The 72,089-nt window shown below is 38.4% G+C and overlaps 1 protein-coding gene and 1 long non-coding RNA gene across 2 annotated transcripts in view; one reads left to right on the forward strand and one right to left on the reverse strand.

Annotated features, from left to right (window-relative positions):
* Positions 1–22,811: 22,811 nt before the first annotated feature.
* On the reverse strand, positions 22,812–32,439 carry LOC110936916 (E3 ubiquitin-protein ligase KEG). The gene is made up of 16 exons (XM_022179322.2): positions 31,486–32,439; positions 30,064–30,426; positions 29,644–29,874; positions 29,206–29,331; positions 28,784–29,120; positions 28,497–28,654; positions 27,557–27,714; positions 27,353–27,474; positions 27,001–27,135; positions 26,773–26,897; positions 26,584–26,688; positions 26,251–26,484; positions 25,766–26,099; positions 25,487–25,675; positions 24,418–24,723; positions 22,812–24,335 (listed from the first exon to the last, which is right to left on the reverse strand). Exons 1-16 carry the CDS (start codon positions 32,208–32,210, stop codon positions 23,112–23,114), a joined length of 4,872 nt encoding a protein of 1,623 aa, XP_022035014.1. The 5' UTR covers positions 32,211–32,439; the 3' UTR covers positions 22,812–23,111.
* A 39,451-nt stretch (positions 32,440–71,890) lies between these two features.
* Positions 71,891–72,089, forward strand: part of LOC110934916 — an 829-nt gene continuing 630 nt past the window's right edge. The window contains exon 1 of the long non-coding RNA XR_002588722.1: positions 71,891–71,969. This is a non-coding gene — a long non-coding RNA (uncharacterized LOC110934916). The remainder of the gene's footprint in view (positions 71,970–72,089) is intronic.

The raw sequence follows: 72,089 nt of genomic DNA on the forward strand, positions 1-72,089 counted from the left end.
ACCTTAACTTGGTCAAATGTCGGGTCAAACTTAATTATAAAAAGTCAACAGAAAGCTATTTTTCAAATAAACACCTAATTAACAATGTAGAAGCCATGAAACCTATTTTATCACTTGTATAACTTGGTAATTAATGTAAGAACAAGTTAACCTGTTCAACCAGACAATTTTGAGTTTAGGCTCAGTTCGGAACCGAAAGTCGCAAAAGTAGACTTTTGCTTTGACTTTCAGTTCTGACCCGATTTAGATTGTTTTAGAAGTGCCTTAGGCTTCCATTAGGTCCATGTTCCATATTAGTATAACCCTCTGAGATTATACAACTTGGATCCTAATTTATCCAATTCATTGCATGTTTCCGTTATATGCCTAAATGTTGACCATTATGCCCTTTTGACCTTAAAACGAGATTTTTGGAAATGTGAGAGGGCAAAAACCTTTATTACTGATTTATAAACATGTCCTAAAAATTTGACATCAGTTTGAGATCTAAATTAGCAGTTATGCTCAATATCGTAATTAGAACGCTTTTTATTAATTTAACGGCATAATTAGCATAAAGCCTGTCTAAACCCAAATTTTGACACCAAACTTTTTACCCACCAATGTAATATAATATTTTGGGATTTTTAAAGATTTTTATTTATTTTTAAACTGATCATAACATAAGGTTCTAGCTTTGATTCGGTAATTGTCGGTTATACCCTTTTTGCTAATAAAATGAGTTTTACATAACATTTTGATACCAAACTTTTTGCTACTGATTTTATGTAATAAATAAAATATTTTGAACCTTATAAATTGATCAAAAAACTCAGATTTCCTATTATAAACCGAAAATCGCTTAAACCCGACTTTTACGCGTTTTAAACGCATAGTATGAGTTAAAACTATTTTTAACATATAAGACTTAATACCTACTGATGTTTTAAGTAAATTTTTATACTTTAACAGTAAGCAAAAGTTTTGAACTCAGATTTCTAATTTTGACCTTTAAAGCTTATGTGAAATTACCAAAATGCCCCTACGGTGCATAGTTTGGTTATAAAAGATAAATTTCACATATATGCAATACCCTACTGTTATGACTTATAAAAATAAATATTTTTACTGATCTTTTCAGTCCAGAATCTCAGATTAATGTTTAACCTCTTTTATAACCCTTAAAATGACCAAAATACCCCTACGGGGCTTAAATTGAGTTTAAATTCATTTTGGGCATAATGGAAGGTATCCTACTGATATCACAACATATTTAAGGCATATTAACTTAGGAAACATGTACATGACTCATTTGGTTACCCATTATGCATTTTTCGCGTTCAGTACGATTTATTTAACTAGTTTGCATAAATTGACCGAAACGGGTCATACCTTATCATTTTTATCTCAAAATCCAGAATGTGTTTAGTTTACCCATATTATACAAGTCTTTAAACTTGTCGGGTCTAAACCACATTCTAATCCGGTCTAAGTTTAGGCTTAATTAAGACCCGTTAGGAATCTAATAGGTTATTAAAACCTTCGTTCCAGATTTAGGAGCCCAGTAAAAGATATCTGCATTTGCCAATTGTATACGGCTGGGATAAATTGAATAATTTACTCAAGTAAATACTTTTAACTTATTTTCCATTATACGGGCTTGGGATACGGTATTATAATAATACCGCTTGGTCGGGGGTGTAATTGTATAAATCGGATTGTGATTAATATAATTGCATAACTCGTTTTAATCTGTTTTGTTTGGTATATGGCTTTTGGGGGGTTAATGACCATGTCCTGGATATCCTCGGCTCATTCATTGAAATGGCCACGACTTAAGCACGGGGTGTAGGCATACACCTATGTATAAATGGTAATCTACAATAAGGAATTTTCCTTGTGGGCATTATACCTGTGGCGTGTCAATTAATCTTGTCCGGCTCTTCTAACCGGCCCTGACAGACGGCAAACATATAAATCTGTATACAAGATTATTTTAAAATAATTGTCCTAAGTTATAAAAGATATTTTGTGCCTTGTGCATTCAAATCAATTTTCTTAAACATTCTCAAAATCAGTCGGTTAATTGTATTTACCAGTGTAAACTGACGTATTTTCTAAAAAGGCTAAGTGCAGACGAACCATTCTGACACTCGAAGACATGCTGCGAGCATGTGTGTGATTGAGTTTAGTAAGAGTTGGAAAGACATTTACATTTGGCAGTCACCATATTAGTATTTAGACAGCTATGTTTGGGACATTGCATGGACAGTAACGCTAACCTCCCAGTTGGACTAAGGTGGGTGACAACCTAATCACAGATCCAGGACTTGTACTCGAAACTCTTGAGAAGATTGCCTAGATCGTAAATCGTTAGACGGCAGCGCGTGGCTGTCAGAAAAGCGGATAAGCTTAGGAAACACTGGGAGTTCGCTGTAGGCGAACGTGTCATAATCGAAGGTCTCACCCTGGGAGGGTGCGGTACACTATAGAAAACGTGGCAAGCTTAGTTTATGATGCGTTGGGACAGTCGGATTTCTGGAACGAATCGGTAACATGGCTCACAAACTCGGGTTAACTGACGAATTGGGTAACGTTCACTATGTCATTTATATCTCGAATCTAAAGAAGTGTTGTTCGATGAAACACCTGTGATGCCCCTACTAGCGCCTAAGGCTAACGACAAGTTGCAGTTGTCGAGGAACCTATCGAAAACATGGACCAAGAAGTCAAGATTCATTAACATAGTCGAATTCCAATCGTGAGAGTTCGTTGGAACTCAAGGTGTGGACCGGAGTTCCCGTGAGAACGCAAAGATCAGGTGAAGATCTGTCATCCTCGACTGTTCAAGCGGTTTTTGATGTCATTGGCGAATTTCAGGACGAAATTCTCTTTCAAGTTGGGGATGATGTGGCACCTGAAGAAAATCTGCAGCAATCTTGACTTATCACTTCACTCCTTTGTGCTTACTTGTCAAATTTCGGGGCGAAATTTCTTTCAAGTTGGGGATGATGTGACAACCCGAACTTTCGAGGTCAGTGTCGTTTAATCTTGTGATCCAAATCTCTCGTTATGCATTCCTCTTCTTGTGCTGAACATTTTGGGCTAGTATAAAACTTGTTAATATTAGATTCATACACATTGTATTTGGGCCGAATGTAATTGGGCTGCTCACATTGTATTTGGGCAGAATGTACTTGGGCTACTTACACCACAATTATGTTTAACAAACACGTACTCATGTTTGGGCCGAGTACTAGTTTGCACATGTTGGGCTGATACACACACACCCGGAACCTTGGGTAGTTACGTTTGGCCCTGGAGGAGCCCAAGTGGGTCTTGCATTAGGGTCCGTCTTTTAGCTTAGCATTTATACACACATAGGTTATGAATTATGATAACACAATTATACCCCAAACCCTAGGTTTCTCTAACCGCACACGGCAGTGGTAGACCCCCCCCCCTGTTTCGAGATAGCATCTTGATCAGTCAAGTTTCTGGTTAGTGGTTCTGACTTGTTGACTTTCATATTTGTGTGATATTGTTTATGTGTGATAGTGAATGATTGATGCTTATGATAATCTCTATTTAATGATCTTGCTTATACGTAATCTTGATTTAACGAATTATACATGTATGTTGATGTTGTGTCCTGGTATGATTAGAACGACGCTAGGTGATGTTATGATCATTGGTTCGATGAGTGTTTAAGTATACATACATGTGTTAACTGATTGTTAGTTGTGTTTATATGTTTAAGGATTAGGGTTGGGTTGAATGTATGCTGCCGATTCATCTTGCGAATCTGCAGAAAATATGTAACTGAATGGTTTAGGTTTACGATTAAATCTGTGTTGGTGAGATTCACTGTTAGAGATCATGAGAACTGCTAGGGCTATGACGAAAGACCCACCCCACGAAACTCCATGTCGACGAAACTCCATGTCGACAAAACAACAGGTCGACGAAACACCTGGGTGTTTCGTCACACACCTGTTGCTGATGATCTGGATGTTTCGTCACATGCACCGGCCGACGAAAGATAATGTTTGAATATAATCTGGTGGGTGGTTATATTGGGTTAACACACCTGGGCCGCACCCCCGCGAGTGGGCCAATTGGTTAGGGGTCGCATACTTTTGGATGATGCTGGGCCCCGCGGCTAAAGGCTTTTATACGGCTGGGCCTGGAAATCAAATGGGCTAATAACTTGTGTAAATCACACATTTGATGAAGAACGAATGGACAGTTAGTGTGCTATGTGTAAAATGAGTAGTGTTGTGAACTTGAGTATAACTAGGAATACATGCTATGAGACGACAATGATTGTTATCTATGTGAGAAACTGTTACTTGCTATGTGAATTCCCGGTATGCGACCGGCTTGATGATGTGTGTGTGTTACCCGTACACTCTGTGTGAAATATGTATGAAAAATAAGTGAGTAATGTGTATAAGGTACTGACAATGATTGGTAACCACGTTAGGATTTGGGTTGACCAACTTGGACGGGTAACTTAACAAACCGAGCAAATCAAAGGTGAGTTCACTGCTCTTTTTCCAAGCATGCATCCCGGGAAGGGATATCGGGTAACGTTCCAGGGAGGAATGTCAGGTTATTGGGATGTCTGTTATTACACTCATTTTCTATCATATAAGACCCCTTACATCTACCGATAGTTGTCGGGGAGGCAACGAGGTTATTAGTTGATAGCGCTATTAGGTTTGGCACCCTCACACCGTACCGGGGAGGACGGGCGTGAACTAGTTACCTTAAAGCATGACCAATGTTTTGATAGAGACATTTGGGGTTGGGCAAATACATCTTGTAGCCATTGCGGTAATCGAGTTAATAACAACATCAAAACAAATCGTTGAACTGTTTTATACACATATCTGGTAACTAAACGAGTTAACAAAACTTTGAACTCACCAGCGTCGTCTGACACACTTGTCTGCATGCTTGCAGGTCTATAGGTTTATATCAATGGGACTTGCTATCTGGGATGCTGGAGTGGTCATGCGTCGACATACTTGGAATCACAAGACAAGTCTAACGGTTTTGTACATGTGGTTTATGAAACTCTTAACAAATGATTATGCCTCCGTTGTATACAATGAATGATATGTAACGTTTGTAACACTTTATGTTAATGAATGAAAGTTTTATTTAAATATATTTATGAGTTCAATGTGATTGGTGGATTGGATCTTGGTACGTCACACGCCTCGTGGGAGTTTCCAGATGTGGTATTTTGGGGGTGTGACAATATGAGTCTTTTAATCTACTATGCTATGTACTCAAACTTTTATACTCGCCAGTACGTTCTGTACTGACTTATTTTAATACATGTTGCAGGCTGATAGGATGCTATGGCATCAAGTGAAACAAGCTAGGAATGATGCTTAGAAACTCGCTTAGATAATCTATCAAACTAGAAACAATTTTGATTATTTGTATTTGATATTTGTGCTTGGTTGTGGATTTTATTAGACTATGTTTGAATCAATCTAATTGATATCGAAATATCTAGTGTTATGGAATCTCATGAGCAATCTAAACGCTTAATGCCGCCCCCCGATGTTTCCGCCATCGGTTGGGGTGTGACACCAACCACCCAAGAATGGAATCGTCGAGCGAAAACACTTGACAACCTCCTGAAAGCAGCTTTTCTTGCCACCACACCTTGCTCCATCAATTAGGAATCTGATGCCGTAACTAAACACATTTCGTAAATTGTTTCCATTTTTAAGTGTTTATTTTTTGGTGTCTAATCCACATATATATCACCAATGCTCTTGATTTTCTTGATTGTATGTCTCTTAAATGTCAACATATACACGTGTGATTTAGTTTACGAAGATTTTTCAATGCCGAGAACCTCGATCAGTGAGTAAAAAAGGCGTAAGGTTCACAATGGTGTAAAACTAAAATGGGATTTACCGGGCTAGGATTCGAGTTAAAGGAACAAAGGCCAAACCAACCACCCAAGAATGGAATCGTCGAGCGAAAACACTTGACAACCTCCTGGAAGCAGCTTTTCTTGCCACCAGACCTTTCTCCATCAATTAGGAATCTGATGTCGTTAATAAACACATTCCTTAAATTGTAGCCATTTTTTGAGTGTTTATTTTTTGGTGTCTAATCCGCATATATATCACCATTGCTCTTAATTTTCTTGACTGTATATCTCTAAAATGTCAACATATACACGTGTGATTTAGTTTACGAAGATTTTTCAATGCCGAGAAACTCGATCAGAAAGTAAAAAGGTATAAGGTTCACAATGGTGTAAAACTAAAATGGGATATATCAAGCTAGGATTGGAATTACAGGAACAAGGGCCAAACCAACCACCCAAGATGGAATCCTCGAGCGAAAACACTTGATAACCTCCTGGAATCAGCTTTTCTTGCCACCAGACCTTTCTCCATCAATTAGGAATCTGATGCCATCACTAAACACATTCCTTAAATTGTAGCCATTTTTTGAGTGTTTATTTTTTGGTGTCTAATCCGCATATATATTACCATTGCTCTTGATTTTCTTGACTGTATATCTCTTAAATATCAACATATACACGTGTGATGTAGTTTATGAAGATTTTTTAATGCCGAGAACCTCGATTAGAGAGTAAAAAAGGCGTAAGGTTCACAGTGGCGTAAAACTAAAATGGGATATACCGGGCTAGGACTCGAGTTACAGGAACAAGGGCCAAACCAACCACCCAAGAATAGAATCGTCGAGCAAAACCACTTGACAACCTCCTGGAAGCAGCTTTTCTAGCCACCAGACCATTCTCCATCAATTAGGAATCTGATGCCGTTACTAAACACACTCCTTAAATTGTAGCCATTTTTTGAGTGTTTATTTTTTGGTGTCTAATCCGCACATATATCACCATTGCTCTTAATTTTCTTGACTGTATATCTCTTAAATGTCAACATATACACGTGTGATTTAGTTTACGAAGATTTTTCAATGCCGAGAAACTCGATCAGAATGTAAAAAGGCGTAAGGTTCACAATGGTGTAAAACTAAAATGGGATATACTGGGCAGGGATTCGAATTACGTGAACAAGGGTCAAACCAACCACCCAAGAATGGAATCGTCGAGCGAAAACACTTGACAATTTCTTGCCACCAGACCTTTCTCCATCAATTAGGAATCTGATGCCATCACTAAACACATTCCTTAAATTGTATATATCACCATTGCTCTTGATTTTCTTGACTGTATATCTCTTATATGTCAACATATACACGTGTGATTTAGTTTACGAAGATTTTTCAATGCCGAGAACCTCGATCAGAGAGTAAAAAAGGCGTAAGGTTAACAATGGTGTAAAACTAAAATGGGATATAACGGGCTAGGACTCGAGTCACAGGAACAAGGGCCAAACCAACCACCCAAGAATGGAATCGTCGAGCGAAAACACTTGACAACCTCCTGGAAGCAGCTTTTCTAGCCACCAGACCATTCTCCATCAATTAGGAATCTGATGCCGTTACTAAACACACTCCTTAAATTGTAGCCATTTTTTGAGTGTTTAATTTTTGGTGTCTAATCTGTATATATATCACCATTGCTCTTGATTTTCTTAACTGTATATCTCTTAAATGTCAACATATACACGTGTGATTTAGTTTACGAAGATTTTTCAATGCCGAGAACCTCGATCAGAGAGTAAAAATGGCGTTAGGTTCACAATGGTGTAAAGCTAAAATGGGATATACCGGGCTAGGATTCGAGTTACAGGAACAAAGGCCAAACCAACCACCCAAGATTGGAATCGTCGAGTGAAAACACTTGACAACCTCCTGAAAGCAGCTTTTCTTGCCACCACACCTTGCTCCATCAATTAGGAATCTGATGCCGTAACTAAACACATTTCGTAAATTGTTTCCATTTTTAAGTGTTTATTTTTTGGTGTCTAATCCGCACATATAACACCATTGCTCTTGATTTTCTTGACTGTATATCTCTTAAATGTCAACTTATACACGTGTGATTTAGTTTACGTGGATTTTTCAATGCTGAGAACCTCGATCAGAGAGTAAAAAAGGCGTAAGGTTCACACTGGTGTAAAACTAAAATGGGATATACCGGGCTAGGATTCGAGTTACAGGAACAAGGGCCAAACTAACCACCCAAGAATGGAATCGTCGTGCGAAAACACTTGACAACCTCCTGGAAGCAGCTTTTCTTGCCACCAGACCTTTCTCCATCAATTAGGAATCTGATGCCGTCACTAAACACATTCCTTAAATTATAGCAATTTTTTGTGTCTAATCCACATATATATCACCATTGCTCTTGATTTTCTAAACTGTATATCTTTTAATGTCAACTTATACACGTGTGATTTAGTTTACGAAGATTTTTCAATGCCGAGAACCTCGATCAGAGAGTAAAAAAGGCGTAAGGTTCACAATGGTGTAAAACTAAAATGGGATATACCGGGCTAGGATTCGAGTTACAGGAACAAGGGCCAAACCAACCACGCAAGAATGGAATCGTCGAGCGAAAACACTTGACAACCTCCTGGAAGCAGCTTTTCTAGCCACCAGACCATTCTCCATCAATTAGGAATCTGATGCCGTTACTAAACACACTCCTTAAATTGTAGCCATTTTTTCAGTGTTTAATTTTTGGTGTCTAATCTGTATATATATCACCATTGCTCTTGATTTTCTTAACTGTATATCTCTTAAATGTCAACATATACACGTGTGATTTAGTTTTCGAAGATTTTTCAATGACGAGAACCTCGATCAGAGAGTAAAAAAGGCGTAAGGTTCACAATGGTGTAAAACTAAAATGGGATATACCGGGCTAGGATTCGAGTTACAAGAACAAGGGCCAAACCAACCACCCAAGAATGGAATCGTCGAGCAAAAACACTTGACAACCTCCTGGAAGCAGCTTTTCTTGCCACCAGACCTTTCTCCATCAATTAGGAATCTGATGCCATTACTAAACACACTCCTTAAATTGTAGCCATTTTATGAGTGTTTATTTTTTGGTGTCTAATCCGCATATATATCACCATTGCTCTTGATTTTCTTGATTGTATATCTCTTAAATATCAACATAGATTTGAGGTGAACTCCTTTTCCTCTTCTTCCGGACCGGACCCTTCCATGTGAGAAGCTGGAAGTCGAGTTATTGATGAATGAGAATCTAATGTCTTATTAAACCTTTAGGAGCGATCTGTTCATCCATCTCGAAATATCGTAAGTAAGAGAAGAAGAAGAATCTGACGCCCAAAATTCCCATGTCTTTCTTGGTTGGACCAACCGGCGAAATAAGTCTTCCTGAATTGGAAGAGCAAGAACAAGTCTCTCCATTTTTTTGGGGGAGCAGAGCAGTCAAAGAATGAAACAGATCAAATGATTGTTCTAGAATGGTTATTTCTCACAATTGCTCCTTGTGATTCAGCGGAACCATGGCAATTAGGATCTCAAGACGCAGCAACACCTATGATGCAAGGAATAATAGACTTACATCACGATATCTTTTTCTTCCTCATTCTTATTTTGGTTTTCGTCTCACGGATCTTGGTTCGCACTTTATGGCATTTCCAAAAAGAAAAAAATCCAATCCCGCAAAGGATTGTTCATGGAACTACTATCGAGATTCTTCGGACCATATTTCCTAGTATCATCCCGATGTTCATTGCTATACCATCATTTGCTCTCTTATACTCAATGGACGAGGTAGTAGTAAATCCAGCCATTACTATCAAAGCTATCGGACATCAATGGTATCGGAGTGCGCCTCTTCACGAGGGTGATTTAAGTGCAACGAAATGCCTTAAGAATATGGTTCGCGAAGCATCTGGCTTACCGGTAATCTCCCATTCCCGCCGTCGAGAGACTTAAATAACTATAGCATGCCAGAAACGGGGAGTTGAGATGGTTAGACCTATACCCCGAAATGCTCCCAGCATAGAAGCCTATGGTTCCATCTTGTTATTGCTGGAGGTACACATCCCTCTTCTCGGTGTGGAGCGATATACGAGAAATAGATGCTCAACCTGAAATGTCTGATAACGGCGCTGAAGTAGTGAATCTATCGGCACCATAGCTGTGGCATACAACTTTGGACCTAACGGCTAGCCCATTAACCTTTCGGAATGGGGGATCCCCGTTGGCAACAACCACGGTAGTAGTTGCGGAACTACTGGGTCGGGAGAGGACAACCTCTTGTTCCTGCTCCTCTTTCTTCGCTTCGGGGATGGAGGTCCTACGGTAGGTAACAGCAGGTACAAGCAACTTGACCGAAGGGGACCAGCGCTTCTACTCTTCCACCGAGGAGCCGTTCGCAGCGAGAAGCAAGGGATATCGTGAACGGTGGGAGGTCACAGAGAATTTACCTATTCATAGAGTGATCCTATGATCTATACAGGATATAGACTATCTCTTTCTTTATTCGATTCTTTTTCTGAAAAAAAAAAAAAAGAAGAAGGGTGACTCAACTTCTCAGCTAGAGTTGGGGGTGGGACTTGTTGGCATAATGCAAGCTGGAACGTGGGAATTCGAGGTCTCATGAACTACTACTAAAAACCTACTTTTTTCTTTTTGGACAAACGATATCAGGTCAGGTCAATGGATGGATCCAGATCTACGGGCCGGTCGGCCCCGGCCGATGAGCATAGGGAATCTATACTCGAGTGTTCAACTGGGCCCCTGATAGGATAGGTGAGGAATCACTCTTGATCTTTTTATTGGGGCCTACAACTTCTCCGAGCCGACTAGCATCCCTTTCCACTGCGCATTTATCGAACAAAGAAGACAACTATAGGATCGAAATCGCTTTCCATGGTGAACTGGTCGTCCCGTACCTTCTGCCTGTCTCATATGTGTGGAACAAGGTCTTTTTCGATTCCAGCCCCCCCCCCTCGAATACATAGGGTAGGTAGGACTGGGTGAGAAAGGGTTCCCTGTTGCCAATAAACTTTCCCCGGCCTTCGATTCCCCTTACTCATAAAGGGTCTTACGGTCGGTACTAACTAAAGAAAAAGAGTCCTCTTAGACGTGTGATTTAGTTTATGAAGATTTTTCGATGCCGAAAACCTCGATCAGGGAGTAAAAAAGGCGTAAGGTTCACAATGGTGTAAAACTAAAATGGGATATACCGGGCTAGGATTCGAGTTACAGGAACAAGGGCCAATCCTACCACCCAAGGATCGAATCGTCGAGCGAAAACACTTGACAACCTCCTGGAAGCAGCTTTTCTTGCCACCAGACCTTTCTCCATCAATTAGGAATCTAATGCCGTCACTAAACACATTCCTTAAATTGTAGCCATTTTTTGGGTGTTTATTTTTTGGTGTCTAATCCGCATATATATCACCATTGCATTTTGATTTTCTTGATTATATATCTCTTAAATGTCAACATATACACGTGTGATTTAGTTTACGAAGATTTTTCAATTCCGAGAACCTCGATCAGAGAGTAAAAAAGGCGTAAGGTTCACAATGGTGTAAAACTAAAATGGGATATACTGGGCTAGGATTCGAGTTACAGGAACAAGGGCCAAACCAACCACTCAAGAATGGAATCGTCGAGCAAAAACACTTGACAACCTCCTGGAAGCAACTTTTCTTGCCACCAGACAATTCTCCATCAATTAGGAATTTGATGCCGTCACTAAACACATTCCTTAAATTGTATCCATTTTTTGAGTGTTTATTTTTTGGTGTCTAATCCACATATATATCACCATTGCTCTTGATTGTCTTGACTGTATATCTCTTAAAGTCAACATATACACGTGTGATTTAGTTTACGAAGATTTTTCAATGCCGAGAACCTCGATCAGAGAGTAAAAAAGGCATAAGTTTCACAATGGTGTAAAACTAAAATGGGATATATTGGGTTAGTATTCGAGTTACAGGAACAAGGGCCAATCCCACCACCCAAGAATCGAATCGTCGAGCGAAAACACATGACAAACTCCGGGAAGCAGCTTTTCTTGCCACCAGACCTTTCTCCATCAATTAGGAATCTGTTGTCGTCACTAATCACATTCCTTAAATTGTAGCCACTTTTTGATTGTTTATTTTTTGGTGTCTAATCCGCATATATATCACCATTGCTCTAGATTTTCTTGACTGTATATCTCTTAAATGTCAACATATACACGTGTGATTTAGTTTACAAAGATTTTTCAATGCCGAGAACCTCGATCAGAGAGTAAAAAAGGCGTAAGGTTCACAATGGTGTAAAACTAAAATGGGATATACCGGGCTAGGATTCGAGTTACAGGAACAAGGGCCAAACCAACCACCCAAGAACCGAATCATCGAGCAAAAACACTTGACAACCTCCAGGAAGCAGCTTTTCATGCCACCAGACCTTTCTCCATCAATTAGGAATCTGATGTCGTCACTAAACACATTCCTTAAACTGTAGCTATTTTTTGAGTGTTTATTTTTTGGTGTCTAATCCGCATATATATCACCATTGCTCTTGATTTTCTTGACTGTATATCTCTTAAATGTCAACATATACACGTGTGATTTAGTTTACGAAGATTTTTCAATGCCGAGAACCTCGATCAGAGAGTAAAAAAGGCGTAAGGTTCACAATGGTGTGTTAGTGCACGGAATGTTTGTTGACTTCGTCTGCATTAAGTCTTAGGTCAAGTTAGGTCAAGATTGGTGCTTGAGAGTCAAATTAGGAGGTTTAGCTTATGTGTACATAGGTTTAGAGGAGGTTTCGCTTTTATGTACACTAGTTGGTTAAGGTTTCGCTCATGTGGTTATCAGGTAGTTCCGCTTATGTGTCACATGGAGGTTTCGCAGTAGTTCCGCTTATGTGTCACATGGAGGTTTCGCTTATATGGCATGCCATATAAGCTAAACTAGCTGCCTTATATATACCTCATGTGTGTATGTTGGCGCGGAACTAGATCATTGCTTGTGTAACCCAACTCTGTCAAATTTGAATCAGAAAGCATAAATAGAAAAGGAATTGAAAAGGAAAAGCTGTGTAACTTCATGTGCATTGATTCCGCCTTTGTATGTGAAGATGAACGTTCTTAACTGACTATTTAGGGTCGGAACACGGTCCAACAAGTGGTATCAGAGCTCAGGACGAGGAGTTCATACTACTACAGCTTGATTCTACCAAATTCTCTGATTTCTACTCACTTTCTCTCATACTTTTTCGATTCGAACTGGTTTCTTCGGTTGAAATGGTCTGAATTTCGAATATAACGTGTAAAACATACAATTAACAAACCCTAGAAAGTTTCAGGTTAAAACACGGCTTAAAAATGGTAAAAATCTGTTAAAAACCTAGTTCCGCTTATTCGGACATCACAGGTTTCGCTCGAAATACATAGGTTTCGCTCGAAATAACTTGATAGTTCCGCTTATTCGAACAAGTTAGTTTCCCTTATTCGAACAAGTTAGTTCCGCTCATTCGAACAAGTTAGTTCCACTTATTCGGACACTGATAGTTCCACTTATTCGGACACTGATAGTTCCACTTATTTGGACACTGATAGTTCCACTTATTCGGACACTGATAGTTTCGCTTATTCGGACACTGATAGTTTTGCTTGTTTGTAATAATCAGACATTGATTTGATTCCGCTCGAGTGTTCATTGTGATTGTTCTTTTAAGTGATCTTGTTTGATTGTACAAAACTTGGCAAAAATGTTTGATGAACAAGAAAACAAGAATCTTGAAAATTTAAATAACTGGACTAAGGAATCTTGATGTGAGATGAAATATGATAAGGATGTTTATGTTAAAAGATTCGAAAATTTCTTATGTATGAAGAATGAATCAGTGGAGATGTTGAAAGAAAGGTTTTATGAGCTAATCATCAAGTTAGAAAAACATAAGATATATCATTCAAATGATGAAAGAATTTCAAAATTTGTTGATGCTTTACCTTTGGAATGGGATAAATTCGTGAATGAACTGAAACGGGATTCTAGTTTATCACGCTTTGATTTAAGAAGTTTCATCAATACAATAACAAATCATAGGCTTGATGAAGATTCAAGGAAAAGGAAGTTATTGGATGAAATAAAAGAAGAATCAAAAAGGATAAATTTGGATGTAATCATTGAAATGAGAAAATGAATCACTGTGTATCTTGCAGCAAAAAATAATATGAGATACGATATTAAGAGGGGTTGTTATATTGATGAAAATATGAATCCTCTTGATTTTGTTAAAATTTTCTGTGCAGGAACATACAAGATGGAAACAAAGAAAGAAGTTGATGATGGAGAGATGAATGGAAAATGCTTAATATGCGAAAAATCAGAAGCAGACAATGTGAAACTCTTGAAGGATGTGGAGAGTTTGACATTGGAAAACAAAACTTTGAAGATTGAGAAGAAAGCCGATGATGAACAGATTCTGGAGTTACGCTTGAACTGTGAAAAGCTGAAATCTGAGAATGATAAACTGTTATACGATTTGAACAGTTTGACATCAGAAAACAAAATTTTGAAAGAAAAAGAAAAAGACTTTGAAAGCAAAAAGAAATCTTCAGAAAATGAAGATTTCTGGATAAAACTGGAAAACAAGAATCTGAAACAAAATGAAACAAAATTTCAAGAACAGTTAAAAGTTTTGGAAAATGAAAAATCTGTTCTTGAAAATATTAAAATTGAAAATGAAAAATCAATCAAGTCTCATCTTGAATATCTCAGCTTGAAAATGAAGCTGAGAATTCAAGAAACAAGATTGATGAACTTGAAAAGAAATTGAAAGGTTTTGTGACCTCATTAGATTTTTTGAATATCCCCTGTCCAAAACCGATCAATTCTGTTCCAATAAGTGACAATGTCACAAATTTTGACAAAGTCAAAATTGAAGATTGTGATGACAAATCTGATGATGAAAAAGAAAAAGAAGAAAAAAGAAAAACATTTTTGAAATTAAATGAAATGTTTAAAAATATTGTTTTACATTCTACTGAGAAAGGTGAATGCTCAACGCAAAAGCCCGTACAGAAGAATGTGGAACAGAAACAAAAAGATAAAAAATCGAAAAATTTTCAAAAAGAAAATAAAAGCTTATCAGATCAATCATCCAATCACAATAAAAATCACAAAAATTTAAAAATCAAAACTCAAAAATAGTTGGTAATAAGTGGTGCAGGTCGGATCACAGTGCTCAAAAGTCAAATCCAGCAATCAAGAGGAAAAAGGAGTATCATCAAGCCAAACAGTGTTTTGATTTGAGCATTTGGACTGAAAATGGTGATTGGTACGATAACAGAGTGTGTTACCGATGCGGTTATCAAGGACACATTGCTGTTAACTGCCAGAATTGGAGTTATGAGACGAGAATATGCTATAATTGTCAAATCAGAGGTCACATTGCAAGAGATTGCCCAAGGAGATCGAATGACAGATTAAGGGCTAACTCTCAAAGAATGGCAAAGAAACCAGTCAACATCAAGCCCCATGAACAGAAGGTTTTAAAACCCAAAGTTCAAGAACAGATAATTCAAGAAAAGAAAGTGAAGCTTTCTCAGGGGCAGAAAGACAGACTGAGGAAGAAGAGGAAGAAGGCCAGAGAATATCTGGAGAAGATTTTGTCCTCGGGTTCACCGGACAAGTTGAATAAGAGTTCTGATGAATCAACTCACTCGATTGCAAAGTCAAACAAGACGAATTCATCGGATGCAAATCTGAGGACAAAAGAGAAAAAGAAGAAAAAGAAAGTTGTCGGTGATGAATCTGGCTCATTAAAGTCAGACAAGCCACACTCAGGCAATGATTCTGGTGTGTCAAAACCAGAAAAGCCATTTGTTGAGGTAAAATCTGAGAATTCAGGTTTAACAATGGATGCAAAATTTCCACCATTGTTGAACAAGAATTCAAAATCACCCAAGGACCGTCAGGCTTGGGTGAAACTATTCAAATAGAAAAACCTGACTTGCCGGAGTTCCCAGGTTGGTAAGCGTGGAACATGAATCGGCACATTTCTTGAGAAATTTCACTCTGGTGATTTTTTCGTCTTACATGTGGTAAATCAGGGACATTAAGTTGTACTTGATTTTCTACAAGTGATGTTTGAGGTTTAAAACTAATATTGTAAAATCTGTTCAGTGATTAAAGAAGAACAATGTGATGAAATAACCCCGAATTTGTAAAATGACACACAAAACTAATTTTCCGGAAAAACCATTTTGATTAAAACAAACTTAAGTGTTTTGAAATCTAAGTGGGAAAATAGTTTGTTGTCAGGGGGAGTTCTGATTGTTTGCGCCAGATGGATGGAGAATTGAAGTGATTCTCATCAAGTTGTCAAATTTATATAGTTCGTTTTCAAATTTTCCTTGAAAATCAAAATTGAAACATATTTTGATTTTAGGGGGAGAAAAATTTAAAAAAAATAGAAAATTTGAAAATGTCAAAAAACATTGAAAAAATCAAAAATGAGTTTTGTTGCGAGTAAGAGGAAATGATAGTAAATCAGTGGACTATCACAGCATGCTAAAGATATGAAATGTCAAATGTGATAAACGGTTTCACTAATGATGTGGATAGGTTTTCGCACATTTAGTAAATGTATTTGGGATATAAACCTAAAATTTCAAACTTGTGAAATTCGTGGGGAACACTACTTGGATATATAGGTAACCCCTGAAATCTCGTTTGAAAGGTCTCGTATTCTGATATACTAGGTTTTTATACTCAATGATGTCTGGGGTATTATTCCAGGACTTCTGCTGAATGGAAGTTCTGACCTAGTCCTTGAATAATACTTTCTGCAAATGCTTGAAACATAGCATAAACCCTCAGTATGCTGATGAAACAATAAAATTGATAGTCGCTGCTGTTGTAACTAAAAGATCCTCTAAAGGGGACATACCATAAAGTCGAAGCTGATATCTCTCTGCGCATACGGAAGTATCGACCTGAGATCCCTCGGCCCTCGCATTACCTAATTTATGTACAGATATCATTGTAGTGTACTCACCTGTAAGACTGAATATTGAGATTCTGGATACGAGAGTATATTCAAGAGGTGGGACACATGAATGAGCTAAGTTCATAAGACATCTAAATCGTATCCTGAGTAAATTGAAATTTGTGTGAGAATTTAAGATGGATCAGTATATCGACAATCAAGGTGAGTCATTTAGAACTTAAAATGATTAAAGCTTAATGGTGCTTGTGATCTGTCTCATAAACTGATATGATCTTCTTACACAAACTCATAAAAATATTGTTTGTATATACTTGTTTTACTGCATTTCATTCAAAACAAAAATTCAAAAAGATTTTCGACAACTGATGTTGAAGAGCTGAGGTTCAAAATGCTAAGTGCTAAACATGATGATTTGGATTGGGAAACTTTGTTGAAAATTCTTTGAATGTCATATACAAATGTTTTGAAAGATTGTGTGCTTAGTTAATCAAGGTCATTCATTTAAACTTGATGTATCTAATATGTTTGTTGAATAAATGATGTCTACCAATAAGTTTACTAAATTCAATTGCTATAAATTTGTGAAACTTATGTTGAGGTAGAGAATGTGCAGGTTAAACAGGTTTTGGACTTCATCATTCCCATGGAAGTTAATTGTCAAAGCTTGAACCAGATATCTCAGATTCTAGCATATTGAGAGGGGGAGTCTGTGAAAGGGGGAGTCTGGATCAACAGTCAAAGGGGAAGTCTGAAGATGGAGCCAGGACAAGAGTGTGAACCTGTGAAGATAGAGTGCTTATGATGTAAAGACAGAGAGTTGGAGAAAAGACCAAGACTGAAGACTCGGAGCTGAAGACTTCGTCAACATCCAAGGGGGAGTCTGTTGGTGCACGGAATGTCTGTTGACTTCGTCTGCATTAAGTCTTAGGTCAAGTTAGGTCAAGATTGGTGCTTGAGAGTCAAATTAGGAGGTTTAGCTTATGTGTACATAGGTTTAGAGGAGGTTTCGCTTTTATGTACACTAGTTGGTTAAGGTTTCGCTCATGTGGTTATCAGGTAGTTCCACTTATGTGTCACATGGAGGTTTCGCAGTAGTTCCGCTTATGTGTCACATGGAGGTTTCGCTTATATGGCATGCCATATAAGCGAAACTAGCTGCCCTATATATACCTCATGTGTGTATGTTGGAGCGGAACTAGATCATTGCTTGTATAACCAAACTCTGTCAAATTTGAATCAGAAAGCATAAATAGAGAAGGAATTGAAAAGGAAAAGCTGTATAACTTCATGAGCATTGATTCTGCTTTTGTATATGAAGATGAACGTTCTCAACTGACTATTTAGGGTCGGAACACGGTCCAACATGGTGTAAAACTAAAATGGGATATACCGGGCTAGGATTCGAGTTACAGGAACAAGGGCCAAACCAACCACCCAAGAATGGAATCGTCGAGCAAAAACACTTGACAACCTCCTGGAAGCAGCTTTTCTTGCCACCAGCCCTTTCTCCATCAATTAGGAATCTGATGCCGTCACTAAATACACTCCTTAAATTGTAGCCATTTTTTGAGTGTTTATTTTTTGGTGTCTAATCCGCATATATATCACCATTGCTCTTGATTTTCTTGACTGTATATCTCTTAAATGTCAACATATACACGTGTGATTTAGTTTACGAAGATTTTTCGATGCCGATAACCTCGACCAGAGAGTAAAAAAGGCGTAAGGTTCACAATAGTGTAAAACTAAAATGGGATATACCGGGCTAGGATTCGAGTTACAGGAACAAGGGCCAATCCTACCACCCAAGAATCGAATTGTCGAGCGAAAACACTTGACAACCTCCTGGAAGCAGCTTTTCTTGCCACCAGACCTTTCTCCATCAATTAGGAATCTGATGCCGTCACTAAACACATTCCTTAAATTGTAGCCATTTTTTGGGTATTTATTTTTTGGTGTCTAATCCGCATATATATCACCATTGCATTTTGATTTTCATGATTGTATATCTCTTAAATGTCAACATATACACGTGTGATTTAGTTTACGAAGATTTTTCAATTCCGAGAACCTTGATCAGAGAGTAAAAAAGGCGTAAGGTTCACAATGGTGTAAAACTAAAATGGGATATACTGGGCTAGGATTCGAGTTACAGGAACAAGGGCCAAACCAACCACCCAAGAATGGAATCGTCGAGCGAAAACACTTGACAACCTCCTGGAAGCAGCTTTTCTTGCCACCAGACATTTCTCCATCAATTAGGAATCTGATGCCGTCACTAAACACATTCTTTAAATTGTAGCCATTTTTTGAGTGTTTATTTTTTGGTGTCTAATCCGCATATATATCACCATTGCTCTTGATTGTCTTGACTGTATATCTCTTAAATGTCAACATATACACGTGTGATTTAGTTTACGAAGATTTTTCAATGCCGAGAACCTCGATCAAAGAGTAAAAAAGGCGTAAGTTTCACAATGGTGTAAAACTAAAATGGGATATAACGGGCTAGGAATCGAGTTACAGGAACAAGGGCCAAACCAACCACCCAAGAATGGAATCGTCGAGCAAAAACACTTGACAACCTCCGGGAAGCTGCTTTTCTTGCCACCAGACATTTCTCCATCAATTAGGAATCTAATGCAGTTACTAAACACATTCCTTAAATTGTAGCCATTTTTTGAGTGTTTAATTTTTGGTGTCTAATCCGCATATATATCACCATTGCTCTTGATTTTCTTGACTGTATATCTGTTTAATGTCAACATATATACGTGTGATTTAGTTTACGAAGATTTTTCAATGCCGAGAAACTCGATCAAAGAGTAAAAAAGGCGTAAGGTTCATAATGGTGTAAAACTAAAATGGGATATACCGGGCTAGGATTCGAGTTACAGGAATAAAGGCCAAACCAACCACCCAAAGGGGTAGCCCCTGCTACCCCTTGACGCTTTGGCTGTAGTGTAAATTTCGGAAAAATTTGACGTTTTTTTGATTTCATTATCCCTTTTTTATATGAAACGTTGCCCCTATAAAGATTTTCTAGATCCGCCACTAAAGGTATGGAGGAGTGCACTTCACTAGTCGAGCAATCATGTGCCGCCATTGTTGCCTTCCTTTACAGGTTAGCTCATCCTTGTTGTTGTAGTTCACCTTTATAGCCACCATCTCCACCCACCCATTATCTATATGACTCAAGCCATTATCGTGTTCCAGCTCAAAATATCAACACGGAAGTTACAGAGTTATGGCGTGCTGGAGAAGTGGAAGGTGTGAATGGTGTAATTTGGGGTTTCGAAGAGGATATAACATGCTTTAGGAGTTGTAGAGAGTGAAAAAACCATATTGCCCTTGAAATTATATGGTAAAAGACATCCATGTTCCAGTCAACTAACAGTTGACTAACAACAAATGCTTTCAGGGACGTGATTGATTCCAATTGACAACCACATGGACCGGAATGGTCATTTTTTTCAAATAGAGTTTGTATGTGAGAATGGGTGTAAACCACTGTACTTTACTCTAAAATTAATATCAAGTATAACTATTCAAATATCTTTCACACTAATAATCATTTATATATCAAATACGTTCTAACTAACGCACCTTTTATATCACTTTACATTTTTTAACTTATTTTGTGAAACATTTCAATATAATCAAGGGTTTTGGTCCAAATCTTTTAACTTGGATTTCACAATTTCGACTACTATTTATCCATATGTTTACTTGAACTTTTTTAAATTATAATAACTCATTAAGTTTTAATATTGTTCTGATAAAATTTCTTAAAAACTTAGCAACTTTATTGTATTATAAGATGTTATATTTTAAAGATGTGTGTATGTTGTGATTATTTTACATGTGCTTACAACAATTTTGTATGTATACACTCACAAATATGTGAATTTAACGTGGTAATGAATCGAAAAGCCGATTAACCTATTTTCAAGCATAGACTACAAAGAGTCACGAGGGCAAAAGTAGAGCACTACCTTGCTAGTTGCCACGTAAACCATGTGGGTTTCGCCCTCCACGTCAAAAAAAAGGCTCAAAGGCAAAGCCCCAAATATTTTGAAAAAAAAAAACAAGTAGGTCAAGGGGCAACACCCATAAGACCTTTGCCTTGAAAAGCGAAACGTCCATGTGAAACAAGCGACGAGACGGTGTTGGGGTGTGGAGAGGCTCCCACCTCCCCTCTTCATGCCACCACACTGTGTAGTCCTAAGGGAGATTTAAGGTATTAAACCATTTTTGTAATAAAGAATAGATGAATTTTTTTTCTTTTAATTTTATATGATAAAAATTGTAATTTTTTTTTTTTTTTTTTTGCGTTGTTAATATACAAATTGTGATCTCACATGAAAAGAAATATATATGAACTTCAAGAAATAGAAAAAAAAATGTTTGATATCAATAAGGTAAGAATATGGTACTTATAAAATATCTTTATTTGAAGAAAAGATGTACGCTTTCAAAGAAATAGCCTCCCACAACCCTATATTCACAGCTAATTCTTTTGAAGTATTGTATAACGCTATTAAACCTCCCTCATGAAATCAAATAATAACATTTATAAACTATAACGCCATTAAACCTCACTCATGAAATCAAATAATAACATTTAGGGTAAATTATACTTTTCGTCCTTTATGTTTATACCGGATTGCAACGGATAGTCTTTAACTTCAATAATTAAAGTCACAATCTTTTATTTGGAAAACTTATTACATCTTTCGTCCTTTAGCACTAACAAAGTTACAAATTTAAGTTAAGTTTATTTATATAATGGCACTTTGCTCTTTTTACCAATCTAATTAAGTATTTTATAAATAAAACAAAAACAAAATAAAAAACTTATCCATTGAAACATAATTGGCATGTGTTGGATATGATCGAAGGTGTTGTTTTCTGAAACAACACGCGTTAACACCTTTTACATTAGAATCCATTAGTTTAATCAAAAAAAATTAAAATTCATGATGTACACTCTACAAGCCTTTTGAGATGTAAAACTCAACAAATGCTCTTTAATTTGCTCTGATCAGCCAAAGATACGCTTTGTATTTTGATCTTCTCTGGCTCCAATGATGAGTCATTATCAGTCAAAGATGCGATTTTTATGCTTGTATTGTCCTGTTCTAATCTACCGTAGACACATTTGGTGTAATGGATTTATTTGAATTTAAATCCCCCACATCAACACCAGAACTCAAATAATTACTTTCTTCTATTATGGCATGCCCAAATTTCTCTTTTTCATCGACGCTCATTTCTTCATTTCTTCTGAAGAAAGATGATCAGAACACAACTGGGGAGTTTTCGTCATTTCATTATCCGTCAAAGATGCGATTTTTATTTCGGTATGATCTGGTCCTAAGGCTGAATTGCAATCGCAGCGGCGGCGCTGGTGTAGGGACTACAGTGGCGGCGGTTGTGGTAGGGGCAGGTGATTATGGTGACGGGTGGTTGGCTTGGTGGACGGATTTGGTGGTGGTGATGGTGGGACTTGGATAGAAGGTTAAAGTAACTGAAAGAGGGTGAAAGAGGGGTTTATAAGGTGGGAGGAATCAGAGGTAAAAGGACATAAATGCCCTCACATGGAAATCATGTGATACAATTTAACGTTTAATTTTAACTTTGTTAGTGCTAAAAGACGAAAGATGTAACGAGTTTTCCAAATAAAAGATTATGACTGCAATTATTGAAGTTAAAGGTTATCCGTTGCAATCCGATAGACACATAAAAGGATGAAAAGGGTAATTTACCCTAACATTTATAAAGGTACTATGTGTTTATGTGGTGTAATTCTTGCAATCTTTTTATAACATTTATAATAAATGTACTACCCATTAAAGTGGTGCAACTCCTTGCAATCTTTTGACAAAATCATCAAACTGTGGCTACTAATATTAGATAAGAAATCGGTGTATATAACACAATATGAACAAGACATGAGTTAAAAGGTACATAAAAGAAAGCCACAATGTGTCTAACAACAAAAAAAGATGATAATCAAATGGTGTTATTCCTCTGTATAATATAAAATTAAAACACCAATCCATATGTAGACTATTTACCTAAATAGCTTACTTACCTCATTGTCATCTGGCTGCAATCTTCATTTTTCATGGTTTCTATCCACATTAGTTGTATCCAAACACCCAACACCTACAAAACTCGGCCCGGATGCTCGGGTTTCATAATTCGGGTCACGGGTTTTCAATTTCATCAAGAACAATATCAGCAGGATCACCAATCCATGGCTTTCCTTCCCTCCATTGAAACTTGATCCTTAATTTCCCATTAGCATCCACCCCAACCACTTGACCTTTGCTCGCGTGTGTCTCCATGCCCCAACCCCATCTCGGGTTAACCAAACCCTTTTTTATTTTCACTTTATCGCCCACTACGAACGGTCTGACCCGTTCCATTTCCCAGTTTTTGCAAAGCCATAATCTTTCCAAGAAACAAAACGCTACCCAAAGATCATCGTCTTCAATGCGGTGCACCACCCCAATGCTTGAATGAGTCACATCTCCCCAATGGTGGGTTGGGTTCGAGACAGATGGTTTCACCCGAACCCAGTCTCCGATATGAAGTTCTTCTTGTTCTACTACTTCCACTTCATATGGGTCAAGCATCCATGATTTTGAGCCCGAGGGTGTGTATATTCTTAGCTTCCCATCAGCATCAATGGCGGATATTACACCTATACTTGAATGCGTGTGTCCTGACCACCCGAACCTTGGGTGAGTCACTGAAGACTTGACTCGCACACGTTGACCATTTGTCAGCTTGTTGACTTTTTCAAGATGGGTGCTTGGCCCGACCCAATGCTCTTGTTCTCCACAAAAACCAACCGAAATGTTCCCCTCCCATTTATCTTCTTCATACACAATACCTTGTACAACTCCAATACTACCGGGCCCGATTGATTTCCAAGCACTAGAATTATCCGTCATTCGAACCCATTCTCCAACTTCAAAAGTCGGTTCCATCTCTAAATCCGCAGGATCGCCTCTCCACAAACCTGATAACCCGAAAAACGCAACTCGTAATTCACCATCAGAGTTCACACTGATTATTACACCTCGTGAATCAGGTTGGGCACCTCTCCAACCCCATCTGGGCTCTTGTAGACCTGCCCGGAATCTCACATGCTGCCCGATTTTAAAGCCAGAAACTTTCTCGATATCTGTGTGGTGAGTCATCCATTTACCTTTACGGAAACAACAAGCTAATTCTAAATAACCGGTATCTTGTACACTATGGACAACTGCTAAACTTTCTTTCCCGATACTTAACCAATCATAACTCGGTCTGGTCCCCACACTCGGTTTCGAACGAACCCAGTCACCTACTTCAAACCCTGAAAGCACTTCTGCATCTCCAGGAGATACTTTCCACAAGCTGTGTCTTCCCGCCACTTTCGCCTGAAAAAGAGAGTTTTTATAAGATGTCCGCTCGTATCAAAAATGACCCGTTACCGAGCAAGTAGAGGAAGAGAATTTTTACGTTTAAAGCTCCATCCATGTCGATTCTAACAACTTTACCAACGGTGGCTGGACTTTCATTTGACCATCCAAGTCGCGGTTGACTGACTGAAGAAAGCATATGTATTTCTTGACCCAATTCAAAAGGTGGCACTTTTTCGACATCTGTCACAGAACATGAAAATGGTTTGCTCCTGAAGCAAAAGGCGATTCCCATATCACCGTCTTCCTCCAAACTATGGATCAATCCAATGCTGTTTCTGGTTATATCCTCCCACCCGTATTTAGGGGATGACACAGAAGCCTTAATTCTGACCCAGTCCCTGACCTGCCATGTCACCACGATTGTGTCAAACAAACGGGTCGATTTGGGTTATGCTTTATCTCTAATGGGTCAAAGAGAGAAAAAAATAGAAAAAACAGAATGTAGCTTTAAGAGGAAGGGGTCAAAAAGGTTGAAAGGGAAAGTTGCCCAAATATGCACAAAACTTTGTAAATTACTTTTAAGTTATAATATTGTTCTTAAATGTCATTTACGTCCCTGAGGTTTGGTTAGTTTTGCGACTTCCATCTAAAGGTTTGTTTTTTCGCATCTGGATCCAAAAGGGTTTGAAATCTTGCCATTTTCATCCAGCTCGTTAACTCCATCCGTTTTCTCCGTTAAGTCAGGGGTATTTTTTGTTAACTTAAAGGGCAATTTGGTCTTTAGAATACTTGTACATTATGCTAAATGCTTGTACATAGAGAAAAAAAAAAAACCGAATTCCCCTTTAAGTTAACAAAAAAGACGGAAATACCCCTGACTTAACGAAGAAAAATAGATGGAGTTAACGAGCCGTATGAAAATGGCAAGACTTCAAACCTTTTGGATCCAGATACGGAAAAACAAACCTTTGGACGAAAGTCACAAAAAACTGGCCAAACCTCAGGGACAAAAACCGCATTTACTCTATTATTGAGTTAATAAAACTTCAGTAATCACATAAAAATAACCCGTTTTGATCCAAACCAGTCTTGACCCGTTACCCAGCCTGCCCATTCTGCCACCTCTAATGCCCAGTATCGAACATGGTACAAGATTAATAGTATACCTTGAAGTCTTCCACCTTTTCCATGTCAGAAGGATCAGCTTGCCATGGTATGGGTCGATTTGGAATTTCAATTATCAAAAGACCGTCACTTTCTATTTCAATAATTTTTCCAACACTGTGATGTGTTTCACCGCCCCAAGCGTACCTGGGCTCTGCAACCGACCGTTTTACACAAACCCGATCACCAATCTGTAGACACCATTATTCTATGTTAAACATTTATTTTTGATAGTAGTGAAACATATTACAAGTTTATAACAATTAGCATATTTTTATTACCCTAAACGGCTCAACGGGTTCAACTTCCTCGGGTTCACAATGCCATGGATTTGGAAGATAGCTGAGTTCTAATAATAAACTGTTATCGGGTCTAATACAATATACAATACCAATGCTTCCTGGTGTGACTGATCCTAATCCATGCTTAGCTGTGGTAAGAGCGGGCCGGACCCGGACCCAATCTCCAACTTTGAATTCTTCAACCCGTTCCATTTCTGCAGGATCCGCCTTCCATCCTCTGGATGCTCCAGGAAACCCAACCCGCAATATCCCATCATCATCAACACAAAGTACGGTTCCAATACTGTCTCGAGACTGACCTCTCCAACCAAACCTGTCAAAATAATAAGTTTTATGTTAACATAACATTTGTGGATGACATTCAACACGTTTGACCTGTTAGATATAAAACCTAATCACAAATTGACCCATCCATAGGTAAACGGGTCGAAAGTGACAGCCACCCAGTAAGATTGTAATCAAACCTTGGCTCTCGGACATCTGGTTTAAGTTGCACGTGTTGACCACGATCCAACGGTATGACTTTGATAACTTCATTGGCAAGAACACGAGCTTCACCAGAACAAAATGAAACAAACAGAATGTCTTTGTCTGGGACACTCTGAACAAAACCAACACTGTTGTGTGTTGCACCTTGCCACCCGTATGTTGGAGTGACAACAGTACTTTTGAACTTCACCCAGTCGCCTACTTGATATCTATACCATCATTTTAACATTAAAAAAAATCAAGTCGTCAATCGTCATATAGAATATATTCAAGAAACTGAAAAAAAAAATGTAAACATTGGTACTAACATTGTGGGAAACAAATGAACCCCTTTGTTTGCAAGTGCTTCCATTAAATCTTCTGAAATCCATTCACGAGGAAGAGCTTCCAAGAAGTCACGCAGCGTCATGCCACTGTATCCATCACATTTACATAATTATAGTATTTTTAAACATAAAACTTATTGTTCAAAAATGAAAGTTAATTAAATTTATTACCTGTGATTCCTAACTTCTACAGCAGCCCCTGGATATTTAAGCATAACAATGATCCATTCAAGATTTTCACGAATCATCTTTGCTGTATCAGCAGCTATATGGAAAGCATTGTTGCCTTCATCATCCTAGAAAAGAGTTAAAAACAATATTACAATCGTTATGCAACTAAGTCTGGTTCTTAATTGCTATTTGCTGCTATATTCAGCTTTGCTAGAGAAAGATGGATACCTGCATATTACAATTTGCTCCTGCAGAAAGAAGCATTCCAACACATGATTTTGATCCTCTTGCCAATGCAACATGTAACGGTATTGTGTTTTGCACATTCCTTATGTTCACATCAACTCCAGCATCAAGAATAATCTGTTCAAACAGTTTTAAAGTTTTTTTTCTATAAATAAATAATGTGTGAATTAATTTATGAGATTGTATATTTTAATATTACAGGTTGGGAGACTTTGATCCATTTCTTTTTCAGATTATTTTTTCTTATCTGGTCTATTTGACCCATTTAAAGACAGGTCATAACCTGAATCGACCAGTTTATTAAAAAATGGGCCGGTACTGCCACCTGACCTACCTTAACCAACTCAACATCATTAGTCATAGCAGCAGTATGCAAAGCTGTACGTCCATGCTGTGTGTCTTGCGCAGTAGCATCAGCTCCAGCGGCAAGCAGTATCTGCACCAGTTCCCTACCACCTGCAACAGAATTAAAAATTAACTATCTGTTTTTTTACAACAAATACGCAGTCTAATCAAAAGAAATAAGATTAAAACTTACTGGCTTCATGGTCTTTCTTTAAGGCAGCTGCCATACTTAATGCAGTGCCAACCGGACTTGGTACATCTATGGCGTCAGCAATGTCTTCAGAAGACGCGACTTCAATCCATCTTTTAACAACTGCTACATTCCAAGTTGTCACACATAAGTGTAGAGGCCTGTCCAGTTGTACAAAGATTAGAGAAGAACATATATATGCCTTTACTAATTTTGATGTAATTAGGCCTGTAAACGAACCGAACGTTCATTAACTGTTCGTGAACTTGTTCGGTGGGAAGTTCAATTATTTATAGAAACGGATGAACATGAACACAATTTTTTGTTCATTTAATTAAACAAACGAACGTAAACACGTTTTGTTCGTCTATTTACATTTGTTCATGTTGGTTCATTTATGTTCGTGTCACTTTAAATACATAAGTAGTTATATTTATTAAAAAGAACTTTCTAACTACTCATATACATATAACTAATTGTTAATTGACTTTCTAGTAATAAAAATGGGGTTTTCCAATGGAATTTATCATAAGTAACCACTAATAACTAATTTATATAAAAAATTACTTTATGTTCGTTTATGTTTAGTCATTTGTGTTCATTTATGTTTGTTCAATTGTGTTGTTTATTGTTTGTTAACTTATGTTAGTTTAAGTTTGTTTGTTCGTGTTCAATTACATGCGTAAACTGTTCGATTAGGTTTTAAACGACAGAACATAAATGAACACGAACATGCCCATTTTCTTAATAAATGAACATGAACAAAAAATGTGTTCGATTATATGTTCGTGTTCGTGTTCGATTAAAGTCAAATGAATGAACACGAACATGCCTCTGTGTTCGCTCGGTTCATTTACAGGCCTAGATGTAATTTTGAACTTTCTTCATGGATTTGATTAAAATTAGGCGCTAAAAATATATGAAAATATGAGTCTGTGCTTACGTTAGATTCTTTGAGTTTGAAATTCCCATAGATTTGCAGCCCCCATGTTCTAATATAACAAGAGCACACTCTGTGTACTTTTTTGTCACGGCTCTATGCAGTACAGATTCACCTTCATCATCAACTGCATTTGGATCAGCACCAGCCAATAGCAATTCCTGTTGTCATTTATAAACAATATTATTATGATAACAAACTAAATAATTAGTTACAATGACTTGGCCCGTTTTGAGATAAAACACAACCCAAATCGATCTATTCATAAGTAAAGATCGTAACAAACTTACACGCATACAATCAGGTTGGCCATGATACGCGCAGACATGAGCAACGGATGGGCCAAACCCATCCCTTAACCGAGATCTGACATTAGCATATCTACTAAGAAGAGCCCGAACACATTCAGGAGATCCAGCTGCAAGCGCAAAGACAAGCGGTGGGTCCCCATCTTTATCAAGAACATCAACATTGGCCTCTGGATAATTTAAAATAGCCTCAACGAGTTCAACACTTCCCCGTCTGCATGCCAAGTGAAGGGCAGTTTGGCCTTCGGCATTTTGTGCTTCAAGCAGATAATGAAATGAGTTGCCGTCATTTTTTGATGAAGCCCTTTGCAGCAACTCACTGTATTATGGCATAGGAAAAGTTGTAATTATATGATTAAAAAAGTAATATAATTTATAAAGTGCGTAACAAAAGGGCTACTGACCTCACACCAGACACATTGTCTTCACAAATCATTTTATGTAGGAGACTTTGGTAATCATGACCAACTTCCAAGACAGTTGAAGGAGAAGGTGGCAAACCATTTGCTTTTGGTAATACAGTTACATCACTGTATTTTAGAAAAAAATAATCAGAATCAGATAGTCAGTTGAAAGACTAAAAGATCATACATTTGAAAGTTTAACATATTCTGATTCTTAAAGAAATTAAAAGATAACCGGCAAAAGATTACCACTTTCATCGAAATAAAAGTAGATTAGGTAAATTAGATAATCTGATTTACCCATTAATAGCATTTTTGTTACAACTAGTATGCAATTGAATATCTGACCCCTATATGTTAGATAATCAAGAGCAAAATATGTTCATCCAAGCATTAAAACTTAATTATTGTGACTTTAAATCTAACCCTGAGCCTTACTTATCCGGGCTTGCAGGAGACCCGCGAGGTATTTCTTGTAGGTGACGAAGAAATATTGCCAGCATAGCACTAAAAGTCGGTCTTTTGGCTGCCTTAAACTGCAAGCAATCCCCAATCATTTTCCACAGATCCCTTGGTATTCCAACACCTACTACACTTGCATACTGTGGAGGTTGCCTCTTGCCCTTGACAACTGCCCGATATATGTCCTCAGCATTTAAACCAGCCCACCTACAAAAGAAATATCAACTTATAAGTAGTGATCACACAAGCTAGCAATCTCAACCCATTGCTTAAGAATGGGTTCATTTGGCTCGCCTTGTCAACCCGTTTTTTACTCATTAACTAATCCACCGACCCGAAAATGGGTGAAGTCAAGAAATCTAACAAGAATATGTTACAACAAGAGAGCAGACATACGGAACGGAACCAGTGCACATTTCCACCAAAGTACAGCCAAAGCTCCAAGCATCTGATTCTGGAGATATACCAAGGGCATCATCCCAAAATATATTTAATGATTTCTTTTCGGGCTCCCATGCCTCGGGAGCTGTGTAGTTCGGGCTCAGCATTGTGCAATCCATGCATGAATGAGTTCTTGAGGAATCACACTCTGAACGGGTTCTTCGACAAGAAGGCTTCTTTAAAATGGCTGGAAGCCCGTAATCAGAAACTACTGCACGACCATCTTCATCCAAAAGAAGATTTGATGGTTTAAGATTCATACAAACCACACCTGCCGCATGAAGTTCAGCAACCCCACGTGCAATATCTGCACCGTATCTATTAAAAAGGGGAAAGGAGGATTTGTTAATTGACATATTAGATTTGGAATATAAACAATAAACTAATATATAGCATGTTTCAGGCATCATAAAATCAAGTAAATGTGGCATTTTTAACGCATGTACTTATCAGTGGGCCGATTTACATCATATTATCTCTAACAAGTCCGAAATTGTCCTTAATTTAATCTCTTCCCAGAGATAAAGAACAAAAGGGTATGGATGCCTTGTAATTGAAGAGACGATTAGCACGTATCTCGGCAACAAGAATGCTTGAAAGATTGTTTATTATGTGAAGCTTCGAAAGAATTTCAATTGTATTATATATTACGTGTATAGATAATACTTTTGCTTAACAATGAGTCATTTACTTATGTATTTTGTCAGCTTGACGTGATTGACGTACAAAAAATAGAAATTTACATGGTAAAGTTAGGAATTAACATAAAACTATGAGGTTTCTAAATGTGGTTTTCACTTTGCAACTGATGTAATCTTAGCCCTTAGGTTTAGATAGTAGACCATCAAAATATTGCATAAATCCATAAACTGTTCTAGACTAAAGGCTCTAGCATGAAAGCAATTCTTTTTATATTCATTTGGTAATATAATTGCAGCAAAGAATAATTTGAAGATTTCAATCTGTGATAAATGCATCTTCCTTGTATGATTCATCTAAATCACGAAAGTAGGCCACGCTTTAAAAGTTGACTAATCTCATCTTCCATTGGTTATTTATAGCGATAGCTTCTATATTTTCTTATATCCCTAAAATAACCTAATTGATATATCCTCTTTATATTATATATAATAATTCCTCATTAGTTTGAGCCTCTACTTTATCAATGTAAGCCGGTTCAAAAGTCTATCAATAACATGCTTAAACGACCTCTTCCAACCAAGATCATAAACCCTAACAAGGAATTTCATTCTAATTCGAGTATGCTAACGTCAATTACCCTAAATTAATGTATCTTGCACGTTACATTCATAGGTCAAAACATATTCAATTAACATAAATCAAGATCAAATCATCAAAAAAGCGAAAAACACAGACCTCAAAATCTGCTCAAGAGTAAGCCTCCCTTCATTCTGTCTCATCTCGGTCTCAACCGAACCATTACACTTATCCATAACCAACCCAAGACACCCATCCACCTTCATCACCCCATGAAACCTACACACATTCCTACACCACATCGCTTTCCGCCTCAACTCCTCAAGCTGCCCCTGCACCCACACCAAATCCGTATCCTCCCCTATCACCACCAGCTTCTTCACCGCCACCCGGTGCCGACACCGCCCCGATTTCCCACTCACCACCCCCATCCACATCTCCACACCTCCCTTTTTCCCCAAATCCTCCCCAAACCTCCTCAAAACCCTCAAATCATGCAACCCTAACTCAATCAAACCATTAGAACTCAAAGAATTCGTCTCACACCGTTCTCTCTGCCCTCTCTGTTCTCTCTGTTCTCTCTCCACCGCCACCGTCAACTGTTCATCCTCATCATCCTCCTCATCTTCATCGGTGAAATCGCCACTCGAAGCAGACGAAATGAGCCCTAGAATCGCGTAATTCTTCCGTAAAGCGTGAACGGAGTTTCCAACAACGGAAACATGACGGCAGCGTGGACAGGACAGAGAAGTATCGGAAGAAGCTGAAGAGAACATTCGTGATAAACACTCCTTGCAGAAGCCATGGCCGCACTGAAGCAGCAAGGGAACCCTATCTTGTTCGTTGTACCTTGTTTGACACACTGTGCAACAAGGTATCTTCATACTTGTTGTTGGTGATTTGAGATCTTGTTGTTATTGTTATTGTTGTTGTTATGGAGATTGTTGTTGTTGAATCGGAAATGGTAGATCCATTGATGGATTGATTGATTGGATTTGGGAAGAATAGCTGGAGAGCACACACGGGACAAGGTTTTTTTTTGGGGGTTTTGAATTTTTTTTTTTTTTTTTTTTTTTGGGTGTTGGTGTGGTTTTGCTTCTGGTTTTGTTGAAAGAATGAAAGTTGAGACCCGTTTGTGCCGGTGTGATATATACAAGTGCAAGTTACTAGATGCAACATTTTGGTTTGCTTTGTCTTGGTAAAATAATAGAGAAAAAATTATATAAATAATGTTTCTGGTGCCGTCAACAAAAAATTAAAAGAAAATGATGTTTCTGGTTTATCTAACCTTATAAAGGTTGTTTTTAAATGGTTAATAGTTGCATAAAATCATTTTTACTTTTTATATATTTCTGGATTTGTTTCTCCATTTTAAGTTTATGCTCATTTTTCTTGATCGAGAGAAACCGGTTGAGTGTATCGTCGAACTCGTCCAACGTTGACGGGCCATCCGATGGCGTTGAAGAAGATGTGTCTCTTGCTCGTGCAGCTGCCTTATTTCTATCCCTACCCTTCGATTGTGGCAGCTCTTGCGGTTCTTCAAAAATGAAATCATCGAACTCGTCGTTTAGATTAATAGTAGTACAAGCATCGGACTCGGATGGTTCGCTAGTCGTTGTTGATTTGGACCGTTTTGACCTATGGGTCGTTGGGTCAAACGGTGGTATAAGATGGCACTTGGCAGATTTGCGTAAAAGCTTCCACGAAGGTATCATCGTAAAAGGATGCCCATGATACAATTTATATTCGTTGTGGGTGGCTGATGTGCGTGTAGTGTAATATATTTTTAATGTATATTTAAGCCCTTTTTACACTTTTAGCCAAGTTTTAAATTTATAAAACACGATATTCACTAACACTAAACATACATATGGGCAAGTGCACCCATCGTGGACGTAGTATAGTGTTGGTAAGATACCGAGGTCGTCCAAGGACACAAGAGCTTTTAGTACCGGTTTATCCTCAACGTCTAATCAAATCAAAAAGTTAGAAAAGATTTTAAAACTAAGAAAATAAAAACTAACTAAATGCTGAAAAATAAAAATAAAATAAAAACACATAGACAAGATTAATCACTTGGATCCGACTCGTGTATTAGTATAACATTTGATTATTTTCGCACTTTTACACTTGTTTAAGAGATTATCTTAGTTATTGTAGTAGGCCCCTCTTTTGAAGGCGACGTTACCCTCAACCCAGTAGTTTGAGTCAGCAAGTATATAATCCTAAAGGGTTGGATTATTGGAAGATAATGAATTAAGTTATTAATGCAAATTGTGGTAGGCCCCGCTTTTGGCGGTAACGTTACCCTTGGCTAAGTAGTCTGAGTCAGCAGGGATACAGTCCTAAATAGCCGGGTTATAGAATTAATAGTAGTTAACTTATGAGGGGGTCAAAGAGTTTGGATCCCCGCCATCCAATACCTATGGGCATTGAAGGAGATCCTACTAAATTTGACCAAGGTCCCTTGCAGGACCTCTAAACGCTGAACAAGGGCAAGACCCTTACCAAACCGTTCCCTTAACCCCCGACCAGGTAGCCAACATACCTCCATATAGACCGTGGAGATATGAATGGTGAAAATCTTTTATTTTATATAGACAGTAATGTAAAACCCGTGAGGATCTCTCAATGATATCAAACAACCTATTGATTGTGCGGAATCCAATCAATAGGTGATTCAAGAATAAATATAATAACCAAGATGAAAACAATGAACAAGTAACAAACCGAAATCTTGCATTCAATGATTATCAAAGACTGATACAAGACTCTCCCTTGAACTCGCAACCTTCTATTCAACCAACAACCTCAACCCTAAGGTTGAGGTTTGTTTAAATACTAACTATCTAGGCCGAAACCTAAGCCCACAAGCTAACCCGGTTGCGACATAACCCAAACCACCTAATCGGCCCATACACATATATTAGAGAAATACACAAAACAACCCCTATACTATGCAAACCTACATGTATAAACCTTCAGGTTCCAACAATCTCCCCCTAGGTTTATGCATGCAGGTTCTTGACGCTTCAAGTATCACGATCACCACCCAACCGATCCTTAAGACCACCGAATCCCTTCTTGCGAATATGAATGGCTGAAGCAACAGCTGCAGTCCATCCCTTGGCGATTGCTTCATATTTCTCAGTAGCTCGTATCTGATTTTGAGCCAACACTTCTAAATCTTTAAGAGCAATGTTGAGCACATCTACTTGATCCACCAAGCGAAAATTAACATCACCATCACAAACAAACACTGCCTGACCAAGACGCTCATCATAAGCCCAGAAATGCAAAGACTTCAAAGCACCTTGAGGAATCTTCTTTACCAACGGAATCACTTTCTCTTTGTCAGTCACAGGCCAGTGCACTGCTTTCATTCGCTTATTGGTAAATGGATCCCGAACACCTTTAAGAGGTTTAACAATAGAGTCAGCAGTACGCATCGAAGGAAAGTTACGCTGAACTTCCCTCTTCAATCTTTCGAAAAACATGTGTCCAGGACCTCCAGGGTTATCATCAACGTAAGGTGCATTTGACAATTCAGTCAGATCAACCTTCGTAAATGATTGAAACTGACCAGGATGTTTATACCATTCCACAGGACCAACTTTCCTCTTGATCCACCATCTTTTTCTATCATGGTCATAACCCCAGCTTACCACACCTAAGCGATTTCCAACTTGATCATACAGAGTTTCACCAACATCCATCAGATGATGAGTAGCCTGAGCATCAACATCATCTGGGTTCAGATTCTTGTTCTTCAAAATCACCAACTCCCTTTTCTTTTTAATTCTTTCTGCCTTTGCTTTATCTGCTTCTGGATCAGTAACTCTCTCAAAGTATTTCTCCATTGCAGCATTCTTTTCAGCATTATCCTTTTCAAAGGCCTTCCTTTTGTTTTCAACGTCTGTAGGATCAGAAAATTCCTGCCCAAACTTCTTTTCAAGTCTACCACGCAGATCATAGACCATAGAGAATAACAAACTAACATCTCCTTGAAGTTGCTCAATCTGTTGATCCTTTTTCACTATGATGTCTTCAAGTTGGATAATCTTCGCTTCCTTGTGAATCGAGTCTTGCTCAACAACAACCAACCTTCTTTTCATCTCTCTCATACTGATAAATTCATCTTCATCACTTGAGTCATCGTCAAAAGGCATTCTTACTGGTTCCTCAGGCCTTTTACCACTTGAACTACTAGGCATATCATGAACAACATTAGAAGGACCAGCAGAATCAGAAACACCAAGTGACACAGCACCAACAGGCTCAGAAACAACACTCGCAGCTTGAACTTCGACAGTAACATTGGTGGTATCCATATCAGTTCTTTGAGCGTCAACATCAGACTCAAAGATGTCTGCGGTAGAGGTGGTGGTATCAGTAATATTTTTCTCAAAATCAAAATCGTAAAGACCTTCATCATCTTCATCAGTAATCAAGGGTTGATCTTTGTGTTTCTCAACATACATTCCGAGCCGAGGATCCCTCCTTTTCCGCTTCAAGGGTAGGGAATCAGGATCCTTTGGGTTTTCACTAGGCTCTTCATTTAGAACTGAAAGACCAGAAGGAGGATTTCCCATCTTTTCAGTCACAGACTTTAATAACTGAGCCAAACTTTCAGCAGAAATCACAGGTGGAGCAGTTGAAACGGCAGTAGTCATTCCAGCTTCAGGTGGAAGCTCTATGTCATCATCAGAGTTACACATTATCTCAACACCTTCATCGTCAGAGTTAATTATAATACGCTCTGGCTCAGGCTCACCTTCAACTGTCCTTGGAATATCATGTTCTTCAGCAAGAATAGCACGTGCAGTTACAGATCGTGCCATCACTGGATTCTCACCAATATCTTCTGTCTCTGCGAACTGACCAAATTTCTCCAATTCGATAAAACCTTCAAACTTTTTCTCGGTTCCTTTCTTCGTAGTGAGAGCACCAAAACATGAAGGACCCATAGGCTTTAACTCCAACGTATTACCAGATCTCTTCAATTCAGGATAACGCTCATTCAAAATCATCTGCACAAATCTTGGATACATAAGAAACTTATCCTTCCGAAGCCCAATTGCATTTCTCTTCATTGCTTCCAAGATATATCTAGAATAATTAAACGGCTCGTTTGTAATCACGCATATCAATGCAGCAGTCTGTGTGGTATTCAACTGATCAATTCCCCCTCTATTTTCTGTCATGCACAAAAGGAACATGTGCAGTAATAGACGCCAGTAAGGATGCACAAACTTCTTTACCAGGGGAGGAAACTTTCCTTCATAACTTAAACGAGGTAGAATTGCTTCCACTGTTCCAGCAGGAAGTTCTATAGGATCTGTTTCCTGATCATTAAACCTTAACACATCTCTAATCATCTGCTCGGTCACTATAACTTTCGTCTCTTGAATCTCAGCAACTATAGCTCCCTTTCCTTCAATGATTTCAACGTTAGCAGTTTTCCAAAAGTCTCGAATAAGGCTTTCATAAACAACTGGATTCTCACGAAGAGCATGAACAATCCGGCATGTATTCAGGCCTTTCATCAACGACGTATACAGCTGCTTGTGCTTCACTGGTGGAGGTGCTAAATATCCAACTTGATTATGAGAAGATATAAACTTTAAATCCATTTTCTGCACACAACACAAATCAAATAAGTTTCCAACTTTCGAATATAACAGTGATAAAAATAAAAACCAAAACAAACACTGTTACTGTTCACTCGAGACCATGAGTCGCAACCAAAAGGTCTCGAGTCGAAACCATGAGTCGCAACCAGCAGATTACGAGTCGCAATCATGAGTCGCAACAAACAAAATTGAGTCGCAACCATGAGTCGCAATCTTGATGTTGCGACTCGTAACCACTGGTTTCGAGTCTTAAGTGTTTTGATTGCGAGTCAAAACTTCATCGGAAACTTCAAATCCTCATCGGAATCTTCAAAAATTCATCGGAATCTTCATCAGACATTCATAATCTCCTGCAAAACTTGAATGATGACGCCATTATACCTTGATGATTAACGAAGAAGATTGCGAGTCGCAATCGGAAACCAGTCGGAACAGTTGATGAATGCCGGAATCTTGAGAGAGAAAATATGATTTGATTGCGAGTGCACAAGGTTATGACTCGTAACCTCCTTTTATACTCAACTGTTGTCATGGGCCCATGTCTTATGGACTTGGGCCTTGTAGACTTGGGCTCAAAACAGATTTATCAATTAATTAATTTTTTAAACCCATTTCAAAAACTGATTTAGTAAAAACTATCCATTAACCTTTTGAGCAATGTTTGCAAAAATAAAAACCTAAAAAAAACAAAATTAAATAATAAAATATTATTTACAAAAATGAATCAGGAAATTTGCATAGATACTCAGGGATCAAATCACAAGGTTTCGGGCTTGACTTCACTTATCAACACTGATCTACTACAGGATGATCTAGACAACTGCCAGTATATTTGTCCTCTTAAACTCATCTCCCTAGACCTTTTCCATATAACTGCCTGTATCTCATTTTATCATGTTTTGATATTTTTAATAATGATCACCCAAACAAATACTAATCAAATCCTGGAATTATGCACAGCTCACTCTATCATGCAAGCAGTTTCCCTACCACATATTTCACAAGTCCAATCCAAATTTCTGAAATCTTAACTGGGAATAGGTTGAGAAGAGAACAGAATAGATCCTTTTCAGAGATGGTATAATATACAGATCAAACGAGTTTTCTCAATTTGATATAGGTTTCATGGGTTTCTTTTGGGCACTTGAGGGCCTCTTTCGGGTGTTAATTGATCTACAGATCGACAACGTACAGCTAGGTCAGCATGTATCTGGATGCAGCAGAAGCTGTAGTTGCCTAGCACCTCCAGGTCAGCATGTATCTGGATGCAGCAGAGGAGGTACACGATTTTTTCGATAAGATTTCAGAATCAGATCAAAATTGTGTGTATCGGGAAAAACATACAGACATTCAAATAGACATGAGCTAATTCCAGGTGATTTTCTTTTCTGAGGTCATGTACTAGTTTAGTTCTGAACAGAAACAGCTAATGTTTCCAATCTTAAGGATAGAGCCTACTAACACATCATACTAGAGTCAAACTTTTTCGATACTGGTCTTACATGAGTCAGCCCTCGACCATAATATGAAAATTCATTTCATTTCCCAGTCCAGCCACACTTCTTTTTGTAATTTTCAATTTTTTAATGTTTTTGTATTTTTCGATTTTTCTCCCCCTAAATTTGAGCATAAATAAAAAAAACTACCTAAGAATAGAAAACTTTATGAACAAATTTACCTACGAAAATAAAACAAAAACATGTTCAATCAGTAAAACGGATCATTTTTAGAAAATCCACAAGCACTCTGAATTTCGAGCTGCTGACAGGTTTGGTGAACAAATCGGCAGCATTTGCATCTGTGTCGATTTGTTCAAGAGTAATAAGACCTCTGTTAAAACAATCTCGAATAAAATGAACTTTAATATCAATGTGCTTGGTTTTGGAGTGAAAGACAGGATTTCGAACAATTTGTATTGCAGCACCATTATCGCAATAAATAGTAGTGTTAAGATAAGTCAAACCATAATCCTGCAATTGATGTTGCATCCACACCACTTGAGAGCAAGAAGCAGAAGCAGCAACATACTCGGCTTCAGCTGTAGATATCGCCACTGTTTGTTGTTTCTTGCATTGCCAAGAAATGAGCCGATCACCCAAAAATTGGCAACCCGCAGATGTAGATTTCCTGTCACTGTCAGTACCTCCAAAATTGCTGTCAGAAAAAGCAAACAAGTCAAAATTGGAATCCCTCGGATACCACAGGCCAAACCGAGGTCGGCCTTTAAGATACCGAAAGATCCTTTTAACAGCAGTAAGGTGAGAAGTTTTAGGATTAGCCTGATAGCGTGCACAGTTGCAAACAGCAAACATGATGTCCGGACGGCTAGCTGTGAGATACATCAATGACCCGATCATGGACCTATATTGACGTTGATTGACAGACTCTCCTTCTTCATCTTCAGTCAATAGTGGTCTCTCTGCCATAGGTGTTTCAGCAGGCTTTGCGTCCGTGAATTTAAATTTTGCCAGCACATCATCCACATACTTCCCTTGATGAATAAGAATTCCTTGCGAACTCTGCTTGACTTGTAGACCCAAAAACAGTGTCATCTCCCCCAGAGCACTCATTTCAAACTTCTTCTTCATAACTCTCTCGAACTCCTTGCAAAGATCCTCACTTGTAGATCCGAAAATGATATCATCAACATAGATTTGAACCAAGATTTGATCACGTCCTACTTTCTTGATGAACAGAGTCTGGTCTATGGTGCCACGCGTATACCCATGAGCCAACAGATGCTCTGTTAGTGTGGCATACCAAGCTCGAGGAGCCTGGTGTAACCCGTACAGCGCCTTGTCTAGCTTGTAAGCGTACTCAGGATGGTCTGGATGCACAAACCCTGGCGGCTGCTCGACAAAAATTTCTTCCTTCACATCTCCATAGAGAAACGCGGTCTTGACATCCATCTGATAAACAGTGAATCCCATGTATGACGCGTAAGCCAAAAAGATCCGGATGGCTTCAAGTCGTGCAACCGGAGCATATACTTCATCATAATCCAGTCCTTCAATTTGTCTAAATCCCTGAACCACCAGCCTTGCTTTGTTTCGAACGATGACTCCTGCAGAATCCTGCTTGTTTCGAAATACCCACCTAGTTCCAAGCTTACGTTTTCCTGCTGGCAACTTGACGAGCATCCATACTCCAAGTTTTTCAAACTGGTTCAGCTCTTCGTGCATAGCATCTACCCAGCCAGGTTCCTGCAAAGCTATATCAATGGTTTTAGGTTCTATTTGAGAAAGATAACAAGAATATAAGCAAGTGTTAATGGTTCCTGATTGACTCCTGGTCAAAATTCCTGCATTTACAGGACCAATCACATTCTCGATTGGGTGATTGCGTTGAACGCTCGTAGGTATGGCCAAATTAGGTACAATCTCCTCTTCAGTGGTGGTGTTGCTAGACTCCCCCTCATTAGGTGCTGTAGTAGTGTGAACTACAGGAGAAGTGACAACACAATCCTCAGGAATTGGTTCAGGAAACAATGCAGAGTCACTCGTTGATGCACCCTCAGGGGATCGATTGACCGACGGAGTTGGTGTAGGATGTTGCGTAAACACCATTCCCGGTGGATCAATGGTATGATGCCTCACGTTGTCTTGCATCTGTTCTTCGTCTTCCGTATCTTCAAACGACAATGGTTGTTTGGGAGTAGACACACCTGCAACTGAAACATCACTTGACAAAATGTTAAATGATTTAAACAGAGCAGAATAATCGTATAACCAATCTGGACCAACTCTAGCGTCCGTAGCATTTTCTTCAAGCCATTCAATGTTGCACGACTCGACGACCTTTTTAGTTACTTTGTTGTATACCCTATAAGCAGAGCCTTTAGCATATCCAACAAAGTAACATTCGTCACCTTTGACTTCAAACTTTCCGTTGGAGTCCATTAGTAATAATACACATGGACAACCAAAGATACGAAAGTGTGAAACCGAAGGTTTATGTCCTTCCAGAATCTCATAAGGGGTTTTCATGTGACGTTTGTTAACTAAAGCATGATTCTGGATATAACAAGCCGTGCTAACAGCCTCGGCCCAAAAGAAGCTAGGAAGCTTTGAATCAGCCAGCATAGTACGTGCAGCCTCAATGAGAGTACAATTCCTTCTTTCAGCTACTCCATTTTGTTGTGGAGTTCGAGGCGCACTGAACTGACGATCAATTCCCTTATCAATACAGAAAGTGTCCAAAGTAACGTTCTTGAATTATGTCCCATTTTCTGATCGAATAACCTTCACCTTAGTACTCGCTTTATTTTCAGCCAAAGTAATGAATTGTTTTACCAAGACAACAGTTTCATTTTTGTGGCTGAGAAAATACACCCAAGTGTAGCGAGAGTAATCATCGACGATTACCAGACAGTAAGCTTTCTTCCCAATACTCAGCACATTCACTGGACCAAAAAGATCCATGTGAAGTAGTTCGAGTACAGCTTTTGTCGAGGGTACTGGTTTAGTCTTATGAGGTTTTCGATGAGCTTTCCCTTTCGCACAAGCAACACATTTCTCCACCAACATGAAGTCCTTGATTGGAAGATCACGTACCAGTTGACCTTTAGCTAGACGGTTCAGATTTTTCATATTCACATGCCCAAGTCGACGATGCCACAGCAGACCATCATGCTCCGAAATCTTTGAAAATAGACAAGTGATCTCTTCACACGGTTTCTTGTTCATATCAATGACGTAAGCATTTCCCTTCCTTTCAGCTGTCATTAAGAACCAGTCTTCTGGAATAACAATCCCAGGCTTAAGAACATGACATCCCTTCTTCGTGAAATGAACTGAATTCCCTCGATCACAGATCTGCGAAATACTTAACAGATTGTGTTTCAGTTCTGGAACATAATTAACATTTTCAAAGCTTAATACACCGTTTCGAACAGTTCCTTTTAACGTGATTCTGCCTGACTCTCCTCCCGCAAATGAGACATATCCACCATTAAACTCTTTGACATTTACCAGTTGGGATAGGTCTCCTGTCATGTGCCTGGAACAGCCACTATCCATGTACCAGAGGCACACGGTAGTCCTCCACAGCTGTTCCTGCACGATTAGCGGGATTAGTTAGATTTAGGAACCCAGCCCATAGTGGATCTGGGTTTTCCTTGTGCATCGATATACGTCACCCTCTGCCAAACTAAATTATCTTTATTCAGAAATTTTGAAACATTCCTTTTGGCGACATTTTGATGATATGATTTCATTGAATTGGATTGCATGCCATTAGCTTTAGGTTTCCAAAACTGTCTTGACCAGTTAGAATTGAAACTTTCAAAAGCGTTACCAAAAAAATTACTTCGATTACGCTGAAAATTTGTTTGTCTATTCTGATATTGATTATAGCGTTTGGCTGCATTCCAATCCTGATCAGAAGGTCTAGTCCTATGATGATAGATGTTCTTCATCGTCTTAGTCCTTGCAGACATCATGGACTCCGAACAGTGATATCGGTTAGACGTGACCTTCTGATTTCGCCCTGATGTTTTCTTATTCGGTGTCCTTGGGAGTTTACCACAATTTCTGGCAATGTGACCAGCAATGCCACAGTTAAAACATGTTTGACGTTTCACATTTTGAATATTCTTGACATTTTGACTCTGTTTGCTTGATTTCGTGTGATTCGATGTTTTAGTTTTCTGAACATGTTTGACTTGTGGTTTTTCTTTAGACAAATTTTCTTCTAATGATTTCTCTTTTAGATCAGCATCCTTTTCATTGTTACTTAATCTTGATTCCGAATTTGAACATGTACGAGTTTCATCCAAATGCGTTTTATCAAGGCATTTATCATCTGAAACTGATTCAGGTTCACTTCCCGAACAAGAAGAAGTCTCAACAACATGCTCTTCCTCAATGCATTTGTCATGTGAAACTGATTCAGGTTCCTTTTCTGAGCTTGAAGAAGTTTCATCAACGTGCATTTCCTCAGAGCATTGATCTTGTGCCACAGATTCAGGTTCATTATTTAACACAGTTTCCAATGGGGTCCCACTAGATTCAACATTAGGGACACCCACTGAGACAGATTCAGAAGAAGAATCAGAATACTCTTGATTTTCTTGAGAAGTCGTTTCAGTGGTTTCACTGAATGCATCCTGAGGGACCTCGCCTGTAACATTTTCACAAGCTGAAACATTAGAGATGTTAGGATCACAAGCATTAGCTGAAAAACAATCACCACACTTATTGTTCAAATCATCCACACAAACATTATCAATTTTGCCCAAAACAACAGGCTCACAAGATGAAACATAAGCTGAAAACGACGCAAACAAAGAACTAGTAAAAGCAATGTCAGACTCAGTTGGTTCAGAATAATGTTCAAAATATGGTTCAGAAACATTTGAAATAACTACTGGTTCACTCCCATGAACATCACCACACTTTACTTCAGAGCTATCATCTGCACATGACGATGAAACGTTAGGATCAATTGTCCCTTTATGAACAAAATTCAAAGGTGTAGACTTTTGTGGCTCAACATGTCTGTTATGGACAGACGATTTGTTGTTATTTGAACCATAGGTCATTTTACTTTCGTTCAGCATCTCCTCCTCAGTCATTGGTAAATAAGTGTAATTATCATTGTACGGAGGAGGAGTTTGATTATAACCCAATCCCGACCCTTTCTTTTTAGAATATGCTAATTGTTGATCACACAGATTTTTGACTAATTTACTGGAGGAATCGAATTTTTTAATGTTTAACTGATTAATTTGGTATTTATCCCTAACATTCTCCAGTTCTTTAGTCACCTCACACAGTTTTTCTTTGACTATGATGAGTTGGGCCGTAGCTACACTAACATCGTCCTTGAGTTGAACGATGTCCTTACGCTGAGCTTCGATTTTCTCTTTGAAAAGTTTTTCGTTTTTCGTTAAAGTGAAATTTTTCCGTTTAATTTCATTATAGTCTTCGATTAGCTCAGTGTTGTGAATTCTATAAGCCTCAACTCGTTCCCTACATTCAGGAGTGCAGAAAACAAAAATTACCTCTTCTTTCGTGAGACCTTTGACAGGTGCTGACAGGATTTGAGTCATGAATGCAAAATCATCAGCTGCAGTCTCTTCCTCTGGCTTTGGGCCATGTTCGCTTGAAGTCATGAAAGCAATGTTGGATGTAGCAGTTTGATTCTCTGGAGCTGATATGTTCAGGCGCTCAATTTCTGAAGACCAATCAAAGTTGATGTTGGGCTGCACCACCAGTGCTTGTGCTAATCCTTGCGGCTGTGGACTTCCAGAAGCGGCAGCATCTGCTATACTTGTAGTGGTCACAAGAGCTCTTTCTCGATTAGGAGTTGCAGGTTGAGCAGGAGTTGCAGGAGTTTGATCTCTGTTTACAAGTGGCTTCGGGCAGTTTCGAGCATAGTGTCCTTCCTCATGACAGTTGAAACAACGAAGATTAAAGGGCACTTTAGCAGCTCCATTCCATGCATTTCCCCACCTGTTTTTACCTGTTCTTTTCACAAACTTTTGGGCTCTGAAGGCTGCCATTGCCATCTGCCAGGTGATATCCATTTCTTCAACATCATCTGGATGAATCTGTGTCAGATCATCAGGACTCCACTTTGGTGGATCAAGCTTTCCTGCAATGAAAGCATTCAGACAGTTGATCACTGACGCTGCTATATCCAGTTTTTCCTTTGATTGATTTGCGAAGAAGGCCATCATTTCGTTGTTTGCAGCGGAGGCAGAGGTAGGAGCAACAGTAGAGACATTTCCAGCATTTTGAATTGAAGCAGAAGAAGCTGGAGAAACGACTTGATTTGAGGATCCAGATGAGTGCACCTTTGCTGAAGTTGGAGAAGCGGATGAAGTATTGCGAAACATCTGAAATCCTCCTTGAGACAATAAGGCTGTGTTGCTGTTGTTGTTGGAGGAGGCGGGAGCAATGGAGAAACCAGCAGCTAGCATACTGTTCTTGTAATTTGTTTCTCTTTGCTTATCATCCAGTTCGCATGCCTTAATGTGAGAGATCATCTCTAACAGAGTACATCTAGCTAGGTCTTTTGTCTTCTTGATCATAGCAACATGATGATCCCAACTCTTTGGTAGTGCATTGAGAAGTTGTCGATTTGAGGATGCATTTGTTGTATGAATTTCTTCCATTTGCATTTGAGTGACTAGCTTCACGAATCTCTGAATCTGATTGTCTATCGTTTCACCATAAATATGGTTGAAATTGTTGAAGTTTTGTTGCAGCAAATTTCTTCGGCTCTCTTTCATGTCTTCGTTTCCTTCATATACCTCGATCAGAGAATCCCACAATTCTTTGGCAGATTTGCAGGTGCGAAAACCAATAGCAATATCAGGACCCAAACCCATGGTTAAGTAGGAAAGAGCTCGATCATCTTCTTCAACAATGAGCAAATCATCTTCAGTGTACTGATCTCGAGGCTTCTTTATTTTGACATCTGGTTCTGTGGGGCTTTCCATCATAATCTCCCTAGGTCCTCTCAAAATGCTTCGCCACAGTTTGTAATCCTTAACCTTCAGATGCTGTTCAAAGCGCCACTTCCACTCGGGAAAATCATTAGCATCAGTTAACCTAGGAATGCGTGTTGTAGTTCCAAGCTTTGAGTCCAATTCTTGTTGTTGATTAAGGGCGGTCAATTCACTGTTGTTTGACGACATATTTAATTAATCAGTTAATTAATTAATTAATTTTGTTTTAAGTCCAAAAGTCAACAGTTCAAATGTCCGTAAATCAGTGTCGTTGCGAGTCGTAACAGCTGGGTCGAAACTGTTGTGGTTGCGAGTCGTAACTGCTGTGGTTGCGAGTTGTGGTTGCGAGTCGAAACTAAAACAGAATGAGCCGAAACTGAGGTTGCGAGTCGAAACTGCTTTGGTTGCGAGTGGAGACTGAACAAATGGTTGCGAGTCGTAACCAGAACGTGAAGAACCGCAACAGAGATGGTTGCGAGTCGAAACCAGAACGTGATGAACCGCAACAGTGATGGTTGCGAGTCGAAACCTGCAAAAGAATAAACGATAAGATCTGTTTACTCGCAATCCCGATTTTTCAGCACTTCCAAAATTCAAAGATATTGTAATCTTTGAATTTGTTGACCACCAACTTCCCGTAAAATCAGCAAACACCTTTTTCAGAAATCAATAAACCAAAATCAGTATAATTTTAATGAATCGGTCATGAACAGTTTGAATATATCACTGCAAAAACACGCAACAGACAGATCAGTAGCACACACGATTCTTGAATCCGAATGATATCAAAACCGAGCCCTTGAATGGCTTCAATGGCTCTGATACCAATTGTAAAACCCGTGAGGATCTCTCAATGATATCAAACAACCTATTGATTGTGCGGAATCCAATCAATAGGTGATTCAAGAATAAATATAATAACCAAGATGAAAACAATGAACAAGTAACAAACCGAAATCTTGCATTCAATGATTATCAAAGACTGATACAAGACTCTCCCTTGAACTCGCAACCTTCTATTCAACCAACAACCTCAACCCTAAGGTTGAGGTTTGTTTAAATACTAACTATCTAGGCCGAAACCTAAGCCCACAAGCTAACCCGGTTGCGACATAACCCAAACCACCTAATCGGCCCATACACATATATTAGAGAAATACACAAAACAACCCCTATACTATGCAAACCTACATGTATAAACCTTCAGGTTCCAACAAGTAAAATAATGCCAAGACACCACGGACAAACGATAAGGAAAGATCACCTTCAACATAAGCAACTAGTTATTAAAGTCATTAATACAAAACCAAATAAAAAGTGCAAAAGATTAAAAATAAAAAGTATTATACTAAACACTTGTCTTCACCAAGTGATGTAAGAGACTTAGGCAAACATGGCCTTGATTATCAAGAACTCTTACGATCAATCTTGGATCCCGAGACGACTCACACACTCTACGATGGACAATGGATGATGGTGGTGGATGATGGTGTTATGGTGGTGGTGGGTGGTGGATGAAGTGTGAGAGAGGTGGTGTGCCAAGGGATGAGTTGAAATGAAACCAAGCACTCCTATTTATAGGCTGAACAGAAGGCTGGGCACGGCCCCGTGTCCGCTGGACACGCCCCCGTGCCCGTCTGACACTCTCTCTCTTCATTAATTGTAATTCGCAATTACAATTAATGCGCCTGCTGTACTTTCGTCACGCCTCCGTGCTCACTGGACACGGCCCCGTGGTGGGCAATAGAAGCTTCTATAGGTTTGTCTTTTCTGCTGCTTCTTGGGCACGACCCCGTGCTGGCTGAGCACGGGGCGTGTTCAGTCTTCTGTTTTCTCTTCTCTGCTTGGGAGGATGCCGTTGAGGGTTCGGGCAATCCACTTTTGTTCCTTTTCTTGTATTTATGTTAGAATTAGCTGTCTTTTTGCTTCTTTTGTGAATTTGAGCTCATTTCATCCTGAAAATACAAAAGGAAGACAAAAACACTCTTTTTCCAACATTAGTACTCAAAAAGGGTTAGTTTTATGCCTTATTTGATGTAATTTATATGTTGCATTTTACACACATCAAATACCCCCACACTTGAACTTTTGCTTGTCCTCAAGCAAAACTCTTTAAATATGAGGCTTACACTCCCAAATGGAATGGGTAGAAGAGAAGGTTTTTGGCTTGTCATAGAGTGTCAGGAATCCAAGATCTTTTTGGGTTTTATTTTTATTTATTTACAATCCTATTCGTTATGATTTATTTAGAACGTTTCATAAGAGAAATTACTTATTTAGGCTTAGCATGCCTTTTTAAAATTTCATTTATATACAAGTTCACATACCTCACGGGAGAAATCACTCAACACTCGGCCGAAGGTGTATTTTTTTAGTGAATCACTCGAGAGCGGCATGGAACTTATTCCTACCATAAGCTTGCCAAGCAATCAATCCTCCTCCTTTTTAACTATATACCTTTGTAAATATCAAGAGGACTTTTTGGGTGAGGGGTTAGGCTTGGGCTAAAGGTGGGTGGTTGGGTTAGTGGTTAGTAAAAAGGCGAAAAGCGTAAAAAGCGTCGGTTTTCGTAAAACACTTTGTTTTTAGTGACTTTTTATTTTGAAGTATTTCTCCAAACAAGCTTTTGTTTTCATAGCTTTGTTTGTTTTTAACTTCATCATTCATTTTTTTTATCACACAAAAAAACCGAGCTTACGAAAAACCGAGCTTGTTACTAAAATAAAGGGTGAAAATAAAAAGGGTTTTTGATGGGTAAAAAGGGTTTTAGGGTAAAGAAATGAAAGGTTTAGGCTCAAAGGGGTTAACTAGGGGGATTTTGGGTAGGTGGTAAAAAAAATTGAAAAATAATGGTGTAGAAAGAAAAATGGTTAGTCCTAATGCCTCCATCATTTACTTACTTGGGTTTAAGTTGGTAAGGACCGGGAATGAATCGTCGTGGCAAGTTCTAGAGTTGTAAGAACCAAGCGGCTATTTCACACAAGAAACGAAAAATGAGCACTTAGTCTAAAGATGTGAATTTGTATGCTCAATAAAGGCTCAAAACTCACTTTTGTGGGAATGGGTTTTTATGTGATCGAGCATATATAATCAAATTTTAACTAAGCTTGTTATGCCGTTTCATAATTTTCTTATGTTGGTTCTTGTTATCACGACGCTCTCGGTTGTAAAATTTGTAAAAATATAACCTTATTAATCTTAGGATTCCTAACTTAAACTTTAGACAAGTAAAAAAAATGAAAATTTTTGAAAAAATTTAGGGTGTTTAGCGGTTCCAATAGAGTTTTGTGTAAGGCTTGTTATTAGGACTTGCAAAATTTCGAGGTGTTAGCTCCCCCCCCCCCACACTTAAATTACACATTGTCCTCAATGTGTCCCAAAAATAAATTTTTAGGTTGATTGGATGTGTAATGTGGTGTTAAAAAGCAAAGATTTATGTTACTGGCAGTCTGGACACGGCCCCGTGTCCGCTGGACACGACCCCGTGGTGAACTGTCAGTAACGAAAACTTACAGAAGGTGAACACGGGGGCGTGTTGGTTAGACACGGCCCCGTGTGGACAGTCTGTAAGCCTGAAAAACAGGTTTCCTCCCCCGGTTTCTCCATTTTGGGCCTATAAGTGCTAAGGTTTAGCACTCCAAGCCTTGGTTTATACCTGTTTCATCACTTAATACCACACCAAGCAACATAAACATCCTACATTACCATAGTTAATTGTCTTCAAGCATAAAGTAAAAGAAAAATAAAACGAAAATTAAAAGTAGTCAAGGAAAGTAAATTGTTCAACATTTGGCACGCAAGCCATAAATTGTTCGATAGAAAAGGGTACTTAAACCTGTGGGCTCACCATCAACCCGCTCCTTGTTCCTTCAAACCTCCTACTCCATGTCTTCATCGCTATCCTCGCCTCCACCCCCATGTCCCGCCATATACTCCCGGATGCTACCGATATCATCTTGTATATCGTTGATGTTGCGTTCAATAGCTCCGACCCGGTGGTATGTGTTGTTGGCGAGATTGTAGGCGTTCCTTGTACACATGAGGTTTTCCTGCAAAAGATTATGTAAGCTTTGAAAGTTAGGAAAACCGCCTCCTTGTGAGGAGGATTGACCCGAATCGCCATGGGGTTGGTACTGGTATTGGGGAGGTGGTGCATGAAGAACTAGGGCCTCCTGTGGGTTCCATGCATAGCCTTGTGCTCTTTGGAAGCTCACCATCCCGTCTTCCGCCTCATAAAGTAAGTTCATGGCTCGGCAAATGTGGTAGTCAACTCGTCCCGACCATGGACTTCTTTCAAAGGACCTTGGAATGCTCGTGAAATGCTTGAAAAGACGGTACACCCATCCCCCAAAGAAGATAGGTGTTGGAGCGCGAGCAAGGCGATTGAGATGCATGTTTCGTAACAGGAGATATGGAACATCGAGAGGCTTCCGGTTGTGGATGCAGTGAAGGACAACCAAATCTTTCAACCCTACAACGCCACTACTGTCGTGACGCTGGTTTAGCGAGTAGGTGAGGAGCCTGTGAATGTAGCGGTATAGCGGGTCCCTCAGTTTGGTACTCTTGGTGCTGCTAGGGTTGTAGATTCCTTCACCGATTTGGGCCCATGCGGCTTGACGTTCATTCTCATCCAAGTCTCGTAATCCCCCGGTGTTTTCCTCATTTCCCGATTCTTCTTCACCATACAGTCCTATTATAGCTCCAAACTGTGCCATGGAGATCGAGTACTTTGTCCCGCCACACCGAAATACGACCCCTTCATTGTCAAACGGGTCACACCTTGAATTGAAAGTGAAGGTACTCTAAAACTCCATGGTGCATTGATGCACCGACCGAAGCCGAGTGTTCAATGCAACTGCTAGTGGCCCTGTCACGATGTTGTTGAATCGGTCTAGCTGGTTCACCATGGTTAACAGGTCCGTGCATGCTCGCCTAGGGTACTCCTCGGGTCTTGTTTGAAGTATTTCATATCTTGCCCTAGCATCGAGTTCGCTTGCATTGAACCTTGTGAACTTTGCCATCTGAAAGAATACACCAACAGTTAGTACGAAACAAAGAAATTCTTAAAGAAACTGCAAACAGTAGGCTGGACACGGCCCCGTGTTCAGCGGGCACGGCCCCGTGTCCAGGCGTCTGTAACCCAAAAACTTCATTTTTCGTCCCGGTTCCGAAAACCTGAAAATTTTTAGCCAAGTAGTTGCGGTTTCCCCCGAAAATGAAACCCTAAGTGTCGTTTTTTCCAAAACAAACCGTTTACCCTTCCAATTTCATCTTTTTCGGTTCAAAAAGAAGGGTTTGAGGTTTTAGTCAGAAATCGGACGAATCTATCAACAATACATGTATATTTACTCCCTACTACACTAATCTAAACTACTATTAACAGATTGCATCAAAAATTTGACGTTCGATCCGGATGAACTTGAAGAACCCTAGATTTTTCCCCAAATTTTTGATGTTTAACTACATGCAAGTAACTAATCTAACTACTGATGATGATGATAGAATCATACCTCGATGTTGTTAAACGTGGGAGTGACGTCGAAAATCTGCGGAAAATCGCCTGGAACCAGAGCGTTTTCGGCAAAACGGGGCGTGTGGAATGAGGTAACTGTTATGAAAAGAGGGTTTTATCCCGACAGTTGCCTCGACACGGCCCCGTGTCCAGCGGACACGGCCTCGTGCCGAGCAAAAATTAAAATTTTTTTTGTGTGCTCGTGTGCATGCCCCTTTTTCCGAAATTGGTTAGAAGACTTACCAGTTTTTTGATGTACACTGGCTTGTTTGTAACATGTCGAGTATGATGTGGATGCTTTTCATTCGTTAACCGTTTGAAGCGAGATCTCTTCTTCTTCATCCTCAATGGATCCTCGGTAGGGTTTTAGCCGTTGGCCATTGACTTTAAATGGTATCCCATTTCGAGCTTTAATTTCTACTGCACCGTGAGGAAAAACGTGGGTGACGGAAAAAGGTCCTGACCACCTAGATTTTAGTTTTCCAGGAAATAATCGAAGTCGTGAATTAAACAATAGAACTTGATCTCCTACCCGAAATTCATTAGACTTAATGTATTTATCATGTAAATTTTTCATTCTTTCTTTATAAATTTCGGAGTTAGAATATGCATAGTTCCTTAATTCGTCTAATTCATTCATTTGACAAAATCGATTTTTACCGGCAGTTTCTTAGTCTAAGTTTACATTTTTTATTACCCAGTAGGCTCTGTGAGCTATTTCTACTGGCAAGTGACAGCTTTTTCCATAGACGAGCTTATATGGGGTTGTGCCTATAGTGGTTTTATAAGCAGTTCGAAAGGCCCATAAAGCATCGTCTAATTTGTCGGCCCATTCCTTTTTATTTAGTCCTACGGTTTTTTCAAGTATTCGTTTTAAACCTCGGTTAGTCACTTCGGCTTGCCCATTTGTTTGAGGGTGATACGCCGTTGAGACCCGGTGATAGACCCCATACCTTGTCAATATTTTTTCGAGTTGATGATTGCAAAAATGGGTACCTCAATCACTGATCAAAGCTTTTGATGTCCCAAAACGAGAAAATAATTTTTTCAGAAATTTTACCACTACTCTTCCATCATTTGTTGGAAGAGCTTCGGCCTCCGCCCATTTAGACAAATAATCGACTGCCACAACTATATATATTTGTTTCCTTTTGACGGTGGGAAAGGTCCCATAAAATCGAGTCCCCACACATCAAAAATTTCACAAACGAGAATGCCGTTTTGAGGCATTTCGTTTTTTGGAAGAAATATTACCTGATCTTTGGCAAGCATCACATGTCTTTACAAGGTTTTGCGCATCCTTGTAAATGGTTGGCCAATAAAATCCTGAATCAAATACCTTTCGTGCGGTACTAGCGGCACCATGATGCCCTCCGTATGGTCCTTCATGACAGTGACGGAGAATTCTTCGTGCTTCATTACCATGGACGCACCTTCGGATGAGCTGGTCGGCACACATTTTGAAAAGATAAGGGTCTTCCCAAAAGTAATGCTTTACATCAGCAAAGAATTTCTTTCTTTGGTAATGCGGCCATCCTTTGGTGACTATACCGCTAGCTAGATAATTAGCATAGTCGGCATACCATGGTTCTTGTCTACTCTCCATCATCTCCAAGGACTCTGTGGGAAATTTTTTGTTGATTTGCTCATCCCTGGTTGCTTCCAAAGCTGGGTCTTCTAGGCGTGAAAGATGATCTGCAGCAGTGTTTTCTGCTCCTCTTTTGTCCTTGATTTCGATGTCGAATTCTTGGAGGAGTAGAATCCATCTGATCAAACGGGGTTTTGCGTCTTGTTTCTTGAAGAGGTACCTGATAGCTGCATGGTCTGTATAGACTACAGTTTTAGAAAGAACAAGGTAAGAACGAAATTTATCAAAGCAAACACCACGGCTAGTAATTCTTTTTCTGTAGTTGTGTAATTTTCTTGTGCATCGTTAAGCGTTTTACTAGAATAATAAATTGGGTGGAAATGCTTCTCTTTTCTTTGTCCCAAGACTGCTCCAACAGCAAGTCACTTGCATCACACATGATTTCGAAAGGGAATTTCCAATCAGGCGCTATCATGATAGGTGCATTGACTAGCATTTCCTTGAGGGTTAGAAATGCTTGATTGCATTCCTTGTCAAAGATGAAAGGTGCATCTTTTTCAAGTAATTTCGTTAGAGGTCTTGAAATTTTTGAAAAGTCCTTGATAAACCTTCTATAAAATCAGGCATGCCCTAAGAAACTTCTGATTGCTCTCACGGAGGATGGTGGAGGTAATCGAGAAATAGTTTCTATTTTTGCTCGATTGACTTCCATTCCTTCGCTTGAGATTTTGTGACCGAGTACTATTCCCTCCGTTACCATGAAATGGCATTTTTCCCAGTTAAGGGCGAGGTTAGTTTCCTCACATCGGGATAGCATTCGTTCAAGATTATCGAGGCATTGGTCATATGAGTCTCCAAAGATAGAAAAGTCGTCCATGAAGACTTCCATTGTCTTTTCTATCATATCATGGAAAATGGCTACCATACAACGTTGGAATGTTGCAGGTGCATTACATAGACCGAATGGCATGCATCGATAGGCGAAAGTTCCGTAGGGGCATGTGAAAGTTGTTTTCTCTTGGTCTTCTGGTGCTATCGGTATTTGAAAGTAACCTGAAAAACCATCTAAGAAACAATAAAATTTATGACCGGATAGTCATTCTAACATTTGATCAATGAAGGGCAAAGGAAAGTGGTCTTTCCTTGTTACTTCATTTAATCGTCTATAGTCTATACAAACTCTCCATCCTGTGACGGTCCTTGTTGGTATTAGTTCATTTTTCTCATTAGTTATTACCGTCATACCTCCTTTCTTTGGGACTACTTGGACGGGACTCACCCACGGACTATCGGAGATAGGATAGATTAGTCCAGCGTCAAGTAGCTTGATGACTTCATTTTTAACCACTTCTTGTACATTGGGATTTACTCTTCGTTGTGGTTGAATTACTGTTTTGTAGTCATCATTCATTAAAATTTTGTGCGTGCACATGGAAGGACTTATTCCTTTAATATCTACAAGCTTCCAAGCGATCGCGTTTTTGTGTTTTTTAAGAAGATTAACTAATTTCTCTTTTTCTTTGTTACTTAATTTAGAAGAAATAATTACAGGTAAACTACCATCTTTTTCTAGAAAAGCATATTCCAAACCTTTAGGAAGTTCTTTGAGCTCAATGGGTGGGTCTTTAGAAGACACCTTATTTTGTGGCTCATCTAGATCAAGAACCTTAAAGGTTTGTTCTATGGCGATTTCTTCTTCAACAATGTGGTCATCTTCTTTAGTTGTATCGGGTGGTTCAACTTCATCTTCAATTAGGGGGTCATTATTGCCAAAAGGATATTTCATTGAACGCTCAAGATCTATGCTCCTTTTGAATGCCCCTAACTGAAGAGGTAGATTGTTGAATTTCCGGTTTTTCAAAGCTTTATGAATTTGTACAAAAGGTTTTCCCAAGACTAAAGGAGCGTCATCGAGGATGACAAAGTCGGTTGGGATTACCATTTGATTTGTTTGAACCAAAACATCTTCAACTACACCGATTGATTTTAGCACTTTCCGATCGGATAGAAAAATGGGTATTTGAAGTGGAGCGAAATCACTAATACTTAATTTTTCAAAAATGTAGTTAGGCATTATGTTAACACAAAGATCTTTATCAATGGTGATATTACTAATAAATGAATTTTGAAAGAAACATGGAACCGGTGTAATGTTAATTTCAAAAGGATCTTCTTTTATTAGCGAGGTTTGATCATTAGTTAACTTAACACTTACCATTTCTTTGATTTTAGCACTAGTGTTTAACTCTTTTAAAAACTTGGCATGAGGGATTACTAAACAATGATTTTCGAAAGTAGGTGACAAGAGGTTAATTTCTTCAAAATTAGACTCTTCTTGAATTTTAACATTATCGGACTCACCTTTTTCGTTGTTTAACTCATGTGTCGGTTTTTCACTTTCTTGTTCTTCCATTTTTACATTTTCAACTATCTCTACGTTATTATTACAATTTAATTCTTCTCTTGCACGGGAATCCTCTTCCCTTGCGCGAGATTCTTTTATGCAACGTTCGATAGTTTTAATGTGTTCTAATATCCTATTGGTCACTTCGGTGAGAGAAAAAGAATTGGGATCCTCAAAGCTTGAATCCGGTTGTTCGATCCTTGGCTCCTCATAATACTCATATGAAGTAGATGGTTCACACCATTGTTCTTCATTGTAAGTATATGATGGATAAGGGTCGAAACTTTGTTCTTCATAGTACTCATATGAGGTGGGTTGTTCACGCCATGGTTCCTCATAATAATAGTATGAAGGTGGTGGCTCATATCTTGAATCTTCAAAGTATGAGTATGAAGGTTCATACCTTGGTTCATCGAAATATGAGTATGAGGGAGGAGGTTCATACCTTTGGTCTTCATATGGTGTGTATGAAGTTGATGGTTCGTACCTGGGCTCCTCATAATGGTTGTATGAATTGGATGGTTGATATGAGTTATTATATTGAACCGAGCGTGTGTTACGATAATTAGTGCAATAATTACCCCTATAATCATCCTCATCATAGGTGTAGTTGTAACCTCCTGAGTATTGATCCATAAGAATCACTCAGCAGACCACAACTGAGTATCGGGACCAGAAAACAAAAATAATGACGGAAACATAAGCTGGACACGGCCCCGTGTTCAGTGAACACGGCCCCGTGGTCAGGATCTGTATCTGGGCGTTTTAATTAAAGTTACTGGTCACGTTGAGCACGGGGGCGTGTTCAGTGAGCACGACCCCGTGTTCAGACTCTGTATCTGGGTATCTAACTAAAAAAATATGCAGCACGGGGGCGTGTTCAACGAGCACGGCCCCGTGTTCAGGCTACTGTAAATGCAAACTAAACTAAAATGCAGAAAAATGTGCGCGCGTTTTAAAAAGGTTTTGAAAAACTGATTAGGCCGTCGATTTTAAGCTTTCTTAAAATCCTTGTGTCCCCGGCAACGGCGCCAAAAACTTGATGTGCGTGTAGTGTAATATATTTTTAATGTATATTTAAGCCCTTTTTACACTTTTAGCCAAGTTTTAAATTTATAAAACACGATATTCACTAACACTAAACACACATATGGGCAAGTGCACCCATCGTGGACGTAGTATAGTGTTGGTAAGATACCGAGGTCGTCCAAGGACACAAGAGCTTTTAGTACCGATTTATCCTCAATGTCTAATCAAATCAAAAAGTTAGAAAAGATTTTAAAACTAAGAAAATAAAAACTAACTAAATGCTGAAAAATAAAAATAAAATAAAAACAGATAGACAAGATGAATCACTTGGATCCGACTCGTGTATTAGTATAACCTTTGATTATTTTCGCACTTTTGCACTTGTTTAAGAGATTATCTTAGTTATTGTAGAAGGCCCCTCTTTTGAAGGCGACGTTACCCTCAACCCAGTAGTTTGAGTCAGCAAGTATACAATCCTAAAGGGTTGGATTATTGGAAGATAATGAATTAAGTTATTAATGCAAATTGTGGTAGGCCCCGCTTTTGGCGGTGACGTTACCCTCGGCTAAGTAGTCTGAGTCAGCAGGGATACAGTCCTAAATAGCCGGGTTATAGTATTAATAGTAGTTAACTTATGAGGGGGTCAAAGAGTTTGGATCCCCGCCATCTAATACCTATGGGCATTGAAGGAGATCCTACTAAATATGACCAAGGTCCCTTGCAGGACCTCTAAACGCTGAACAAGGGCAAGACCCTTACCAAACCGTTCCCTTAACCCCCCCGACCAGGTAGCCAACATACCTCCATATAGACCGTGGAGATATGAATGGTGAAAATCTTTTATTTTATATAGACAGTAAAATAATGCCAAGACACCACGGACAAACGATAAGGAAAGATCACCTTCAACATAAGCAACTAGTTATTAAAGTCATTAATACAAAACCAAATAAAAAGTGCAAAAGATTAAAAATAAAAAGTATTATACTAAACACTTGTCTTCACCAAGTGATGTAAGAGACTTAGGCAAACATGGCCTTGATTGTCAAGAACTCTTACGATCAATCTTGGATCCCGAGACGACTCACACACTCTACGATGGACAATGGATGATGGTGGTGGATAATGGTGTTATGGTGGTGGTAGGTGGTGGATGAAGTGTGAGAGAGGTGGTGTGCCAAGGGATGAGTTGAAATGAAACCAAGCACTCCTATTTATAGGCTGAACAGAAGGCTGGGCACGGCCCCGTGTCCGCTGGACACGCCCCCGTGCCCGTCTGACACTCTCTCTCTTCATTAATTGTAATGCGCAATTACAATTAATGCGCCTGCTGTACTTTCGCCATGCCCACGTACTCACTGGACACGGCCCCGTGGTGGGCAATAGAAGCTTCTATAGGTTTGTCTTTTCTGCTGCTTCTTGGGCACGGCCCCGTGCTGGCTGAGCACGGGGCGTGTTCAGTCTTCTGTTTTCTCTTCTCTGCTTGGGAGGATGCCGTTGAGGGTTCGGGCAATCCACTTTTGTTCCTTTTCTTGTATTTATGTTAGAATTAGCTGTCTTTTTGCTTCTTTTGTGAATTTGAGCTCATTTCATCCTGAAAATACAAAAGGAAGACAAAAACACTCTTTTTCCGACATTAGTACTCAAAAAGGGTTAGTTTTATCCCTTATTTGATGTAATTTATATGTTGCATTTTACACACATCAGTGGCGGTCGTAATGTCGACGTCACTCGAACCGCTTCTTCTTGTATGATTGTTGACGAGACTATTATATGTGTTGTTGAAGTTGTTAATCTTGGTCTGCATTGCAGTCCACTTGCCCGAAAATGAGTCAGCCGAACGATATTCACCATGACCCATTGCGGTGAAAAACTTCTAACGTACGCGTCTCTAAAATACGGATATATCTTGGTCGGTTGCTATAATTTGAAAAAAAAAATAGTAACAACAAAATAAAAATAAAAAATATTTATAAAAGTATATTTATAAAAATACATTTATAAAAAGTTAATGGAGAGAAAAATTACAAACAATCGGATCCTCCGACACGTCGAGCAATTCTTGTGACAATGCAAGTTCTTCCCTAGGCATCCACCTCTCGGTCGTCTTAAGAGCACGTACTTCGTCCTCGCCCTTCTTAAGGTGCCTTCGTCCACCTTTTGAGGAAGTGGGTTGGGTTTGGGGTACGTTTTGGTTTTCGGGTACATTTTGGGTTTGGGTTATGTTTTGGGTTTGGGGAAAAATGGTGGTGGGGAATAGTATCCAAAAAACTGGGAATCGGTGGCGTGGTCGGATGAGGGGAGGTTGGTGTGGTAGGTAGCATCGGATAATACCAACCTCACCCGTTCGCGGGTCTCTTCGGTAACGTTCTTCTTGCTCGTTGTTTGATAAATGACCCCAAAACGGATTGTTGGGATCCGACGGGTTTTGATTGTTTGGAAACATTGTGTGAATATGATAAATTTTTAAAGTTTTGAGATGGAGAATAGATGGAGAATTGATTAATATTTGAGTAAAGGGAGTCGTATATTTATAGTGTTAAAATTAAAAGTTAAACCTTAATTATTTTTTTATTACTTCGACTGTTTGACAACGATCATTTTGACCAAACATCTTGAACAGCGCGTATTTTAGCTCGCTATTGGGCTCGCGATGGGTCTATAGCTCCCCCTCTTTGGCGGGCTCGGGATGAGTGTGGGGCGCCAAGGGCGCTAACGAAGATGATGTGGCCTGGGGCGGTATACCACACCCCTTGGCTTTAATAGTTACATAAAATCATTGTTACTTTTTATTTAGTAACACTTTTTGGTTTGTGTATGATAATGGAAAAAATACAAGTTTATTCAAAATCTAAAGAGTTAACTACACGGATAGTCCTTATAGTTTATCAAAATTTTAGATTTGGTCCCTAGCTTTTCAAAAGTACATGGATGACCCATGTGGTTTGCATTTTGTAACGCATTTAGTCCACATCCAACAAATCTAAAGGTTTTAGCGTATCCAAGTTAGGGACTAAATGCGTTACAAAGTGCAAATCACAGGGATGATCCATGTATTTTTGTAAAAACTTGAGGACTAAATGCGTTACAAAGTGCAAGCCATATGGACCATCAGTGTACTTTTGAAAAACTAGGGATCAAATCCAAAATTTTGGTAAACCACAGGGACCATCCGTGTACTTTACTCAAATCCAAATGTATTAAAACATTATGAGTTAATATCCGGTACAGAACCCTATAGATGGATCGATATATCAAAAGTGACTAGGTAACATCCTAGGCCTTTGTCATCGAAGTTGCAAATCCCAAGACACTTAGACCAAACCAACATAGCCCTCTTCTAAGGACCGTCACCTGTTAATCAATCATCAGGGTTTGTTAATAAATACAAATAACTGACACATTTATAAAACATGTTTAAAACATCCATGAGACGGTATTTTGATTTACTAGGGTACAGTTTGTCACATATTGGAATCTAGTCTTAATGCTAGATACACCAATCATACACATCACAAGGTATGTTATGTATATGCCTATACCTCGCATTATGACTCAATCCGTGAATACAATTTTCGGCACCTCTGTAAATGCATAAATTGGCTCAAAGTGTTATTGTTTTGCAAGCATGCGTATGTAAATTGAATTTTCACTTAGCAACCAAGGCCCAATTAACGCGAAATAACAACCAATAGGTTTTATGGCATCTCTTGTTTTCAAAGCTAGTTAACGTATTTACTTGTTATCGCGTTGAATAACAGTCGTACCAAAGTTTTATCGACTCACGATGTAGATATCAGGTTGGTTCTATAGTAACATAATGAAATGGAACAATCATCCATTATGATGGTTACTAATCATTACTTGTTATTTAAGACTGGTCGTTTATAATCGGGTTAAAAACACGTTCATTAGATTAAATGTTTGAGTCAGATGGGCAACAATGGGCTTTTACAAACCTTACAGGTTAGACAATATATGTCTTTACGATATGTGACCCAGATTTTTGTCACATGTTGATTTATGATCTCTTACATATCGTGAAGGGTGGCAATGGTTGGACCTTATGGTTCGTGTCCAAAATCAGGTCAACCTTGTCAAAAATTACCTCTTACATACCGTGAAGGTCATATGGGTTTGGACTTTACAGTCCGTAATCCACTTTTGGCATCAGGTTTGGTTTGAAACCCTAACACAGATGTAAAGGTTTAGAGGGGTTATGCTTTATAGTTCGTAAAAGGGCCTTGAGCCAACATATTGATTTGTGACTCGTCAGATTTGACTGAATAGAAACCTGACACACGAAACAAAATTACAGGGACATGCCTTAGGTTAAATGGAATGCTCAAGGGCGAGGAATTAAGAAAATAAATACTCTAACAATCTGGAATGCACGAGTCAAACTACAAAAAACAGTCCAAGTTTAATTTGTAACGCCCATTCTTTCACGCGATCAAAACCAAATATTAAACAACGGAATTTTACGACAAAATTCAAACTTTTATACATTACTTGTAATTCAGCCAAATTATACAAAGTTAACCTTTTAAAAACTAGATACAATCAACTACCATTTAACAAAAGTTATAATCACATGTTTTTGCAGCATCTCTAACAACTAGACTTTAATTACATAAACAACCAAAAGTTTTGACCCATTGCATAAACTAGTTCGGAAGCGCGTTGATGGTGAAAAAGAGTTGTGTGTGTGTTTGTTCCAAGCTTGTGAGTCCGCTTATAGTGTGGTTTTACCTACAACATAAACAAAGATTTATTTAAGTAAGAGAAGAGTAAAGTCTTAACTTTCATTAAACATGACATTCCACCATTTTCATTATTCCCATAAACTTCATGTTTATATTCCTTCCATTACATTTGGCTTACTCATCTACTCAATTTCATCACTTTAATCTGTTCGGATAATAATCAGTTTATAAACATTTAACCCGCTTACAACGGAATAAATACATGACTATTTCAAACATTATATTCTAGCTCGTTAACCTATTGTACCGGATTCGTTTGCATGATCATTCCAAATATAACATTCTCATTCTTTGACACGTTCGTACCGGATCGCCTACATATTCATTTTAAACATAACATTCTTATTCTTTGACCTGCTCGTACCGGATCGTCTACATATTCATTCTAACATAACATTCTTGTTCGTTGACTCGTTCGTACCGGATCGTCTATATATATTCATTCTAAACATAACTTTCTTATACTTTGACCTGTTTGTACTGGATCGTCTACATATTCATTCTAAACATAACATTTTTGTTTGTTGACCGGTTCGTATCGGATCAACTATATAACCATATTAAATATTTCATTCTAGTTCATTGACCCGTTCGTGATGGGTCTATTACATGACCATTCTTTAACGCATTAAGAATACCATAATATATATCAATAAACATTACTACAAGTAAACTTTAATCATACAAGTAACGTACCTCGGTCTTGTGAGCCTTGAGGTTTCCGGCCACTTAAACTTTCCTCCTTCACGCCTACATTCAACACATTCATTCTTTAGTTCTAACAATCCATTCCATTTCATACAAAGAGTCCTCACATTCCAAACTTTAAACAATATCAATAATCGGCATAATTCACACATTTATCAACTAATGCATTTTATCGAGCACTTAGTGTGCATCTATCAAAATGTTTAGAATCTACAACTTGTCATGTTATTATATACCATTTTCTATCTACACAAAATCTCACTTATACTCAATATCACAAATTTCTTAAACGATAATCATTAAATCTACAATCATGACAATTTGTTAACATAAGTCTTATCTAGTACTTCATAATCTACGATCATAACTCAAAACCCACTTCATGATTCATGGGGATTTTATATAAATTACATAAACCCATCAATTTATACAAAATAGCAATCACATATGTTTCCTAACAAGGGTTCCATATTCAATTTCTCATTATACATACTTGACACATAAGATATAACCTCCTTCACATCTTCTCATTACATCAAAACTCCACAAACTTACAAATTAGAGTAAATTACAAGTTTTGTCCTTTATGTTTACACCAAATTGCAGGCGCTGTCCTTTAGCGTAAAAGTTGACAAGTTTTGTACTTAATGTTCTAAAATCTTGCACGTTATGTCCTTTAGGCCAAACCCAGTTAGATTTTTTGGTTAAATCAGATTACACAAGGGTATTTTAGTCTTTTTAGCCATTTATTTAATATTATTTAAAAAACTAAAACAAAATATTTTAAAAAATTATCACCACCACCATTAACCCACTACCACCATTGATTCTTTGTCTCCAACCATCTCCATCAACACACCACAATGAAGTGATCTCAAATTGAAGTAACAATGATAATCAAAAGATATGATTCTATTGATTTACTGGAAAGGTTACACTAAGAAATCAAATCAAACAACATAGAAAAGGGGATGGGAATTCTGTGACAACCCATAATTTTGAGGTAAAAACTGCCCTTGTTTATTTTTCATAAATTAAATTCTATGCTTTTATTATTTGATGAATGAATTATATTTTATCTACATCGCGTTGAACCGGTCCGAGGTGTTTGAACCAAGTGCATGTGGATTCAACCCACTCGCGAAACCCGAAACCTATGAGGTCCAAATCATAGCATGTATAATATATATTTACTTTACTAAAATATTGTACATATACATTAGTTGTAAAAAAATACATTGATCAAATAATAACGTGACTTACTGCCACAATTACTCATACCCTTCTTTCATTCAAATTGGGATCAGCCCAAATCTCATCATCTAGCCACTTATCCCTTAGCCCCAATTGCCACTTTAATTATTATTGGCCCAACCCCCAAAACCAGCCCACATTAGTACGCAGGCATGTATACATGCGTATACTTTCTGATGAGTGCACAAAGCACAACAAACCCTACACCCTCCCCTTGTGTGTGCGTCGACCAGGATACCCCCCCCCCATTCGCAAATCACTCCAAGTAATCGTTGGATTCTTCCGTTCTGCTTCTAGGTAACTTGTCGTGCTTCCTTCAATGCTATATGTGCTTCAAACGTTTATGCATGGCTGCGATTTTTAGTAGGGTGTACCGTGATGTTTATGTGAATGATTACAAGTTAGGGTTGTGAGAAACTTGGTGGTTTTAGGGTGGTTTTGGTTGTAAAAGCGATTAGTCAACAACTAGGGTTTGTGTTTGCGGATTGAAACTCGTATTGATGATGGTTTTAATGTTCTAATATGGTTCATCTGATGTTAGCATGGCTGAGTTTATGTCAAGGACTATAATACTTATGTGTTAGGGTTCATGAGAATCAAGAATCGTGCATGGTGTTATCAATAATATGTGTAGTCATGTGTTCATGGATTAGGGTTTAGTATCTTGATGCCCGAGCATGTTAAATTTGATAAGAATTTGATGTAAATGACTTATTATCTGATGTTAGTCGTTATTAGAAGGTGTTGTGATCATATGTGCGCGTTTTAGTAACGTTTAAGCGATAAACAGCATGCTGAGTAACATTTACAGCCAACTTCAGTTGGCTGTAAACAGACCGTTATTATTTGAAAAATTGATTTTCTGAAGTCTAAATTATATCTTTTCGAAAAACAAATCAAATGGCACTGGAATCGCATTTTTTTGAGGTCGTTTGCTATTTTTAAAGGTCCGTTTTGTACAGCAGCAAAAGCTACGTTTTTACTGCGGAAAATGTGTGTTATGTTTCTCATCATAACTTAATATCTGTGTAGAATTAGGTCATGAAATTTGTACTGTAGATGGCCACTGATGTCATTGTAATTCTCCAACTGGAATTTCGTCAATCGGACTTACGATGAATTTTAAATGAATTTTTCCGTGGCCTGCAGTCAGAAAGTGACGAATCTGATTGCAACCCGGTAAATGATTTTTATAAAATAATTGGTGATGAATTGGATCCGATATTTTTACACAATAATAATTAAATCGTTTAAAATACTCTGTAAAAATTTGGGAATTTTTAGAATAAGTTAACTATTTTATTAAAATGCCCAAAAACAGCCCAGTTTTGGATGTTAAAGCTGAAACGACGTAAGTAGTAATTTGCGTGTCTAAATGTTGGGTAGGTTATCTGAGAATGATCTAACGTGTTGTATGTTAATGAAAGTGTTATGTGCAATATCGTATTCTTGCTTTTGAATGGTTATAGATGGGATGTTTATATGGGTGTGAACTGTTAAAGTGAGTGCGTGTTATGTGATAGATGCGTGTAGGAACTTTGTGTTTTATTTAAAACCATTAACAAACTAAATGGTAATCATATTAGGACGTGATTGACCAACCCTGACCTTTAGCTATTTTAAGAGTTCGACCGAGCAACCAAAGGTGAGTTCACACTTTCCACAAGGCATGGGATTCCCGGTGGTTTGGGAATGGGTTAAAGTATACTAAGGAAACCTGCGTATTCTCCTTTGGGTAGAACAAGTACTCCCACCCTCTTTGTTGAAGGGTGACAACACTGAAACCTGCGTGTTCTTCTTGACACGTACTCCCACCCTCTTAACTGAAGGGTGACAACATTGACACTAGACAAAACTCTATCATTAAGTCCCCCATTTTATATCGACTTAATCGCCGGGCCAATGGCGAACGGGTCATTAGTTAAATAGCGTTATTAGGTTTGACAAGCCTCACACCGTGCCGCAGAGGACGGGCGTGGACTAATGGACTTGGGCACTAGTCAATGATGATAGACATTGACGCAAGGCACATAAACATAACTACAGTCAGTAGTCGATATGGTAACGGGTCTAGTGGGATACATGGGGAAGCCCCCACTGAGTATGGTTTGGGAAACAAGGAACTGGTTAACTCGTGGTTTTCGAAACATAACTATGGTTTTTGGAACAACGTTAAAATGGCAACCAACTGTGAACTAGCTCAACTTTGTTGTTGATTCGTTATTATATGCCTTGCAGGTCATTAGGTACTTAGATGGAGCTTGCACAGGAGGAAGAGGTCGTTGTGGGACATGGACTGTTAAGTTCCATGTTAAACTTATGAACTTTTATACTTTATTATAGTTTTGAACTTAATGCTTCCGCTGATAACTTAAGTTTTGTTGAATTGTTTTGGACACCAATTATATTGTTTGGTTTGGACTTTTATTTGTTTAATTATATCGTTCAATATGATTGGTGGCTGGATCCTGGCCAGTCACGCTCCCTGCGCTGATACTCCGCTTGTGGATTTTGGGGGTGTGACAAATTCAGATTACAGATTAGGGATGGGAGAAAGATGATCACACACACATACATCATATTCCTTGTTCTCTATATCTCTCATTTGATTCATAACACACAACCACCACCACAACCACCTTCACCCATGTCACACCCCTATTTTCCACGTGTCACCGGTGGGCCCGGTGGGGAGTATCGTGACGTAGGTGATATCATCATAGTCAAACAACACAATTTAAAATGCACAGCGGAAGCAAAAGATAAATATATTATAATCCGATATAAAGTAATATCAAAATATTACAAACGGAAAGTAAAGGATCCACATGCGGATCAAAATAAAGAGGAAACTTGTTCAACAGACTTTAACATCTAAGCTTGCGAGACTTCTATTTGATGCTAGGAGAGACCAGCCTATTACGCGTAGTACCTGCACTTAGTCTTTTTGGGAAAATACGTCAGTTTACACTGGTAAATACAATTTAACTAACTCATTTTGAAAATGTTTTAAAAATTGATTTGAATGCACATGGCACAAAACTTTTTATAACTTGGGATAATTAATCAAATTTTAACTTGTAAAAGAATTACATGTTTGTTATGCGTTTAGTCGCCCGGTTCGTGCCGGGTTTAAGATTAATAGACACACCACATAATATAAATCCGCGGCGGGAAACCAACGGTTATACCTTAATAAATATGGACACATTGTCGGGTGTACGCCTACACCCGCGTGTCAAGGTCGTGGCCATTTCATGAATGATGCCAAGGATATCCGGGACATGGTCATTAAACTCCCAAAGGCGTAAAACAAACAAAACCAATTTTTAAACGGGTCATCTTGATAATACTTAACCACTAATCGATTAAGGTCAAATGCCCGACCAAGCGGTATTTTATATACCGTACCCCAAGCCCGTATAAGGGAAAATAAGTTAAAAGTATTTACCTGAGCAAATTTATACAATTTATCCCAGCTGTATACCACCAAGCAAGTACAGATAGCTTTTACTGGGCTCCTAAATCTGGAACGAAGGTTTTTAATAACCTATTAGATTCCTAACGGGTCTTAATCAAGCCTAAGCTTAGACCGGTTAGTTTTAAAGGAGGATACGGTTCAATACGCATGATTAAGCGAGAACCGGATTAGAATGTGGTTTAGACCCGACAAGCTTGTATACTTGTGTAATAAGGGTAAACTAAACACATTCTGGATTTTGAGATAAAAATGATAAGGTTTGACCCGTTTCGGCTAATTTATGCAAACTAGTTACAACGCCGATCCGAACGCGAAAAGTGCGTAACGGGTAACCACAAGAGTCATGAACAAGTTTCCTAAGTTAATATGCCTTAATTATGTTGTGATATCAGTAGGATACCTTCCATTATGCCCAAAATGAGTTTAAGACCAATTTGTGCCCCGTAGGGGTATTTTGGTCATTTTTAGAGGTTATAAAAGAGATTAAATATTATTCTGAGTTACAGGTCTGATTTAATCAGTAAATATACTTAATTTAATAAGTTATAACAGTAGGGTATCATATATATATGTGAAATTTATTAATTATAACCATACTATGCACCGTAGGGGCATTTTGGTAATTTCACATAGGCTAAAAGGGTCAAACTGAAAACCTGAGTTTAAAACTTTTCCTCACTATTAAAATATAAAAATTCACTGAATATATCAGTAGGCATCAAACCTTATGAGTTTAAAACGGTTTTAATACATACTATGCGTTAAAACGCTTAAAAAGGCGATTTGGAGCCATTTCCGGGTTTTCAAAGGAAAGCTGATATTTTTATTATTCCAGAAGGCTCAAAATAATTTACTTATCATATTAGATCAGTAGAAAAAGGTTTGGGGTCAAAATATTTTGTAAAACTCAATTTATAAGCCAAAAGGGCAAAACCGGCAATTACCGAATCAAGCTTAGAACTCTAAGTTATGCTCAGCCTAAAAATAATTAAAAATCTCCAAAAATCCCAAAATAATATATTATATCAGTGGGTAAAAAGTTTGATATTAAAAATTGTGTTTAGATAGGCTATATGCTAATTATGCCGTTTAATTCATAAAAGCTTTTCATTTACGCTAATGAGCATAACTTCTAATCTAGACCTTCAACTGATGTCAAATTTTAGGGACAAGTTTATAAATTAGTAATAAAGATTATCGTCCTCTCACATTTTCAAATTTCTCGTTTTAGGGTCAAAAGGCGTAACGGTCAACATTTAGGCATTTAACGGAAACATGCATGAACTAGGATTTCTATGGAACCAAGTTGTATCACCTTGGAGGGTTATACTAACTTATAATATGGTCCTAATGGAATCCTAAGGCATAACTAAACTAAGCTAAATCGGGTCAGAACTGAAAGTCAAAGCAAAAGTCAACTTTTGCGACTTTCGGTTCCGAACCGAGCCTATACTTAGAATTGTCGGGTTGAATCATGCTTAGGCATGTTCAACTAATATTTACCAAGTTATTAATGTGGCAAAACTGATTTTGTGACTTTTAATTTAATAGTTATGCATTTTATTTAAAACTAACCCATTTGACTTTCATTTGACCCGACAATTTAACTAAGTAAACGTGGTAATTAGGAGGCGCCCTTTTGAGGGTTAATTACCTACCTAATTACGGTCACGTAGCCATGTTCGTTGCGAACAATGACTCAACCGATTAAAAGTCAAAGTGTTTATCGAAAACGCTTGACTTTCGGTTATAACCGCTAAAATTAAACTAAGCATGAAAGGGGACTTACAAAGGGTCCAAGCAAGGAGGGTTGATCCTAATTTCTCAGGTATGAGGAGCAAAGTCCCCAACTTAGAGAATTCAAGATCGAGGTGTGAAATGGGGCAAGATTAAGGTGGGTATTTATAGGATTTTGAGAACCATTAGGATCGTTTCTCGTAAACCATGATCAAATCTGAGCCATACACCTATTACCCATGGTTTACAAAACAATGGGCAGCCCCTAGATTCAAGAAATGAGAGACAAGTGCAAACCCAAAGCTGGTTTTCAACATTCTGCTGTTGGGCATTAGTATACGGACCGTATGGTCCAGTATACGGTCCGTAAGGGACCTGCACAGCACAGCAAAGTTTCACTTATTTACATATTAGGCCCCTGTACTTGTTAATTGCCATTTCCGATACATCTAAGGCTCGTTAAACCATTTTTAAGGCTCTACAATGATGCCTAAGCATAGGGAACATGAAACATGCTCAAAAATATGCCCGATGTCGGTTTGTTTGGTCGTACGGTCCCGTTGTTCGGCTAATTACGTCGAAACACGGACGGACGCTAAAAACGATCCAAATCACGCGACGAATGGAATTTTATCAAGCCAAACACTAAAATAAAATATTTTAGTGCTTACATAAATTTTTGGGTGTCCGGGGATATTCAGAATGCAAGATATGCGCGGAAATGCAAACTTGTGTACTTTTTGACACTTTTAGTCCCTGCATGACTTAAAAGTTTATTTTTGCGCACCAAACACCTCTAAGCCTATATCTAAGCTATATAAAGAATAAATAGGGTATAATTAACTCATGGACATATTCCGGAAGGTCCGTTACCATACGAATCGACCTACTTTTGCAGTTTGACGCAATTAGTCCTTTAATTGCGCAAAGTAGTGTGGAATGCCGTTTAATGACATCCAAGCCTTCCATGGCCCATAATAGGCATTTCCATGCATGTTTTTAACTATTACTACGCTCCTGTTCACTTATATGGTCACCGAAAGGCGTAGATTCAAAAGTTGAAGCTTTAGGTCCCTCTATTGCGCCAACTTGCGCATCTCATCATTTAATAGCATTGAAGCCTCATCTAATCCATATTAGGCATTCTTGAAAGTATCATTAAACATCACGATGCTTCGGGTTCGCTAAAAGGTCATTCAGAGGTATAATTAAACATATTGACACTTTTAGTCCCTCAAACTTTTAAAGTTGCGCGTAACTCTACTTATAGGCATAAAAACCTTAGACGGCCAATAATTGGCATTCCCGAGAGTATAATTAAATATTATAAAGCTCCCAGTTTGTTAAAAGGTCACTCATAGGTAAGAATTTACATGTTGACGCTTTTAACCCTTTATTGCGTAAACTTTCAATTTATTCCGCAAACGGCTACACTCGATCGCCAAGTGGTTCATTTGCGAATATAATTATCGTGAGAGGTTATTTTGAAACTTATCTTAGGTATGCTAACACTTCCAGTCCTTTCACAATCAAAGTTTTCGATTTTTCGAAAAATAAGTCCTTTAAATTCAATGTTTGACTTTATTAGGGTTTGTTACACGTGTCAATACATCATTGTACGTGATTTTTACGAGGTGTTACAACCCACCACCGCCACAACTACTTTCTCTCTACCAGACTACCACCACCGTCTCCACCGTCACCAGTCACCACCCCCACCGGAACCCTAACCCCAACCACCACCATTAAAACCCACCACCCCATCCACCATCACAACCCCCCACTGTCTCTATCATCACCACCTTCACAGAAACCCTAATCCCAAACAACCTGCAAACAACCTAAATCACTAACCACCACCATATCCCCCATCATAACCCGCCACTGTCACCATCCACAACCACTAAACTTGATAGAGAGAGAGAGAGAGAACAGATAAGATCAAAACTTGATAGATCAAAGAGATTAGAGTGATTTACCATCGAACTGAAGAAATCTTCGGTGAAGACGGAGGAGCAGAGCGACGATTTATGGTTTAGTCAGCGTTGATTTGAAGATTCTTACTGATATTGACTTTGAGTTTGGTGCAGAAGTTAGTTGGAAGAAGAAGATGCATACCCTTCTTCAAGGCGGCTATTAATGATCATTATTTCTGGTGATTTTTTATGAATCTGTAGAGTGGTTTTATTGATTGTAATGTTGATGTTAATGGTGATTGTGAAGTTTTATGCAATAAGAGAGAGATGGAGAGAAGAGTAAGCTGTGTTAGAGAGAGAGGCAAGATTTTTTCTATTTCTAAATCTTTTTTTTATAAACTAGTCCCTACACGTAAGTTATTTTACAAAATAGCCCCTGAAGAGATAAAATAACAAGACTACCCTCATGTACAAGGCACATGACCAAATTTAACCAAAAAATCTAACTGGGTTTGTCCTAAAGGACATAACGTGCAAGATTTTAGAATATTAAGTACAAAACTTGTCAACTTTTGCGCTAAAGGACAACGCCTGCAATTTGATGTAAAGTAGAGGACAAAACTTGTAATTTACTCTACAAATTATGACTTACCTCTTGTTAGACAAGCTTAGATTATTCTAATTCAATGTTCATGCATAAGATTTGTGCTGATTTACTTCATCAATTTGTTAGATTTTAGACTTTTGATTAATATGAAGTTCTTCCCCTTCCTTCCTCTCTCTAAAACATGCGCACACACACACACACCTACCTCTTCCTGCACTTTTATTTTCTCTAATTTAGTTACCATATATTCACATCTAGTCCCTCTAGTTTAGTTCATGTTTTTTTTCACTCATAATGTTATTATTTTTTTATAACAATTAATAACTAGATTAAATTTATTATTTTAGACATCATTCATCATGCTCCAATATTCTAAACAAAATAAAACAACTTGGTCACAACATCTAACTTTTTGGGGTGTTACACAATTAATCAATATAGAATCAATATAACATGAATAAAATGGAATTAGCTACATAAGTGAGTTTAAATAACTTACCAGAAGTTCAAGGCACTTTTGATTACCAACCAAAGTGTTACACCCTGATTTCCCGGTGGACCCGGACTTGAGGTTTAAATGTGACGATTGATATAGATATTCACATTTTAACACAGTGGAAGTCTTGGGAGTATAAAATAATTATTACAAAGTTCAATGTCCAAAAGTTCAAAATAATGTACAGACGAGAGTGTACAAAAAGATCCACAAGCGGATCGAATAACAAATGATTACATAAAAGACTATTAGGTTTTTTGCTTGGAGTTGCAAATTCCAATAAGCAATTACCGGGTAGCTTCCAGCCTATTCCGTACTTTGCAAACCTGCGCTTAGTCTTTTGAAGATACGTCAGTTTTCACTGATAAATACAATTAACCGACACATTTTGAAAATATTTCAAAATCATTTTATATACCATTTGGTATATCAATTTTCATAAATAACTTGGGACAAACTATATCTCGTGTTACCAGTTAGTATTACATGCTTGTCAATACATATGAGACTCGGAACTAAACTCTTATGTAACACCCCGAAAACGGGTTTGGTAATCAAACTCCGTTAATACTAAAAGACGGGTAAAGTGCCGTTAGTAGTAAAAATAACCCGGTAAATATTTGGATTTAAACAAGAAATCCTAATATTAAATACAAACGAATCAAAGGTTTAAGGAATTGAGTTTATAAGAGCCCGAGTTAACGGGACTTAAAATAAAACGGGTTATGAACAAGATAAAAATAACTAGGAAATAAATAACCTAGTTAATTACAAGTCTTGTAGTAATGAGGAAACTTGATTAAAACACCCTAAATAAAACTTGGGAAGAGTAGAGGGGTTAAAGGTGTTAAACTAGAAACTAGTTTTTAATAAATAAAAACCCAACACCAAAACACACACCTTGAGTGTGTGTTCTGGTCGACATAAACATAGGAGCCAAGAAGCTCTCCAACTCAAAACCCTAAAGCTCACAAATCTAGCAAAATCGAAGATGAATCAAGCAAAGAAATTGGGGCTTTAACTAAATCCTTGATCCCCTAAGCTAGGAGGTCACAAGGTATGTCGATTTTTGTAATTCAGTGATATCTTGAATTTATGATGAACACCCACAATCGAAATTCTTGAGTGCATGTGGAATGTATGGGTGATATTGACATGAATACAAGTCTAGGAACAA

This window comes from Helianthus annuus, chromosome 4 (genome assembly GCF_002127325.2).
Source record: "Helianthus annuus cultivar XRQ/B chromosome 4, HanXRQr2.0-SUNRISE, whole genome shotgun sequence".
In the NCBI taxonomy this organism is placed as follows: Eukaryota; Viridiplantae; Streptophyta; class Magnoliopsida; order Asterales; family Asteraceae; genus Helianthus; species Helianthus annuus.

Excerpts from the sequence above, each read along its gene's own strand:
- LOC110936916 (XM_022179322.2), bottom strand. The coding sequence starts at position 32,210 with ATGAAGATACCTTGTTGCACAGTGTGTCAAACAAGGTACAACGAACAA. Across the intron at positions 29,332-29,643 it reads TCTCCTGCAAGCCCGGATAA|TGATGTAACTGTATTACCAA; the intron begins GTAAGGCTCAGG and ends TCTAAAATACAG. Across the intron at positions 26,485-26,583 it reads GTTCATTTGTTTCCCACAAT|ATATCAAGTAGGCGACTGGG; the intron begins GTTAGTACCAAT and ends ATGATGGTATAG.